General features: G+C 37.1%; 1 protein-coding gene, 1 long non-coding RNA gene and 1 pseudogene across 2 annotated transcripts; 1 reads left to right on the top strand and 2 right to left on the bottom strand.

Annotated features, from left to right (window-relative positions):
• Positions 1-7,199: 7,199 nt before the first annotated feature.
• On the bottom strand, positions 7,200-8,474 carry LOC121754909. The gene is made up of 2 exons (XR_006040584.1): positions 7,956-8,474; positions 7,200-7,754 (listed from the first exon to the last, which is right to left on the bottom strand). It is a non-coding gene; the product is annotated as an uncharacterized LOC121754909 (long non-coding RNA).
• Positions 7,700-16,556, top strand: LOC121754908 (annotated as a pseudogene).
• An 11,524-nt stretch (positions 16,557-28,080) lies between these two features.
• On the bottom strand, positions 28,081-29,429 carry LOC121754082 (AP2/ERF and B3 domain-containing transcription repressor TEM1-like). The gene has a single exon (XM_042149420.1). The coding sequence runs from the start codon at positions 29,305-29,307 to the stop codon at positions 28,381-28,383; it is 927 nt and encodes a 308-aa protein (XP_042005354.1). The 5' UTR covers positions 29,308-29,429; the 3' UTR covers positions 28,081-28,380.
• Between the last annotated feature and the right edge of the window lie 31,519 nt (positions 29,430-60,948).

Raw genomic sequence — 60,948 nt, 5'->3', positions numbered from 1 at the left:
TGCCGGGATGGCAGGGAGTACCGGGAATGCATCCCGGTATGCAGATGATGCCGGGGTGGGCACCCGGGATGTAAATGATGTCGGGGGGTACCGGCGATGCAGCCCGTGCCGCAGGGGACGCCGGGGGGGTACCGGCGATGCAGCCCGTGACGCAGGGGACAACGTCTATCACCCCAGTTTTGATTTTTCGTCTGCTTCTTCGCACACATCGACCCCATCGGAGACGTAGTTCACACAATTTGAGACTTTCTCCTTAAAGGAGTTGGGGTTTGATCTTCTCGGGGTTCCGGAAACTCACGTTCAAACGGGGGAGTAGGGCGGGGTCGGGGCGGCCCAAAGAAGAAGGGCAAGGGGAAGGGCAAAAGGGTCGGCGAGTCGTCGCAGCCGGTTGATGACGACAGCCAGGTACGGAGGAAGTGGACGGATGCGGAGAACGTCGAGCTGTCCAAGGCGTGGGTGAGTGTTTGCGATGATCCACTCACTTTGAACAATCAGAGGATCGTCAACTTGTGGGCCAAAATAGCAGCAGCCTACAAGGCATTTTGCCCGGAGGGGAGGCCACGCAACGGGGTGGAGTGCCGGAAGGCGTGGGACCGAATCAGGGCTGGGATCTCCCAATTTTCGGGCTTGTACGCCAACGCCCTCCGCATGCAGAGCAGTGGCCAAACTAACGAGGACTGCAGGAGGATAGCGGAGAAAGCATTCCCCGTGCCCGGGCTTTATAAGGAGTTCACCTACTGGAACTGCTATGAGGTGCTGACAGACTCCGAGAAGTTTCGGGCACGTGTCGACTCTGGCTGGCTGAAGAAGTAGCGAATGAACTATACCGGTGATTACAGCGGCAGCAGCGGCGGTTCCCACGACCTCCCCGAGGGTTCTCAGGAGCTCCCTCCCCTCCATCGTTCACTCGCCGAACTCGCCCCGCTGGTCAAAGGCGGGCCCAACGGGAATCGAGGGGGGTCTCCAGGGGTCCCAGGAGGCCCAGTCGGCATCCCCCCTGTTGGCCAGTCGACAGCCGATCTCGCCTTCTTCGCGCGTCAACAAACGCGGGCTCAGATGGCCAAGACCTTAGCCGATTGGAAGACGGCAACTGACCCCGAGGAGAAGAGTTTTCTTCACGCAATGCTCGTGAGCATGCGAGCCAATTTGAATGGCGCCGCGGCACGGTTGGGGGGCGACGGCGACGGAGGCGGTTTTTTTTTTTAATTAATGTAATTTTTTTAAATTAATGTATTTTTTTAATTAATGTACTTCTTAGGGTTTAATAATATAATTAAATTTTCCCGTATCTCTGTCGTAAATTTAATTCTGTATTTTGTGTGATTGTTAATTATTTATTTTATATAATTTTGAGTGATGTGACTAGGCTATTGCTGGGCTATTTGTTTGTTTTGATGATGTGGCAGGAGGATTTTTAGTGCTGATGATGTGGCAGGAGGAGTTTATGGCTGGTCTATTCTTATTGTGGATGCTCTAATTTCTTTTATTATTGTATTTTTATTAAACATGAGATTTTATGATTTAAACTTTAATATATAATATAGAATTCTATAAGCGATATCTTTTTAAAGTAAATAGAGTTTTAATTTGGTTTTGGGCACTATTATTATGTTTTAGAAGTTTGGTCCTAATTGAGACTTATAATTTATTGGACTCCGTAATACATATTTAAAAATTACTTATTTTGAATTTAGTAATTAAATTTATATACTATTAATTTATTAAATATTTTTATTACTTTAGTATATTGAAATTATTTAAAAATAAATATAAAATTTATACTTATATTTAATATTCAAGCTATATAATTTATAACTATACTTATATTTAAATTACTAAAGATAGTATACATTGTTAGAATTGAATTGACTTTGATTTATTCTATAACATAGTATATTGTTAATCAAGATATTTGATCATATTTTTAATTTTTAGGCTTCTCAAAATATTGGAATATGGAGTAGTAAATTCTTCATTTAGAATGCGACAATTATTCATATATTTAATGTGGATATGTTTAATATTCCATATATTTTTTAATTATTTTTTTTAATTAAGCTATTAAATTTGTATACTAATTTACCTTTTATTTGGATTAATGACTACCATAGCACTGTCAATAAACATTTTTTCTTACACATATTTTCTTTATATATATTGTATATATTATTCTAATTAACTCATACTCTTTTATCATAGTTACACATCTTCTTTTTGTCACTAATTTTTATTGTTTTTACTCCACTTAGATTAAAATTGTATAGATATTTCATTCATTAGGGAGTAGTAAATTCTTCATTTAGAGTAAGACAAGATAAGTATATTTATGTTTTTTTAAATCTTCACACTGCTTTGAATTCATATTTTCTATATATTTATTATATTTTGTATTCATTATTTGAAACTGTTACGTCCTGTGCATAGCACAAGTGTTAATACTAGTATTCTTAACGTACCACGGCCGAGCTGGGGTCTTCACAATGTTGAATCGGGCTTGAAGGACCCCAAAAGCTCTTTCAACGTCTTTCCAAGAAGCCTCTTGACGCTGTGCATAAAGAACCCATTTTGGGTCTTGCGGCTTGTTGAGCGTCTTCACGAAAGTCGGCCATTTTGGGTAAATACCATCGGCGAGATAATACCCCATGGTATGGATTTCTGTTGACGGTGAAGTCGATCACCGGTGCTACACCATTGAAAACATCATTGAAGAGGGGTGAAGAATAGAGCACATTCAAGTCGTTGTTGGATTCGGCCACACCAATATATGCATGCCAAATCTATAGGCAATAGTCGGCGACCGTTTCAAGGATAAGCATTGGACCGCCACCTTTTTGGCAGCTTAGTGTTACCCCTCACTACTAGAAAAATGAGTTGTTCTCACACTTTCAATATGACCTTTTATAAAAGATGTCAATATATATATCTAATCATTACTTTAACGTTTCATGACATTTATATTATCTATTAATGCTGCATTTTAAATAAACTAGTATTAAAACAGTCGACTAAATTTAATTTTATTATAATCAGTTAACAATTTGAATTAATCACTTAAAATCATATACAATTACATTATTTAATGATTGAAAATCACAAATATGTAAATTAATTTAAATTTACAATCACAATAACATAAATAAAGCAACTTTAAAAATCAACCAATCATATACACATATTTAAGATAATTATAAGAAATTTACATTGTTTACAAAATTAATCAAGCTTCCAATAACCACAATTAAAGTACTCTGTTATCTCCACCACAAAAAACAATAAGCATAATTTCATATATTTGTTCGTTGTATGCCATTTTGTGTCCATTTCTTTATGCAATTAAGAACAATTAAATACATGCAAAAATTGACTAAAAATGACATAAATTGGGGACGTGATAGAATATATTGTTACTACTACTTTACTATCCTAAATATGTGGAACATGAAAATATTGATATATTATAATTTTAGAAATAATTTTATAAAAGCGTCAATCAAATGCATACAAATTTAAATAGAATTCATATAACACTAAAAATTAAAATAATTATCAACAAATTTAAAAAACTGATAATCGAAACATCCTTCCAAGCCAAAAATCCTAGCCCTAATTAAAACCCCTCAATTTCTCAAACCTGGTTTCCTCAAAGTTGAAACACATCCGTGTCACTTCTTATTATCAAATGATACATATATCAATCAATCATCATTTCTTCGAGAAAATCCAAAATCAATTTACACAAGTTTCTATAATGAAATCATTCCTCGCTCTCAGTCCATTCATCTCCAATTCCTTTACTTCCATTTGAAACCTTCCACTCTTCTTCGCTCAATAACCACAATTAGCCCCTCCAATCTAAACTAAGAAATCTTTCAAATAACAGAATACACCTTTCCGGTTTGCATCACTTCTTCTTCGATCTCTCATCGGAGAGAGAGAACGCGTCACCCTTCGGATCAGCGGCGTCCACAGCTCTTTCTCATCCTCTTTCCACCGTCTAAGAGCTCCTCCGCGGAGGGAGACGCCGTTTCCCAATTATCTCAACTGCAAAATCGAGATCATCATCCCAAGCATTCACCATTGAAATGTCACCACCGCATGCAGAATTATCTTGTGCTAAGTATTTATACAGACTTTACTTTGTTTAGTCTTTTTTATTCAAATGACTTTTCATTCATTCTTATTCCTATATTAATGAATAGAGAAAATTAAACGTTACAATGGAGACCAGACCAATCTAGCTACTTTTTAATTTTATTATTCATAACGACATTAAATGTGATTAAGATGTCCTAGTAACTGACACAACGCCAGCTTAATCATACAAATTTGTTAACAAAAATTAATTTTAATTATATTAACAAAAATTGATATATATTGACAATTAATATCCCGTATCCATTCTTTGTATGATTCTCAATTAGCACTTTAGTCCTTTTCTCCCAAAGTAAGCCTTTTTTCACATTTGTATATTGAATAATGGGCTTCAGGTACAACTAATTAATTGCTTATAATATTCTACTACTATTAATTACGCCCTAACAGAATCACCGAAACAGAAGCACTAAATAGTGGAGTAATATTTCATTGGAATTGTTTTATGTATAAAATATACATAAATTTTTATAGTTATTGTATTTGTAAATTTTTATATGTTATTGTTTTTTATACATGACTCTTAAATATACCATTCATAAAGTTTTAATTTTACATTTTAGATTGTCTATTAAAATTAGTCACTTTATATTTTTATTAAGTTTTTTTATAATTAAATGAGACTCATTTTTCATGTATATATAATGAAGCTCCTACCAGTAGCGAATCCAGGGAGGGGCAAGATGGAGTGGTCACCCATCCCTGATGACTAGTTACTATGGACCCAACATAAATTTTCATTGGTCGCCCCTTCGTTTGCTCCTGACATCGCCCCGAGGAAGACGGAAATTGTCCGGTGCTATCTTGGGCCGACTTTTTGCAAGCCCAATCCATATTAAATTTAAGCTCAACACTCAAGAACCCAAGTTGTCCAACTTGATATCCTAACCAAATTCAAGCAATGCAAGTTGTTTATTCGTAAAACTGGAGGTTCGAGCTAAGAGAATCGGGCAGGAGATGGAATTGAGGGCAAACTCTAGATTATTGGTAATTGTTGGTGGAAAATGACCATTTTATTTCTATATTTGTTAATCTTAATTATTTTATTTATATATTCATAATAAGTTAATAACTTAGTTTGACAAATGAGAAATGTGATACATCCTCTTATTATATCTAATTAAATTTTAGCTTACTTAGTTTGGTGGAATTTTTGGTGTACTAAATTTTTATATATTAAATATTACAATGTAAATTATTTTTGTATATTTTAAATCAATTTTTTATTTATAATATGGATAATTATAATTATAGTGGTACAAAATACTATGTAGGTAAGAGTTTTTAAAAAATAGTAAAAAAAGGATGTGCAGTAAAGATTTTTAAAGAAATTTTGTTAAAAATTGTGAATGACTTAAATATAATATATCGAAAAATATCATATTACATTTTAATAGGAATGCAGAGAGATTGAGTGTTAGAATGACATAGATAAAATTTTCGGTATCTCAATGTTTTCTATAATAATCACAACGCTGAAATAAAAAAATATAGTAAATGACGAATATTTTTTTTTGTGTTCTTTTGAAATTTGAAGCATGCTTTTTTTACACCGGGGACGAAGCACAGTGGCAATTACGCCCTCTACTACTAATATTTATAGCTTCCGTCCTTGTTTGTAATGTATTGCTAATATATTAGGATAGTGTTCAATGCGTTAAACAAAATAATGTTGAAATACTCAGATACAATTCTATAAAATAAGCTAAAATAGAATTTACTTAGGACTAAAGAAGTAACAAGGGTGTGGTAGGATGAATAATTGTGAGATACGTTATAATCTTAGGATTATGGTGAAGAGATGATTATTACATTGAAGATTATTAATTTTATAATACTATTAAATAAGGAAAGGAAACATGTATTTAGAAAATTGGTGGAATATTATGTGCATATCTTTGTCGATATGTATCCAATTTATATATAAATGTGAAAAAGCTCCATTCGACACTATCATAAATTAGAAGAGTAAATTAGGAATTTAGCTGGAGATTTATTAAGCGCCAAAACATAAATTAGAGGAATAAATTAGGGATTTAGCGGGAGATACATTAAGCGCCAAAACATGAATCTCACAACCGTCCACTCCCCCCACAACTCCAAGCAAATTCATGAACTCACAATAATCTCAGATAGTTTAGCAAAGAGAACAAGAACGAGAAGAAAATCAAGTTGAGACCTACCTCTGATTCTTGCAAGGTGAGTTTTTTCAGTGAAATTATTCTTAGAACGAATGATGTAATATATTCACGGGAATGATAATCTATTGTTGCTAACATAGCTTTTATGTTTTAATCACATACTATAGGTTTCAATTGAATTTTATTATGCAATGTGATCAATTAAAGTAATTTTTGTTTTACCCCCAAGTATTTGATGAAATGATCTCAAGTTTCACTATATCATTTTTTACCAGCTATTGTCTTTAATTATTTCCAGTCCAGTGTATGTAGTTGCATATAGCTTCTAAAGGAGGGACACGGATTAAAAAAAAGTGTTTGTTTACACGAGGAATGGAATATGTCAACACAAAGGTTTACAACTTGTGAAGGTAAAAAAAATGCTTGGTTTCTAGGTGATAGTAGGAAAAGAAAATTGTGTTATGTTTCGATTAAATAGTGAAACTAAAAAACCTGATTGATTTATTTTAACAACAATAAAACATCCCCATTCAAATAATTCCACCCCTAAACTCCATTTTTGCATATTAATCTCATTGAAGAATTATTCAGTTCCAAATTTTCTTCCTATATTTAGTACTTTGTCTAGTTAAATTCTAAACCCATTGTAACCGTAACGCCCCACTTTCTGAACCCTAAAATTTTTGCATTTAATGCTTTTAATGCCGTAAAGTCCGTGAATTAAATGTTGAGTGAAATTGTTATTTGATATTTTTGTATCCTAGTTTTGAGTTGGATTTATGAATGTGTGTTGACTGAGTCAACATAAATAATTGATTCGGGGTTAATTTAATTATTATTCGAATATTTGGGATTATTGACAAGGTTACGAGTTGAAATCGCAATGGTGAAATCACAAGTCGAATATTAATAATTCCTTTCATTGACGAATATTTATTGGGCTCACCTCCGTGTTGGATCCGATATATTAAACAAATAATACAAGTTTGAAATATAAACTGTGGAGTACACAATTTAAATAAAATATAAAGGGTTTTGAGCCCAAATGAATTAAATCCTACACTAAATTGCTCCAAGAAATTTGGATATCCAATTTTTTGACGCTCCTACCTACCGTTCCTCTACTCTCCAATATGCTCCAAAAATAAACCCACCATTCAGTCTTAAATTTTAATCAATCACCAAAATCACTCGGTTATTTCAACCCTAATCTTTCTTTCTTTTCTACCGCTTCTCGCAGCTTAACTCTCACCCAAATCTCAAGGAACTCTCAACTCTGCAATTCACTCTCAAGAGCGAGGCTGGCCTCTCCTAATTAAGGTATTTCCTAATCATGCCTGACATCTCGAACTCCTAACTTTGTTTTCAACCAACTCATAAAATTTATGTGAACAGAGAGCTTGGCAGTTTGTTGTTCAAGCTACACCCAATTCAATCCTGTGATTGTCTCAATTCCCTTCCCTGTTGATCAACCAAATTCAGAAAGGAGAAAATAGAAGCCACAAAGAACCAATCATCTGTGGTTGAAGGTATACACCTATTCCACCTAAATCCGATGATTTCATATTGCATACGCCACCGTATACCACAATCTACCAATCGAATAAAATAAATAGAAGCAACCCGAATTAAGAATCGAACATAAATAAATCAAAATCGTACTTTTAATAGGGAAACAGGGCTGCTTCGAGGGTGGAATCGGGGCTGCCGAGTGAGAAATCGGAACTGCTGAGCCGGCGGACCGGCGGCGCGTGACAGCAGTGGCCATAACAAGATCATAAATGTGAATCCATGGAGATGGATATGATGAACACCGAAGGAGATATTTTGGAGAGGGAAAACAATCTGATCTCTCTTATTGATCGAATGAATTGATACAAAGCCAACCACCTTATATATGATGCATGGTGTAGGTACATCTAAAGCATGAGATAAAATCTCCTATAACTAACTAATGTCATTAACAGAAGATGACAGACAGCTAGCACGAGCGGTTATTGAGTGAATTCATATATTCTAATAGGCGATTTGGAGAAAACGACGGGTTCTGGAGCAGCGACGGTCGGAGGTTGGCGACGGCAATGGAAGGGGGTTGTGCCGGAGATGATGAGAGGAGGACGTGAGTTAGGCCATCTACAACGCTGTTGTTATACCGTTGCTTAACCGTTCCTTAAACTACTATTTGCGGACCCTATTGTACATTTTTACTCCATTCCTTAACCAAGGAACAGAACCTGCAACCTTCCGTTCCTTAACCGTTCCTTATATTACTATTCATTCAATTTCATTTTTTATTTTTATTTCCAACCCAATTCAATTAAAACAAACACACTTCATTAAAAACACACAACATAAAAAAACTACAACTTAAAATTAAAAAAAATAAAAAACACACAATTAAAATCCTAAAAAATTATACGTTGCATAATTTAAAATACAAATTTAAAGAAAAAAAACTACTCCGCCGGCGAATCATCCCCCGAAGGCGGTGGAGGTGCAATAGGAGGCAGAAGGCCAAGTTGTGCTGCCATATACACAATTCCGTTCCACCAGGCTTGGTATTGGGAGGGCGAGAAGCGGGAAGTGTCCGCCATTGTGGCGGTCATGTACACCGCCATAAGGGTGTTCGAGCCTCCCCCGAGCCCGCCTGGCTTGATTCGCCTCGGCCCTTCCTGGCTCTAGCCGCTTTCGCCGCCTTCGTCCCTTGCGGCCGTGCTCGTAAACTCCTACGGTGCACCCTCTTGTGCGCCGCTGCCCTCACCGGTGTCACCAGACGAGTATTGGCCACTCGTCGTGTGCTTCGTGCGCTTTGAGGTTGAGCCCGAGCTGGAGCGGACACCGCCGGCCCACCTTTCCTCGTCCTTGATGACCTGCCAAATATCAACATATTTGAATTGTTTACCGCTGTCATGGTTGTAGACGTGCAAAGCCGCCCTCAGAATGTCGGCTCCAGAAGCTCCGCTTTGGTAGTGCGCTGCTTCGGTCGAGTAGATGCCGCATAATTTTTTGACCTGTTTGTCAATTCGGCCAAAGTGAGAGCAGAGCATCTTATATGTGCGCTTCCGGGACCCTTTCGGCTTAATCTGGTGGTAGATCTCGGTGACCTTTTCCCAGAAGCACTTGTTGGGTTGTTGATTCCCGACGACGGGATCGTACGAGACGGTGATCCAGGCGTTCTACACCGCCATCGTTTCGTTGTTGCTGTACGGATGCCGACCTACATCCTCCTCTTCCTCCTCCTCCTCCTCCTCGCCCGCCTCCGACTCCGCCCTGGAGCTTCCACCGCCTCGAACTCCTCCCCCGCCTCGGCCTACTCTCAGAGTGGGTTCAACGGGGAAATCCTCCCGAATCTGGGACAATCTCTGCGAATACCGCGGGGCTGAGGGACGAGCGTATGCATCCACGTCAAAAGTGGGTGGTTGGTACCCACCCGGCATTGCCGAACCCTGGGTGCCCAGTGTCGAGGAACTGGAACCACTCAATGTGTTGTACATGGTCTCCCAATCGTTAAACGTGTTGAGATACCACCTGACGGAGCCGCCACCGCCGTAGTTGCCGTCGCTGGATATTTTGTGATGAGATGTTAGATGAAAATTGGAGAGGAAATGAAGTTGATTTAGAAAGAATAGATGTGTAGTTGTGTGTGAAATGAGGATGAATAATGAGTATTTATAGAGTAAAAAATTTAAAAAAAAAAAGAAAAAACGGATATAAACGGTAATATTACCGTTTACAATTTTTTTTTTAAATTCGAATTTAAAAAAAAAAGATTTATTACGTCATCGTGACGACGCCCACTCGCGGGCCGGCGAGTGGGCGTCACGAATGGCGCAGGGGCGCTCTACGTCGCCATGGGACGGGTTACGGGACGAGATGGGAACGGTTCCGGGGCGGGACGATGTGCCGCAACGCGTCGCGCTAGGGTTCCGTCCCTCCGGCACGGAACGCGGGACGGTTCCGCGCCGCATTGCGGGTGCTCTTAGGAATTTGCGTTCAATTTGGGAATTTTCCTGTAGAGAGAGAGAAAGGGTGTAGCCGACGGATTTGAATTGGGAGTTTATGTTCTTTTGTTTAATCCTTTTGAGCATCCACGATGGGCCGCCTATAGGGCGTCCTATCCTCCGCCGCATCAGCATTTTATCATCCACCCACCCTATAGTCTGCCCTATAGTTTTAACTCCTATAGTTTTATCAATTAGCAAAAATAAATATAAAAACACCATAAATTAAAGCCAAATCCTATTGTAAGAATTTGTTTTTTATTTTTTATATTTTATGTTTGCAAATATGGAAAATCATTCGATTCATTAATGAATTTAGAGAGAAATTGAGATGGGGAAGAGAGTGGAGTGAAAGATGTGAAATAAAGTAAAAGAATTGATGATATATATAGAAGAAAATATAAAAAAAAAAAAAAAAAGGAAATTGTCTTGCATTGTCCGGGGCGGAGGATAGTCCGGAGGATGCAAAAATTGCATGATCGTCAGCGGACGATGCATAGGGCGCGGAGGAAGGAGGGCGCATTGTCCGCTTACCTACAGTGGCAGTTGATAGCTCGGAGGATGTATCGGGCGGGCTATCCTCCGCCCCATCGTAGATGCTCGTAATATTATTTGGTGTCGTGAGGTACACCGTATATACGGGTATGTGCTGGAAGGGGTATTTTATTTCTCCTCATTTTGTTTTATTTACTCAATGCTTCCTTATTTTTAAATTTGGGCCTTGTTACAATTATTTGAAATTGGGGGTCTAGTTTGGGCAAATGAGAACTTCTAGTCCGTGGACTGATTATTCCTTATTTTACGTTCTTTGGGCTGGTGAATGTAATTGTTTTGGGCTATGGAGTTAATTAAATCATCGCTGGTTGAGATATTTCTTTGCCAAATTGTTGGGGACTTGAGCGGTCGGAATCAATGTTATCAATCTCGTATGGCGGCTTATGGCGGTTCGCCTAAAAACCGCCACAGGGATATGGCGTATTAGTATGGCGGATATGACGGTCAATAATTAATTAAATAAAATAATACTTGTATATTTATATATAATTCAGAAATTAGAAAATAATTAAAATATAACATTTAAAACACTTTAAACAATTAATAAAATATAAAATACAACTCTAACCTCCATGTTTCTTGCATAATGCCACATTCCTAAATACAGTGCACATGCAATGTTGTCAAAAGTCGGATATGGCGGTGCTATGGCAGTGACATGGTGCTATGGCAGTGACATGGTGCTATGGCGTTTCCACCACTGAACGCCATGCCATAGCGCCATGGCGCCGCCATATCCGCTATTTGATAACATTGGTCGGAATTAATCGAAATACCTAAGCTTCTAATTGGAGAAAATGTAATCCTATCAATAAAAATAATTGAAGCCTTAAGATGCAGAGAAAATCAGATCTGTAGGCTACTTTACTACTTCAATAATTTATAAGCACTTTTGTTTAGCATGAAGCCAATTACCAGACTAAACTAAAATAGATAGTGAGCAAATCTGTGAGCAAATCTCATAAATTTACCCAAATTGTGTTTAAATTTACTGAATTTCCCAGCATATTGAGCAACAACTTATGGATTTGGAGTATTAAAAATAACAGGTTTGTGGAAGGTTTCAGTGAAACAGAAGAGTGTGGTGATAAAAAAGGGTGGTGAGATTTGGAGAATGTGATGATGATGATGATGATGATCAAATTATAGCAGAGAGAGATATATAGATGGCTTAAATTATTAGTAACAAGATAGGTGGCTGCTGAAGAGGATATATAAACTTGTAGCTGAATTTCGTGGGCCATTTCACTTGCAATTAGGCAATAATTATTTTTGCATAGATAAAGCATTTTTGAATTAGGGTGGTAGAGCAGTCAAATTTCTTTTCTGCAAAAGATGATTGATGCCATAGGCCTAACCTATAATGCTGTTTTTATGCTTGTAGTGTGTTTCTTTAGTGAAACATCACCAGAACCCAATGAAGATATGTTGGTGATGGAAAAATTGTCATATTTAGGTGATTGGTAAGACACGCCAAATTGGGCGTGTTTATATATAGATTTTGTTTTTAAAAGTTCATGAATAAATTAAATACGGCAGGGACGATGATATTTTTCCCATAGACGGAAGAAATAACAAGGTGGATACATTTTTGTTATTGTAGTAGTAAGGTAGCCTACATATCCGATTTTCTCCGTTGATCAATGCGTGTGACTGTGATGAGTAAATAATAGTGATAAGAATTAAATGTGTATTTTTTTGACATTTTCAAAATTCATAAGAAAATAAAAATAAAACCAAATTATGTGTATTTTCACAATCCAGAACCTCACCAATGGAGTATTTGTTGCCGACTCTGAGGAAGAAGCAAGAGGTCGATTCTCTCATTAGAGACACCTTAGACAAAGTCCTCGTCCTTCGCTTCGGTCTCTCTTCTGATGCCGTCTGCCTCCAGCTCGACGACGTCGTACGCGCTCCCCTTTTCTCTTACATCTTCATATTTTCCCCAAATTTCATCGATTCAGAATCGTAGTTGATTTGATGTTACCATGTGTTTATTGGTCGAAAGCTGTATAAATCGGCGAAAGACGTGTCGAAATTCGCGACGGTGGCGCTAGTGGATGCGGCGGAGGAGGAGATTCAAGTTTATCTCAAGTATTTTGATAAAATGATACTTTTGCATTATAAAATGATAGTTTGAGGGGCTAAAATGATAGTTTCAAATGATAAAATGATACTTTTGTTTAATAATGTTAGTTTTAGATTTTGGATGATAAAATGATACTTTTGCATCATAAAATGACAGTTTGAGAGGATAAAATGATAGTTTCAAACGGATAAAATGATACTTTTGTTTAATAATGATAGTTTTAGATTTTTGGATGATAAAATGATACTTTTGCATCATAAAATGATAGTTTGAGGGAATAAAATGATAGTTTCAAACGGATAAAATGATACTTTTGTTTAATAATGATAGTTTTAGATTTTTGGATGATAAAATGATACTTTTGCATCATAAAATGATACTTTGGGCGGATAAAATGATAGTTTCAAACGGATAAAATGATACTTTTGTTTAATAATGATAGTTTTAGATTTTTGAATGATAAAATGATACTTTTGCATCATAAAATGATACTTTGAGCGGATAAAATGATAGTTTCAAACGGATAAAATGATACTTTTGTTTAATAATGCATAGTTTTAGATTTTTGGATGATAAAATGATACTTTTGCATCATAAAATGATACTTTGAGCGGATAAAATGATAGTTTCAAATGATAAAATGATACTATTGTTTAATAATGCATAGTTTTGGATTTTTGGATGATAAAATGATACATTTGCATCATAAAATGATAGTTTGAGGGGCTAAAATGATAATTTCAAATGAATAAAATGATACTTTTGTTTAATAATGATAGTTTTAGATTTTTGGATGATAAAATGATACTTTTGCATCATAAAATGATACTTTGAGCGGATAAAATGATAGTTTCAAACGGATAAAATGATACTTTTGTTTAATAATGCATAGTTTTAGATTTTTGGATGATAAAATGATACTTTTGCATCATAAAATGATACTTTGAGCGGATAAAATGATAGTTTCAAATGATAAAATGATACTTTTGTTTAATAATGCATAGTTTTAGATTTTTGGATGATAAAATGATACTTTTGCATCATAAAATGATACTTTGAGCGGATAAAATGATAGTTTCAAATGATAAAATGATACTTTTGTTTAATAATGCATAGTTTTAGATTTTTGGATGATAAAATGATACATTTTCATCATAAAATGATAGTTTAAGGGGCTAAAATGATAATTTCAAACGGATAAAATGATACTTTTGTTTAATAATGATAGTTTTAGATTTTTGGATGATAAAATGATACTTTTGCATCATAAAATGATACTTTGAGCGGATAAAATGATAGTTTCAAATGATAAAATGATACTATTGTTTAATAATGATAGTTTTAGATTTTTGGATGATAAAATGATACATTTGCATCATAAAATGATAGTTTGAGGGGCTAAAATGATAATTTCAAACGGATAAAATGATACTTTTGTTTAATAATGATAGTTTTAGATTTTTGGATGATAAAATGATACTTTTGCATCATAAAATGATACTTTGAGCGGATAAAATGATAGTTTCAAACGGATAAAATGATACTTTTGTTTAATAATGCATAGTTTTAGATTTTTGGATGATAAAATGATACTTTTGCATCATAAAATGATACTTTGAGCGGATAAAATGATAGTTTCAAATGATAAAATGATACTTTTCTTGTTACTCTTTTTTCATACAAAATTATTAGCATCTAAATCAAGATGTTTTGATGGAAAAAGTAGAACAAGCAAATTACCTTGCTCTCTTTTTTCTAATATTTCAAATCCAGAAATGAGTACTTATGCTGTTACTATAACGGGCCCAGAACATATTTCATTAACTAGATGTTTCTGTCTTGATTAAGTAATTAGCGTATTAATTTATTCAAGTAGTAGTTGTTAGTACTCACAAGCACTAATTTGACTCAGATGTGCATCCCATTAACTAATCTAACAACCATTTCAGCTGAATTTTCAATTAGAACTACAAATCTTGCCAAGTTGCATACAGATTGCAAATTGAGAAATGCAAATCTGGGAGGAAGTATATTTTAGCAAGCTCTACATACAAATTGAGAAATGCAAATCTGGAATAAAGTCATATCAATCTAGAAAAGTTTGTAATTCCCAAGCACACATGCACAAACAATTGAAACACAATCCAAATCGGCGATGAAGACGAATTAAATTTTCAAGCAAATGTGGTCGACGAATCTGCAAATCATTCATAGATTACCTAAAACTATGATTACCAAACGGGCTAACAAAATTTCATACAAAATTGAATGCAAACCCTAAAATCGATGGCCGACCTCTCTTTGAGGAGCTGGGGCTTGAAACGGTGGAGTGAAGGGGTATAATTGTGACTTGGCCGAATTTCACCAAACGGGCTTGGCGAGATTGAGCAATATCGGAGGGGAGGACCTGGACAGTGTTATAGGTGAAATGCAGGTAGCAATCTTAAATTTCATCCGGATCTTGATTGGATTACCGGGTCGCGAGATAGTATATCAGTACAACCAAACGGCTGATATACCTCCGATAGGCGGCCCTATCAAGTCCTATCAGTACAACCAAACAACCCCTTGTAGTTTATTGATAGTTTGAGGATGATTTGATGTTGGTGAAATCCTTTCTCTTTGTCCACCATAGGCATAGGCATTACTTGTAGTTGCATAATTCATCTTTGTTTCATACCTATTGCAGAAGTGCAGATCACACTAAATGGGTTGGTACATTTAAGAGAAAGCAAGACTTTGTGGATGTTGTGGAGGTATCTTATCTCTCTCTCTCTTTCTCTTTCTCTCTCTCTCTCTCACACACACACATTGGATTCTTGAGTGAATGCTTCACCACTTTCACTTCCTAATTGAACAATCTCATCTCCTTCCTAAACGTTTCATCATAAACTAGCTCGCCGGCTAACTTGCAATTTCTTTTCATATGATATCATATTTGCATGTTTGACCATTAAGGACTAACTTAGTTCATAACTTTGCATAGGATCTTCCCCCTTCATGTTTTCAGCTCATTTGAAGAATTCCAACCATAGCTAATTTCACATGTCAGAAATATGATACCCCTTGGGGAAACACATTGAACCCTTTAACTCAAATGAAAATCTGGTAGTTAGTCTTCTTTGTGAAATATCTAAATAGATGTAGAGATTGATGGTAATCCATAGTGGTGTACAAATATCTTTATCGTTATATTTGGCTTCGCTTTGATAAGTAGTCTTTATGTGAGCAGCCTAGGAGGTAACATCTGCAAATGAATTAATCGGGTGACTTGGTTTCACCTCTAGCTCTTGCTTGTAAACTGCTTTCTTTCGTTTGCTTGGTCATGTATGCATATGCAAAGTTTGTTCTTGATTATGTTGTGTATGTTCACTTTGAAGGAACATATGGTCCAAGGATGTAAATCTAGCCTATGTAAATACATGCGATATACAGAGCGGCAATGAAGGGTAAGCTGATTGTAAACTGTCCGCTTCCCCTGAGAGAATACCAAAGTTTCAGTTGCTATATAATGATGTTTAGGAGGTTCAGTTGCAAAGGTTACCACAACAGCAATTCTCTGTTGTTGTGATGCAATAACACTGGCATGGTATTGTTTGTAAACAACAGAGAAGTATATCGAAGACCTATTGAATTAACATTGCTTATTTCGTTCTAACATTTAACTTTCTTGTCTGTAAGTTGGGAACAACATATATTCTAAGGTGTACTTTCACTTTCTTTTTTGGAATTTTGTTCATGTAGACTACACACCGGGAGCTATCATCTTTGGTGTAACATTTGGGATTCTCTTCCAAGCCCACAATTGTAACAAAGTACAAGCTCCCCACGACATCGGTCCTCCTACCAAGGTAGCAAGAGTCGCACCACCCCAGCTATAACTAGAACACCGATCTATAGCTAGAATGAAGTTTTATTCCCGGAGGAATTTGAGATCATCAAACCACCAAGTAAAAGCAGACAATAAACACGAGCCCGTTGAACATATATATAGTTATCGTGTTCATCACTCAACTCAATCCTTAATTGATTTGATAAAGTTGTCTGCTTTGAAACCAATTCTTTCAATTCAACTTTATCCGGTGTAAATCCAAGATAATCTAAAGAAAGCTGCATCCAATAGCTAACATCCTTAGTGGGAATGTAACATGTCAGAGCATCACCGTCAATTTTAAGGCCCCATAAGACCTCCACGTCTTCCAATGTACCTGTCGCTTCACCGACTGGGAAGTGAAACATGTGAGTCTCTGTCCTCCAACATTCAATCAACGCGGTGATCAGATGGTGGTCAATGTCCATTGGCTGGTCACACCTCAATATGCCGCCAAAGCCTATCTCGTCTATTATCGCCAAAACACGGGGATGTATGGGAATATTCCAAATAAGTCCAAATTTGGGTGATCCCTCGATGGTGCGTCCCGTTGTCTCCCCTGGATCCAATTTCCATTTGAGTTAAAATACCCGGCAGCATTAGCCTGCTCCATACTGACCGAGTCGTTTGGCTGATCATAGCTCGGTTCTTGGTTTCCCTGTTCTGCACCCTTGTAGTTCCCAACTGGGGAAGTCGGCGGTGTATTCTTCTCGATTGCGCTCAGGAGTGACTTCTTCAGCTCATCCATCTTCAAATCCATCTTCTGTTCAAGCTTCTGCTCCTGGTAAGTAGACGAGGCACTTGCAACCCTTTCTCAGTTGTATCCATCCCTTGAATGGTCATACTCCTTCTTCGCACTCAGTAGTTTCCTTAGGACCCTCTTCGCTTCGCTGACCCGTAGCTGCATGAAGCTTCCTCCCGACGACGAATTGGCCAGGTCTTTGGTTGTTATGTCCATCCCCTCATAGAAGGTATGATGTATCTCAATGTCCGCCATGCGATGATTGGGACATGCATCTAAAAGGCCCATATACCTCGCCCAATAATCGCTCAAAGGTTCATCGTACCCTTGCTTCACACTAGTTATTTCCCTTTTCAGCGCGCTTGTCTTGGATGACGGAAAAAATTCGCCTAGGAATACTGACTTGAAATCAGCCCAACTCTCAATGGAGTCGGGGGGCAGGCGCATGAACCAGATGTTAGCCTCCCCTTTCAGTACGAACGGCAAGGCCTTCAGTCTATAATCATCCTCAGTCGCTCCTGCTGGCCTTCTCTGTGCCCTACAAATTTTACAAAACTCATGAAGGAACTCATGCGGCCCTTCGTAACTCTTCCCGCAGTATGTAGGCAGAATTGCGATCACATGAGGCTTCACATCACAGGCATTTTGCCCTGGGGTCACAACTATGGCTTGAGGTGGTTCTCCCTCGGTATGTGCGTTCAGCGTCCCGATCTCAGGATCTTCTTCTCCTTGAGCGGCCATCCTTCTCGGGTTTCCCTCTATCCTTGGTATCTCTTCCGGTATTGGTCCTTCTATGGTGTATTGCTCCTCATCACTACTCGAACCTAAGTCAGACAAAGTTGTTGACAGGCCAAAACGAGTGGTCACGAGTATAGTCCCTCGATGGAGTATCTTCGGTCCCCGATGGTCAGGAGCCGAGCTGCTGCTCATAAACTGAAACGAAAGGAAAAGAGAAAAATTATGCACAGTATATACGCCAAAGTATCACTCACAATAACAGTTAATAACGCCATTCATCCTCGGCAACTGCACCATTTGAAAGAGCAGGTTTGTGTCAGGTGTCGTTCAAGCCCAGGTGTATCCTACTGATCAGGATAAAACAAGCCCCAGCTAATCCTGAACCTGGTATCAATAATCCTCAACCCACTTCTACTAGCTAGTATAGTGGAGAATCCCACAGAGATAAATGCGTTTTGGGAATTGTGGTGATATTCTAGAAAGATTTGGTTAGCTACCACGCTTTGGGTTGAGACTTATCTAGGCTGGAATTTAAGGTGGTACTCTACTGACTAGGAGGTGGGAAAGGTGTTGGAGAGGCGGCTGTGTACGTGGAAAGTGGGGAACATGGTTTTCAGGAAGTATATGGAAAGTACTAGTTTACTATAAAAGGTTAAACAAAATATCAGAGGAAAAATAGGTAGATGGTGACTAGGCCTACGTGTCTGAAAAGTAACAGCTGAAAAGTAAGGAAAAGTAAAGGACAAAAGCAAAAAGTAACTAAAAAGTAAATGTGGTCCCAAATTTGGATGTGGACATTGTCTTCTCCAACAAGTCTGAACACAAATCAAACAACTCAGGTTCCATGAACGAGAAATGCAGATTAACAACTTCACAAAAATAGATCTACAATCTAAACTCCAAATCAAAAGATTAAACTAACGAAACTGAAATTACGCTTACTGGGTAACATGCAAGGTGACAGAATAACATAAACTCGGATTTCACACTAAGACACTTCTGGAAAATAAATCTAAACAGCCACTGAACTAACAAATCACAGATCGAACAACTCCAAATGAAATCATGCTTCCAACACTTAGAAATTACTGCAACAACTAGATCTAAGCTACCTAGGCAGAATGAAACAGATTTGAACAGAAAGAGATGCATAAAAACAACTTCATTGCATAAAACGTTTGGATCTCAACAAAACACTTCAAAGGATGATAAGTACTGAAAATGCAGCAGATCCAACGAAAGAAAACAAGTAAAGGTTAACTAAGAAAGCGAATAAAGATTGTTTTTCCACTCCGGGCGATGAAACTGCTACGACTACGGAATAAACTGGCTGGAACGGTGGAAGGTGAATCTCCGGCGGACTTCTGGAACTTCAGGTGACCATGGTTGTGGCGAGGAACGAGAATATGAAAGACTAGGCTGAAGGACTGATCTGCTGAGAGAGAACTACTCTAACTAAGAGTGTTTTTCCTAAAGTTCATCATCATCTCTCTCCCTAAGTGGCTTCCTTTTATAGGGAGGCTTGCCCTTGATTTTTAGGGTAGACTCTCTTCGCGAAATGACCCTTTTGCCCTTACTTGTGGCTGATCTTCCCAACAATCCTTCTTCTCCATCTCGAGCCTTTTTGGCATGCATAATGGCCAGTATAGCAACATTCTGATGCCCTTTTCACCTGAGTTGTCCGAGCCTTTCCATACTAACTAGAACGCTTTCCCTGCACACTTTAGCAACTGTTTTGCAGATATATTCCAATTATGCACATTATACTGACCAGTAACAAAGACCTAGAATACGACTTATCAGGCGATCGAAGGAGCGCTGCAGAATACTTGATATCTATCGGTGTTTTCTTAAATTTCCCGTCGAGGATCTCCTCGGTTTTACTTGCTTTCGTATTTTCCGAAGTGTTAGCTTAGTTTAGACTTCATGCTGTACTGTTCTGAGTTCAGTTTTAATCGAAGTTGTTTCGTTTTCATCATGGTGTTTACTGCTTACATAGTTAAATTTTCATTCATGTCTGAAATTCACTTGACCCAGTAGTTAAATTTCTCTTGAGCAAGTAGTTAGTTACTTTTCTATCTAAGTTAAAATCAGTAGTTAAAAACTCCCAAAGTTAAAGCGTGGCAGCAGCCAACCCCCCTGTTCACTACTCACACAATTGATACATTAGCTTCTCTGTGGGATCGACCCCGAACTTGCCGCTTTACTGTTAAAGTAGTGCAAAATTGGGAGTTATAAATTACTTTGGTAGGAATCGAATGAGAGCGAGATTGCATTGATCAAGTGGCAACGTCATTTGCTAATTAATCCAATCGGTTCGGTTATCTTCCATATAACTTGATCCATTCACGCAACCTCTCGTTCGAGGCCGTCCACCATGCGTTGTGATGACAAGAGTTTTTTCTTGACACTTTTTTAGTGTAATAAAGAAGGATTTATCTTCACACTTTTCTTGTTATCACACTTTTTTTCTTCACACTTGCAATAAGTGCCATTATACATAAAGTATAAAGATAATAGTTTTCTAGTTGCATTTATACGTGTCATAATATATGAATTTTCTAGTAGTTCCTCCAAGCTTTCTGAAAATTCTTCTACCTCCAATGTATGCAGTTAATGCTGCCAAGCATACCGGGAAATCTGTGGACTGTTTCGTGAAGATGAAGCAATCTTCGACAATCTTTGGTGGTGGGTGCCCGAAGGAATTCCTCACCGAAAGCAGAACAAACGCCGATACAAAAATTTTTGAGGTATAGGATTCCAATTGACTCACCCACATGCAAATATTTGTCGAAGAGTCAGCCGCTTGCCCGGTAGTAAGTTGTCGGAGGGCACAAGTACACTCTGCAACGCCGAGAGAGTTTGCCGACCAGTGGCGTCTCTACGTGATTGGAAGTATTCAACACGAGCGGACAATGTGTTGACAATACGCATAAACAAGTGTTTTGACATGCGGAAATGGCGCTGGAAGTAATCTGCCGGAAACCGCGGCTCGTCGAAAAAATAGTCGTTAACGAGCCTTTCGTGGGCTCTCTCCCGGTCACGAGGGATGTAGCGGCGATTTGATCTCGTTGTTCAAGGAGGAGGGGCGGGGGCGGCGGCGGCGACATAGGCTTTATAGGTGGCATGATATTGTTGATAGTATTATTGTTCTTCGCGCTCCGCTTCCGCAATGATATCGTTGATATCCATTTTTAAATTTAGAGAGTGTTTGAGTGAGAGAGGAAGATGTAGGTAAGTTGTATTAAAAAATATGAGAGAAGTATGATGAGTATCGAGATATTTTGATGTGAAAAATGGATGATGAATGTGTGTATTTATAGATGATTTTGGGATAAAAAAATCAAAAAATTTTTAAACAAACGGTAATAAAACTACTATATTTTTGGGAATCTGAGAATATATATTTTTTAAATTTTTGGTGTCATTTTTTATTTTATTTTTAAAAGAAAGAAAATAGCCAATGACATTGCCGTTTGCTAATCAGAACGCGACACGTCAGCCTGCTCATCGGCACGGCGGTGCTCGATGCATCGAGCAGGGCTGTGCCGTCGGCAAGAGCACAATAGCGAGCAGGTGCTTGCCGCTCTGTTGGCACGGCGGCCCGCCGATGCAGGTGCTCTTAATGGAGTTAGTGAAAGCCATTGATAAGTGTAGATGGACCAATGAATCTCTATATAAATAGAGATTGGTGTGTTGTGTTCACTGTGTTGTGTTGTGGGCTTGAATTTGCGAAGAAGCACACTGAGGCACGTGCGTGGCACCTCATGTATGGGAATATTTGACTGGTTTGGTCCTCGCCGGTTGTTATGTGTGGAAAAACTTAAACAAGCTTTCCACATGCTTTAATTAAGTGTTTAGAAGCTTATATATATCCTTTCGGTCCACTAAAAATAAGAACATTAGTAATACTCCCTCCATCCCATAAAAATATGGACGGATGAGATGGCACGAGAATTAAGATATAATTGGTATAGTAAGAGATGTGAGGAGAATAATAGTTAAAATAGAGTTAGTGGATAGTGAGACCTATATTATTAATTTGATATAACTTTTCAAAAATGGAATGCACATATTTTTGTGGGACGGACAAAAATGGAAAGTGTACATATTTTTATAGGACGGATGAAGTATTAATATGAGTTTTAATGCAAAATTAGTAAAAAATGAATTTGAGATAAATTAACTATCTGTCACTAAATTTTGTATCATAGTATTTTATCTGTTTCATGAAAGATGTCATATTTATATTTTTGAAAAAGTCAATTGGCACATTACTATAATTTTTTTTTCCATTCAACATACAAAATAAAATTTTTAAAATCTCGTTCCATCCTATAAATGTGATATTTTTTTGGACGAAGGAAGTAGAACATTTTTGAGAACATTTTTGACGGACGACTGAAAGTTGAACATTTGATTAAAAAACAAAAGTTGAAAAGACTAACTCTATTTAAAATACTTAACTGGAATATGAGATAGTTAACACGACTAACTTTATTTCGTGTTATATTCTTTTGGTTGGGATGAGATATTTAACACGCCCATGTGTTTTTGTTTGTATACATGTGCATGAGGAAGATTTTGAGAAAAATAACATAGCTGAAATTGATACCCACACACTATATAAATATACAAATTATTTCTGTAATATATTTCTTTATCATTTATATTGAAATACAATCTAATAAAGAAAGTAATTTTTTAGATATGTAAATGTGTAAATATATCATATAATATCATTAAATATAATATTAAAACTCTATCCTTTATTTTTCTAACTATATTTTTCATTCTTCTGTTTATCATCTATATTGGATTTTATCATCGAGTTCTATGATGAAAGATAACTTGAAAATTTTAGCAAATAATATTATACATGATTTAACAGGTGGAAATAAGAAATAAATATTTTCCCTTCATTATCCATTTTGCTCTTGAGTCGGACCTACTTCTGACAACGATGGCACTGGAAATACCTACTTGGAGCTACTTCTAGCAACGACGACACCTAAAATACCCACAATTGTTAATATTACAAATTTGGGCCCATTATAAAATTTCTGGCTTCGCCACTGTCTATGTTATTTTTTTTTAATAAGAGAGCTGATGATGTTCTTTTTATGAAAAGAACTCAATAATCACAATTTAATTATTTGTCAGTGACTTAAACTCTCAATCTTATAACCTTATAATTGAAAAGAGTTTTTATCAATTAAATTGTTTCTTTGGAAATTTTAATTACAGTATGTTGGAGAAGATTGCACCAAATCAGGGAAAAGATATACGAGAATCAATCTTTACCAAGTATAGGAGATTTGGAATCAATGTAATTATGTTAATTAGGTTTACCATATAGATGAGTCCTTAGCCCTATATATTGACGCTATGTGTATAATGTAAATTCATTCAGAAATAATATATCGATTCTACGGATACTTTAACATGGTATCAGAGCAGGAATGATCTTGGCTCAGAACAATATCATCATAGCCACAATATACCAAATTCTCGACCTCATAACCAAATCAACCACAGAAATCGAACCCTACATCAGAAACGATGTCAGACACCGAGAAGGATACAAAAACGGATCTGGAAACACCAACAAAGTTAAGGAACAACAAGAACGTTACTGTCACGTTCAAACTGAACGGAAAGGACTACCCGATCTGGTCCAGATTGACGAAAGTCAAGATAGGAGGCCGAGAGGCCTACGGTTGGGTAAAGAGGGAGGCTGCCCGGAGGAGTATCAACACAGCCCCCCCACCCACCGGAGACGACGACGGCAGAGCATCCGATTCGTCGATAGGAGGAGGGGCCATGAGACTTATATACTAGTTTCAGTTTTCTCTTGACACCGATGTGGGACAGTTATATGTTATATTTTCAGTTTCAATTGCCAACACCCTCCCTCAAACCCTTCAAGGTGAACATTGGAGGGGTTGGACTTTTTTCTAATCGATTGGACAATCGGTCCAATATTTTTCGATCGGTTGGGACCACTTGGCCCAAATTTTCAGCCCAGTTATACTGCTGGGTCAGTCATTTTTTTTTCGGTTTCAGCCCAGATATACTAGCCATGCACTTCAATTACAATTACTCCAGCCGGTCCTCATTAACCGTCCCATATTTTCTTATTTGGACGATCTCCAATAAATGACTCATTTCATATTTACCATTTTTTATAATGGACCTATATTTTACTAATTCATTTTTACTCATATTTTATTATAAAACTAATACTCCCTCCACCAAAAAAAAAAGACAAAGTTGTGAATGACACGAGTTTTAATGTGCAATTCGTTAAGTAAGAGATATAGAAAAAAAGTAAGAAAGAAAGAGGGAATATGTAGTGGGATGAGTGTCAGTGGATTGTGGGATCTATATTGTAACTGATGTGTAAGATTATTATTTGTTGAAAACTTTCTATATTTAGACTTAGTCTAATTTTAGTGGGCAGCCCGAAAGGGTAAAACTAGTCTATTTTTTTGTCAACGGAGTGAGTGTGTAAAAGTAGAACCTACATCCTACTAACTTTTTCTACCAATTCTTTACTAACAAAGTCAAATAAAACCCACATCGATTAAATATGAGATATTTAATTGGGACCGGTGGGAGTCTAAACGAACGGTTTTTCCAAAATATCTTATCGTGTATAAGTGCTGAAAAAGTAGTTTTACTTTTATGTTTAGCTCCAAAGTGTGCGCAAGCCACTTGCAATCTTTTAGACAATATGGGCTGATTCTTTGGGCTTACCTGGAAACCCATTATTTCAGTTGGATGAATGCTGTACCCTTTGGCCCAATAGCCTTATGTAATTAATTACTCCCACTTTCATAATATCGTCACATGAAACATGTCATAAATTAAAAATTAGTACTATTATGATAATAACTTGTGGTAACTACTTGAAAAAACACCCATGCTCCTTAACTTATGGAAAATAGTAAATCGAACCAATATGAAAATTACCAAAATGATATTTTAAAAACATTAGATCTGCAGGTGGAAGTTGCCAAGAAAATGCAAAAGCTTGCTTCGACAAATAGTTGTATGATCTCACATGTGATTCCGAATCGCCTTTCACCTCTCTCTATATAAAAATAGAAAAAAAATGCAAGAATGTTAAATTAAAGACCAATGGAAACCAATTAATGATCATTTTTATTTCAATTATTCAATTCTTTAAAGTGGCCGAGTGAATTTTCGTTGTAAGTCTGTATTCAGCTCTCCTGTTCCCAAACAATAGTATCTTTAAACTATTTTGGTTCGTTCACAAAATTAGTCTACTTCCATTTTTTTTTACAATTTTTCCTCTTTTATAAGGTGAGTTTCATTCTTCATTAACAATACTTCAATTATTTTTTTACAGATTTTTTTTAATTTATCAATTCGACACTAAAACTCGTATTGTTCTCAAAGTTTCTACTTTTAGGGTATATATTGCCTTAAAAATATCATACCTAACAATATAGTAGTATTAAACTTTAAAAGTATTATGAAGTTGACACTTTATTCTTGTTCAAATACATAAGCCTAATTAACTTTTCGATGAAGACAGTTTGCTCTAAATAATTTGTCAGACTTGAGTGGCCCCGATCACCACGTATAATTTCACAGAGAAATGATATGTCACATACCTTATGTGGACTCCTTATGTGAGCACAACTCTCATTTAACTAACGTTTAGTGTTGTTCGTTTCGATTTATATACTCTGTTTGATTCTAATACATTAAAAAATGTTATTGCAATTTTTAATTTTAAAAAAATCATAAAAATCAAAGCTCGATTTGTTCGTTTTTCTATAATTTCAAATAAATTAATAAAATAACAAATTAAGCTTTGATTTTTATGATTTTTTTAAATTAAAAATTGCAATAACATTTTTTAATGTATTAGAATCAAACGGAGTATATAAATCGAAACGAACAATATTAAACGTGCGTCAAACAAGAGTGGTGCTCACATAAAGAGCCCACATAAGATATGTAGCATATCATTCCTCTAATTTCACAATGTTCCAATATTATTAACAAATCAATGAAAGCCATAAATAGGCCAATTGACATAATCGCTATATAAAGCCAAAAATATATACTAGTATAATTAGCTCTATTATTGTTTGTTTGACTATAAGTAATCCAACTTAATTTAATGGATTTAACTATAAATGTCGACAATACAAAAACTAGTTGACATAACTATACAAATAACCAAACTAAGTGAGTACAGACTAATTAGACTAAAAATTTGTTGGGTTACCGAAATTTCAACTTTAATTCCAAGTGTTCGAGTTTCAGGCTAAATGTCGACAATCAAAAAATGTGTATTTCTAATTATACTATATTCATAATAACCAAATAATAGTACTACAATTTCACAATCAGCAATATTACTTAAACTTGAGTTAATAGATTAATAATAAAAGATTATATTTTGTGACATAGAATCAATATTCATATTAGAGAAGTTTTTATAAGTTGTGTCCCCAACTTATGTTTACTTGTGTATTGAATGTGGGACGAAACTTAAGAAAATTGTGGTTTGTATTGAGGGAGATTTTTATAGGATGTGTCCCTCTTCACATTGCTTCTGACTTCTACTGTGATAGTATTCACTTTGCAGGAAAAGTTTTTATTGCTTTGCACAAAAATGTATTGAGCTTGATTACAAAGTTAATGCCTAGTCTGGTGAAACATCGACTTTTAATATAGTTTCGAAGTTGACTTGTGTATTAAAACCCAATTCATTCCTTTCTTTCTGTTTTCAGTTTTTGTTCCTTTTTTTTATAATTTCAATTTTTTTAAGTAATTCTTTTTCTAATACTATGTTTATACATTTTTAGCATATGAATTTCAATATCATGAGAATCTCATTCATGTACGAAAGAATTAGCATGTGATTTAATATGAATAATAATTTTATTTTTTACTAAAATCAACCCGCATATGAATTTTTTACGTTTAAGATTATCTCCATCCACAAAAATTAGTTTCTATTCTATTTATAGTATTTTTTCTCCATAACTAGAAGTTTGTCTAATTAAATTAAATTTTAGCATAACCCTCTAAGTCAAGCGGGCTACTTTAGCCAGCTCTGAGATTGTCGTCGACGAATTAACATCCCTGCTCATTTGTTAAACATACACTTATAGTATATAATTATATAAATAATACTTATATACTTTAGAAGACCTCGATAGTTAAATTAAATTAGACGATCAGCAATTAAACTTGTTAGTGGAGTCATTTTGCCATTTTGATACGTTTCATAATAGTGGAGTCATAGTTAGTCTAGGTATTGTTGGTCAATGGATATTTTTAAACAATTGATTAATGCCAAAAGGGAAGGATTTTTACCATGTCTCGAGATCAGATTTTGTTGATACGAGTCGATGAATCTGATAAATCAGATTAATTCATGCATCGTATAATTTTGTTATCCGATAAAATCTTACACGGATCATGGAAAATATTGAGCAGAAATCATGTGATCAGAATATACATACAAGTGGTAATAATTTGCAGGCCGAAATTAAATTTTTTACTATAAAAAGTGTAGCTTTGCACTTTATGACTGATTTCTTTATTACTACAAGTTGCTAGTGAATCTTCTTTATTTTTTTAGCATCAATACAGAGGTACACATAAATCCTTTCAAATGTCATACTAAATATTAAGAGAAAGAAAGCAATTCAAATATTGGTTAAATCGTCCACTGAATGCCGTAGTGCATCAATAACACCATAATTATCGGTATTCATAACGTATCATAGTAGAGAATTTTGTGCACTAAAAGTTTATTTTTTTCTTTTTTCTTTTGAAAAAGAAAGACTTGCTACGTACAATTAATGCATAATAGTTACACAACAAGAAAGCTTTACTGGCTCCAAAGCACATAAACATGAAGAGAAGAAGAAAGTATAAGAAAATAGTAAAAATGACAGTTGTTTGTAATTGTATTCCCATTTGATCAAAACCTAAAAAGGCTGAGCTGGTCTTCCTTTTTTTTTATCTATTTTCCTGTACAATTGCAAGTTGCAATTAACATCCCCATCTCAAACCCCTTTCCCAACCACATTTTGTTACTACAAAACATTAATAATCCTTTGTTTCTTAGCACAATCCAACCCCATAATCTCCATCTCCCTCACCCTCTTCCCACCACCACACTCAAATATATTCACCCCAAACAACCTCACCACCTGAACCCGGTCCGAACCGCCCCTCGCTTTCCAATCAATATACAACTGCTTATCCGGCCCCGTGGACCGCTCAAAACTCACCACGTCCCCGGCCCGCAGCTCCTTCTCCTTCACGAACCGGCTCCACCCCTTCGTCAGCACGTAGCTCTGGCTGCTATTCCAATACGAATACCGAAATCTCCACACCTTCCCATTCCCATCTTCCAAATTCAGCAACACTCCTTTACTACTACTCTTTCCGTTTTCGAAAGGGAAGTGCTTCTCCGCGTGCTGTTTCGGTATCACCAGCCGGTTCAGCTTCCCGACGTCGCTCGGCGTCACCGCCTTCTCGAACAGCTGCTCGCGGGCCTTGGCGGCGAAGAGGGTTTGGCTCTGGGGGGTGCGGGCGCCGGCGCCAACGCTGAAGCGGCGGCGGCTCTGGGCGAGCTCGTCGATGTAGGTGTGCTTTCGGAGCATGTCAACGATCTCGGCCTTGGAGTGGGAGGCGAGGAAGGCGGTCTCAGCGGGGTCCTCGGTCAGCGTGAAGTTGGTGACGGCGTCGCGGCCGCGGAAGCGCTGGGCGGCGGTGTCGTAGGCGCGTGCGGCCTCGGCTTCTTCGTTGAAGGTGCCGAGCCACACGCGCTGGTGCTTCTCGTATATCTGGGCGCCCCAGCGGCCGTTGGGCTGGGGCACCACGCCTTTGAAGCGGGAGGAAGGGAGCTTCCTCGACTCCGCCTCGGGGCCGTTCTCGGGGGGCGGGGGCGGGGAGGCCTGCAGCGTCGTTGAGAGGGAGTTTGTGGTGCTGCTTTCGTCGGCGGAGCTTCCGTCCATTTTTTTTTCCTTCCTGTTTTTGTGTTGTTGGAGAAAGAGGAGTGTGGAAATATGAAATGAAGTGTAGTGTTGAATTGAATGGATGTTCAATATATATATAGTAATAGGAGGTGGAATGGCAGCCATGTATGAAAATAAATTAAAGTAGAAATAGTTGGATTGAAAAATAGATATGGAGATGTGGGCCAACCCTAGAGATGTTGAGGAAGTAGGAAGATTCATTCGGTATAAGTATACACTCATAAACGGAACGTGACCCTCCGTCACAGAGAAGAAGAATATGACCCTTTCTTTGAGCAGTATGAGATTTTGTGCGACTTAGAGAATGAATAAAGTATAGACTCATAAACAGAATGTGGCCCTCCGTCACTAGGAAGATGACCCTATCCTTAGACGACACGAAATTTTGTGCAAATTAGAGAATGAATAAAGTATAAACTCATAAATAGAATGTGACCTCCATCTCAAGGAAGATGACCATTTCCTTAGGCAGCATGAGATTTTGTGCAACTTAGAGAATGAATAAAGTGGAGATAAAGATGTTTTTATTTTTAGTAATGTGTTATTTTGATTGGGACAAACCAAAAAAGAAAGCGAGTCATTTTCGATGAGACAGCAGCAATACTGCATAACAAGTAGTTGGGATTCACATGAGGGTGGACCGTGGTTGAGCCAAATCCATCCCCCCTCACATCTCGCTCCTCATTATAAGCATGGTACACTATAACTACATGTATATATAATTCTTTTTTTTTTCATAAAATATGTAGGGTAAATAACGTTTGAAATAATCCCTATATATCGGCATATGAAGCAAATGTTGTACGGTTTTCATTCAAGTGATCCTCATGTGTTGATTGCGTTTCAGTGGTTGCATGTGATTCTCAAAATTCAAAATCGACATATGAGCTATAATGATTTGTCGGTGTTGACTCTTAAAGATTTCATCTCCCATTGTCAGATCAATGACTGAATATATTCTCAAATATCGGCCAGATCTAATTAATTAATTTCCCATTACTTAATTTTGTAAAACAAAAATTTATAACTAAAAAAAGAAGGATAAACTCTTGCCTACTTAATGCCAAGGGGTTCCATAATTTGTTACTATTATTGAGATTAAAAAAAAGTGCATGGTGAATGATGAAAATGATGTAAAGGGATAAAATGGTGAGAAAAGGTAGGGATGAGATAATATAAAAAAGAGAAAGGGTGAAAAATGAGAGAGAAGAGAGGTAGATAATGTGGTGGTTCCACCAGGATGGGAAGTGTATGGGGCACTGGTATTTGCTGGATAGAGATGGAGACAAACACAAACCCATGGCTTATCCATACTCATATTTATTCTCTCTCATAATACCTTACATGGCATGATTTGATTCGTCCTCTCCATATTGCTTTTGTCTTATTGCCTAGGTTCACCTTCCAAATTACTCCCTCCATTATTCTCCTCTAATTTCCTCTTTTTCTCTAACCTATTATGTCAATTCATCATAGCCTTTATTATACCCCATCCCTATTCTAATGCACTTGAATTTTACTCCATATGGTTTGTTATGGTTTATGTTCCCACTTTTGGAGTCAATTTTCAGATTTCTAATTAAATCATTTTAAATGGTACTATTAATATTGAAATATGATAAAATTTTAATTGATCCTGAGTATAAACTCATCCCACATCAGGTGTATGAGGAAGTTGGAAGGTGTATATAATTCATATCCAACCCTAATTAGTTTGAGTCATTTTGGGAGTAACCCAAAAATAAATCTGTAAAGGATTAACGGACGATATTTGTCACGACCGCATTTAGCTAAGGATAGCATAATCCGGGGAATTCGCGACTAAGGAGGGATTATAAGAAGCGGGGATAGAATTTAGGGGAAATTAAAGCCAAAGCAAAACGAGACGCACATAATAACTTAAATACGGAAATACTTATAACCAAAATACACTCGATCATGTAGAATCGAGTGACCGTTCATACAAGTTCTGATTATCAGAGTAAAGAGTAAGATAGACACTGCCTCTTAACCGGCACAGCGGAAACGAAAGAACGCGGTCCATGTATGGAGACATGAACCTCCGAGAGTTTTGTTCATAGTTATCTACTAGATTGCTCTCCACAGCACTTATCCCTTCCCCTTTCCACGACTCAACCTGCACGTTTAGAAATATGCAGGGCTGAGTACAAAAAGTACTCAGTGAACATAATGCCGAAAATTACAAATATACATTTGAAAATATTGTCAAGCCATCATCGCAGTAATCCTCGGGGTTTTATTCAAAAGACCCGAGCTTACTAAAAATATTCACTTTGGGCCCTTTTTCCTGTACTTAGCCATATCTGATCACCTTGTGCCGTCGAGATGGTGTTCTCGCACGGTCACCTTACATGCATGTGCCGGGAAGGTGGCCACCTTCCTCGGTCACCTGCTCTGTCCAACATGACAGAGGGAGCTTGTGTACACTAGTCCGAGCGGGGACACCACCCTCACTGGGACCCGAATTCGACTTATATCATCATTCATAATTCATTTGGCCTTAGCCAAACAGATAGGCATCATACACAAAACATTTATGGCAAGACAACATCTTTAAAAATCACGAACATGTGTTCAAGTTTTCATAAAATACAATTTGTATTTTAGTATAAGAAAGCTCACCTTGATCGCTTATTTTCCTTACTTGAATCTCTTACTCCGACCTTACTTGCGGAGATAACCTTTTGAAACAACACAATAGGAAAAGAAAAAGAACTAATTCAGTTTTAAACTAATCTGATTAAATGAGAAATAAAATCTCAAGGTTTAACTTTGTTATTAACATTATTGTTATTATTATTATTATTATTCGAAATTTCCAAATCTTGCATTATTTACTTCCACTTCGTTTGCTAGTTAGATTCCAACCAGAATTTGATATTCTATACTTTACTAATTACTCCTAAAAAAAATAAAACAATTTGGGTCACAACTATTTATTTTAGCTTACTTAACCATTTCATTCTTAGGCCCGGAATAATTTAATTTCGGAATGGACCTCAAAACAATATGCATTACAGCCCCAAGGTCGCTGAATCGGCTCGGAGGCTCCACGTTCCTCGCCGGCCTTGTCCTTGCAATGGATACTTCCTCCCTTGCTACACTCTGCTCCTCGACCGGCTCTTCCCGAGGCTGTAGGTCTGTCGGAGTCGTTTCCTACTCCATGCTCGGCTCATGCCGAGGTTGCAGCTCGGCTGGGACCATGCTCGGCTCTTGCCGAGGTTGTAGCTCGGCTGGGACCATGCTCGGCTCTGGCCGAGGTTTCAGCTCGGCTGGGACCATGCTCGGCCCTGGCCGAGGTTTCAGCTCGGCTGGGACCATGCTCGGCCCTGGCCGAGGTTTCAGCTCGGCTGGGACCATGCTCGGCCCTGGCCGAGGTTTCAGCTCGGCTGGGATTGCATCCACCAGCCCTCCCCTCCCTTCCAGCGTCGTTGCCGTTGAGACCCTCATCCCTCTCCCCTTTTTTTATTTAAGTTTTAAATACCTTTATGATAATAGACTTTGTTAATTTCATTCCAAGACTTCCCAGATTCATGGAACGAAAAGAAAGGATGGGTTTTTGGAGCGTGGGCTGTCATTGTTGACGACGGAGCGCCTAGCTCGCTGCCGGAAGTTCCTCACGGCAGATTTACTGATTGGCTCAAGATGAGTTTCTATATTTATTTTAGAGGTCTACATAGAATTGTTATAAGAGTCACATGCTTTTGGTGTTGTCTAAAGCATCATTAAAAGTCCTATGTTATGTCTATCATCCAATAGTTTTAAAAAAACAAAAAATGGTTTTGACATGCTACTTGTAAGTGTTGGGTGTTTGGAGTCCTTGAGGTAATATGTGGAAATAGTGGTTACGCATGTTTCCACTTTCATTCCTACTATAATCTGATGTATATGCAATAACAAAAAGATTTGAAATTACCTTTTTTTTTTTTGTGGGGGCGAGGTGGTGTTGGATTGAGGACTTAATTCTACAAATGTGTGTAAAACTCCTTCCTTAGACTCTGTCCGATGTGGAATTGAAGTGGGCAGAGGAAATAGTATGTGGGGTTTGTGAAAGAATTATGTGGGGTTGTGAAGGGGTGATTAGGATGTATGATGGTAATGTTTTTATGGTGAAAGAAAGTGAGTAAATATACTCATCTATGGCAAACTTAACCTGCAATTAATCTAGGCGAGAATGTTCATCAAATGTGTCAGAGGAAGGATTTTTTTCCATACCTCATTAATGCCTTCATAAATGCAGCATTTATTATCTCTACAACTCAACCAGTAGCATTAAATGCATCGCATGACAGAGGTCTTCTCGGATAAGCTAACTAATAAAGAAAAATCTATGTATTAATTTATTATTGTTATTAATATTTATTCATTTATTTAAATTTAATATTCATATAGGTGTAATATATATTTACGTTTTCTATTCACTTGCCTAACGTTAAAACAACAACTCCTATAATTTATCGTAACTTGAATTTAATCGCATTCAAGTTACTTATATAAGTAATCAAGATAATAATATTGTTTCTAACAATATCGGCTTAGCGGGTCGTTACATACTACCCCTCTTAAAAGAAATTTCGTCCCGAAATTTAGAAAATATTTAGACAAAAAGCTCGGGATATTTCTCCTTCATTTTCTCTTCTAACTCCCATGTTGCTTCTTCCTGTCCATGGTTTTTCCACAAAACTTTTACTGTTGTCATCGACTTATTCCGAAGCTGCTGCACCTTTCGATCTAATATTTCTACCGGCTTTTCATCATAACTCATGTCAGCCTCTAGAGCGATTTCTTCGTGGCGAATCACATGTTTTGGGTCGAACACGTACCTCCGAAGTTGGGAGACATGGAATACGTTGTGTACGTTCCCAAAGTTGGGTGGTAAAGCCAAGCGATATGCTACTGGGCCTACTTCTTCCAGAATTTCGTATGGTCCAACAAATCGTGGTTTCAGCTTTCCTCTGAGTCCAAATCTGGTTATTCCTTTGGAAGGAGATACTTTCAAAAAGACTTTCTCCCCGATGTTAAATTTCAATTCCGTTCGACGCTCATCGGCATAGGATTTTTGCCTATCTTGCGCTTCCTTGATCCGACGCCGGATTTGTCTCACAATTTCAATCATTTCTGCCACGGATTCTGGGCCTAAAACCTTTCTCTCCCCTACTTCATCCCAATAGAGTGGAGACCGACATTTTCTCCCATATAGTGCCTCATAAGGCGCCATGTCGATGGTGGCTTGATAACTATTATTATAGGCAAACTCTATCAGGTGCAAGATGGATTCCCAGTTTTCTCCTCTATCGAGTACAACAGCCCTCAACATATCTTCCAGAGTTTGAATTGTCCTTTCGGATTGCCCGTCAGTCTGGGGGTGGAATGCGGTGCTGAAGTTTAATCGCGTGCCCATTTCCTTTTGCATGCTTTGCCAGAATCTGGATGTGAACTTTGAGTCTCGGTCTGACGTGATTGTCATAGGTACTCCATGCAGACGCACGATTTCCCGTACATATAACTGTGCTAGTTTCTCAGATCCATACGTGATTGGAATAGGGATAAAATGAGCACTTTTCGTGAGTCGATCAACAATTACCCAAATGGCAGTATTTCCACGCTTGGATCTGGGCAGGCCTGTCACGAAATCCATGGCGATATGTTCCCATTTCCACTGGGGAATTTCCAAGGGTTGTAATTTTCCGTAAGGTCGTTGGTGCAATGCCTTGACTCGCTGGCAAGTTAAACATCTCTCGACAAACATTGCGATGCTTCTTTTCATGCCGTCCCACCAAAATTTTCTTTTTAGATCCTGGTACATTTTTGTGCTTCCCGGATGGGCGGTATACGGAGTGTCATGTGCCTCGATTAAAATTTCATTCCTAAGGTCCGGGTTGGCTGGTACACACAGTCTTCCTTCAAAAGTGAGGGCATTGTCCGCCTCTTCCCTATAATTGCTTTGCTCACCGGTTCGCACTTTCATTCGTATTTTCTCCAGAGCTTCGTCGTGTCTTTGGGCGTCAACTATTCGTTTTCTCAGGTCGGGCTGCAGCACCAAAGTTGCGATTTTAGCTTCCACCGTTTCCGGTGCTTGTATTATTTCTATTCTCATCTTGGCGAATTCTTGTATTAGTATTCCCTCCCTGGTGGCTAGACAAGCTTGTGATTGGGACTTTCGACTCAGTGCGTCAGCTACCACATTTGCCTTGCCCGGATGGTAGTTTATGCTGCAATCGTAATCCTTCACCAGCTCGAGCCATCTCCTCTGCCGCATGTTTAGATCCTTTTGTTCGAAGAAGTATTTTAGACTCTTGTGGTCAGTGAAAATCTCACATCTAACCCCATATAGGTGGTGTCTCCAAATTTTCAGTGCATGCACTACGGCTGCTAATTCCAGATCATGAGTGGGGTAGTTCAGTTCGTGGGGTCGGAGTTGTCTCGACGCATAAGCTATCACCTTCCCGTTCTGCATTAGAACGCATCCGAGTCCATTTTTCGAAGCATCTGTGTAGACCACGTAATTTGTTCCTGGTTCTGGCACGGCTAACACGGGGGCGGTGGTTAATTTCTCTTTTAGCAGTTGGAAGCTAGCTTCGCATTCAGGGGTCCACACAAACTTGATGCCCTTTTTGAGTTGTTGCGTCATTGGCCTGGCAATCTTGGAGAACCCTTCGATGAATCTTCTGTAGTAGCCAGCCAGTCCTAGAAAACTCCGAATTTCGTTCGGGTTGGTTGGTGATTTCCAGTTTTGTACGGCCTCTACCTTTGCTGGATCTACCCGAATTCCTTCTGCCGTTACTATGTGTCCAAGAAAATTAACCTCATTGAGCCAAAACTCGCACTTGCTGAATTTAGCATAGAGTCTCTCGGTCCTCAACGTTTCGAGGATAGTTCTTAGATGCTCAGCGTGTTCCGATCTATTCCTCGAGTAGATGAGGACGTCGTCTATGAAGACCAGGACGAATTTGTCGAGATATGGGTGAAATATGCGATTCATCAAATCCATGAACACCGCAGGGGCATTGGTCAATCCAAAAGGCATTACTACGAACTCATAGTGACCGTACCTGGTGCGAAAAGCTGTCTTGGGTACATCTTCGGACCGGATCTTCAATTGGTGGTACCCGGACCTTAAGTCAATCTTAGAAAATATACTGGCCCCCTTAAGCTGGTCAAATAAATCATCTATCCTTGGCAATGGGTATTTATTCTTGAGTGTCACCTTGTTCAATTCTCGGTAGTCTATGCACATCCTCAACGTTCCATCCTTCTTCTTGACAAAAAGTACAGGAGCTCCCCATGGTGACACACTAGGTCTGATAAAACCCAGGTCTAAAAGTTCTTGCAGTTGTAATTTCAGTTCTCCCAGTTCCTTTGGGGCCATTCGGTATGGCGCTTTTGAAATTGGCGCGGCTCCTGGTTCTAAATCGATGGTGAATTCCAGTCGTCTGTCTGGGGGTAACCCGGGCAGCGTGTCAGGAAACACGTCTGGAAATTCACGTACAATATCCACATCCTCAATCTTCTTTTCTTCATTATGTTCTTCGCTTAAGTAGACGAGGTAGGCGGGACACCCTTTTTTCACCAGCGCGGCTGCTTGTAGGACCGAAATTATGGATTTGCGCTTGTTCATAGTGATTCCATGGAGCTCAACTTTCCCTTCTCCCGGAGTTTGAAAGGAAATATGTCTTTCACTGCACTTGATGGTGGCGTGGTTCTTGGCCAACCATTCCATCCCTAGTATAATATCGACATCTTCCATTTTCATGACCCCCAAGTTATTAGCAATAACCTTACGTTCTCCGAGCGTGATTTCTAGGTTCGAGCACTTTTGTGTGATTTCTATAACTCCTCCTACTGGTGAGGACACCGTTACTCTAGGTTCGGCTGGTTCTGGTGTGAGTTCTAAAGTGCTTACACACGAGGTTGATATGAAGGAGTGCGAAGCACCAGTATCAAACAATAGGACAATAGGTACGTTCAGTAGGGTGCCCATACCTGCCAGATTCCCATGGTTGTTGCTCTGTTGGTTTCGCCCCAATGCATATGCCCTAGCTTGTGTTGAGAGGCTCGGTCGTTGTGGATGAGGGGCCTGGTGGTTCTGGGTGTCTGCATGTAGAGCTCGCAGGTGTTGACGTTGTGCTGGCTGGTTAGCTGGTGCACTCCTTCTCTGAGGTCCATTTTGACAGTTCCTGGCGATATGGCCATACTTTCCACAAGTATAACAAGTCATTTCTCCGGCCCTGCAGATTCCGCTGTGGGGCTTGTTACATTTGGGACAAAGATTGGGCCTTGGTTGAGTGATTCCTGTCGGTTTAAAGATAGGCTGCCTTGCAAAGTTTTGTGGGCGGGGTGGTCCATGCCATGGCTTCTTTTGTCCCCACTGGTTCTGGTTTCCTTCCCACTTCCTTTTGTCCCTTGGGGCTTGGGACGAGGTCTGCAGTGACATATTTGTAGGGTTGGGTGCAGGTCTTTCTTTAGGCAATGCAGCTTCAATGTCTAAGGCCAGTTTTAGAGCTTCGGAATATGGTAGTCCGCCACGGCTAGCCAATGCTACTCTTATTTCGTGCCTCAAGCCAGCACAAAATTTCTCGGACATCTTTTCATCCGTATCCACTTGATCAGCTCCGTACCTGGACAGGTCAAAGAAAGTGCGATCATATTCTGTCACTGACATTCGTCCCTGTTTCAAGTTATAGAACTCTGTTTCCTTCTGCTTTTTATAGCTCTTGGGGATGTATTTGTCGTAGATTCCTGTCTTGAATTGATCCCAAGTTAGGTCCTCTAGCTGCTGCGGGGTCATTATCTTTTTGCGGGCTTCCCACCAATAATCTGCTGACCCAGTCAGTTGGAGTGAGGCACAAACCAAACGCTCATCGTCTGTGCATTGCAGTAAGTCAAACAGGCGCTCGAGCGCACGTATCCACGATTCCGCTTCAGTGGGGTCGCCTTTTCCGTCAAACGTTGGCGGCTTCTTTTTCAGAAAGGTGTTAACGACAGTTCTATCTACTGTCGGGGCAGGGGGGGGTGAAAGTGATCGAGGTGGAGATGGTGGCGGAGGGTTTACGTGTTGTCTTTCGGGCTCAGGGTGCGGCCTTCTACCACGTCCTCTTCCTCTTCCTCGGGGTCGCCCAGCTATCCTTGGCGGCATTTTCTATTGATAAAACACTTCCTTATAAGTTACTATTGTTGGAAAGATTTTAAAGATTAGGAGAGTAGAGAACTTCAATTTATTCAAACAATCATTATCAAATTCTGCTAGAGACAGAAAGTAAAACATGTATATATATACATATAAAGTTTATGTACAGGGAAAAATTGCCTCCACGGAGGACTTTCGTACAACCATTCTTGGTGTCGCAAAATATCACATCTGTTACTAAACAGATGTTAGTCAAAATAGGTCAAGCCACAGAACACTCACATGAATGTTTCTGTGATGTCAAAATACTATAGCTAGTCAAAACATAAACCAGAACGGTCTCATAACGGATCCGTTTCTGGAGTACACACATATATACAAAGGTGACATCCCTATCTAGTCAACGATCAGGCTGATGTCTCAGTGGCACTCGCACCGGTCCCCGGGTCCTCCTCACCTTCCTCTGGCTCCTCCTCGTCCGAACTCTCATCAAGGCGAATAGCTGACTCAAAAGTGCTACCCGGAGGATGTGGTCCACTGGTCACAGTTCCCCAATGGCGTATAGCCCATGCGACGGGTCCACGCTCTAGTGATATAGGCTCGTGGCGACTCGGAATAGTACGACTCGTCGCTCCTGGCAATGCGTCGGGAGATGCCTCAGAGGGAATGGGCAATGGCTGTAGGCGACTGGTACCTACTATGATCTTCTGCTCAACTGACTCATCCCCGTCTGAAAGAGTGGCGGGGGCCTTGCCCCTCCTACACCTCTCGGCTGCTGCAGCTCGTAACTCTCTCGCCTCGGTGCCTTCCGACCCTACTCCCTCTAGGCTCGGTGCGGGGTCAGGGCTGACTAGGTAGAGATCCTCCTCATCTCCCAAAGGGAAACGAGATGGTCCAGCCTCAAACTCTCCGCGAGTCCGACGCCTCGGTGGAGAGGGCAGAGGTGGGAGAATCAGGTCGGGCTGCTGAATGACCGGCTCGGGCTGAAGGTCTGCTGGCTGCGGGACCCCTGGGTCTCCTACCGGGGCTAGATCGCCCGGCCGCATATATGGCCCCCTCGGTGCCTGACCATGTAGGATAAAACACGAGTGGATCTCCCCGATGAACTCGGGAAAATCACCAAAAGAGTCGAAGAAAGGGGCTACAGAAAATATATAATCACGGGATCGATCGATGGCAAAGCCTACCCAATCCGAGGGTAGAAGTCTGATAAGTCGCTGTATCCCGTCATAGTGAGTCACTCCAAAGGGGTGCGCTCTCTCCCATAGCCACCTAAACTGTGCTAGAGATATCCCAAGATCCTCTCCTACGAGTATCACAAATGTGACGTACTCAAGGAGAATATCCTCGACTGTAGGATAGACCATCTGCAAAAGAACCTATATCGATCAGCCTCCCCCCCCTCGTATCGCGGTACGTAAATATGCATATAAAACATAAAGAAGTAAACGTGATGTGATGCGGATGCTTGGTCATTCCTACGAGTCGTATCCAACTATGTTATATTTGGGTACTAGAAGCAGTCCTAAAAGTCACTTCTACGTCCCATCATGCATGTTCACTATAGTTCGAATTACTTGTTATAATGTTTCTGGTATTGTTGCCCAGCTCAGGAAAGAGTTGGCAAATTAACAATTGCTGTTCTGTCAGGGCTATGTATACAAAAAGGAAAAAAAAAATTTCTATACATAAGTCAGTAAAAATTATACACACTTGCTTTTAAAACAAAATATACTCACTTACCGTTGCTTTGGTTGAGCGTGTTGGGGGTAGGTGCTGGGAGTCTCTTTTGTTAATCGAAAAGTCCAGCGAATCAATGCTAGACCAAGGATTATATGAAAAAGATTCTCGGGTTCAAAGCGAGAAAGAACGCTCTGATACCACTCTGTCACGACCGCATTTAGCTAAGGATAGCATAATCCGGGGAATTCGCGACTAAGGAGGGATTATAAGAAGCGGGGATAGAATTTAGGGGAAATTAAAGCCAAAGCAAAACGAGACGCACATAATAACTTAAATACGGAAATACTTATAACCAAAATACACTCGATCATGTAGAATCGAGTGACCGTTCATACAAGTTCTGATTATCAGAGTAAAGAGTAAGATAGACACTGCCTCTTAACCGGCACAGCGGAAACGAAAGAACGCGGTCCATGTATGGAGACATGAACCTCCGAGAGTTTTGTTCATAGTTATCTACTAGATTGCTCTCCACAGCACTTATCCCTTCCCCTTTCCACGACTCAACCTGCACGTTTAGAAATATGCAGGGCTGAGTACAAAAAGTACTCAGTGAACATAATGCCGAAAATTACAAATATACATTTGAAAATATTGTCAAGCCATCATCGCAGTAATCCTCGGGGTTTTATTCAAAAGACCCGAGCTTACTAAAAATATTCACTTTGGGCCCTTTTTCCTGTACTTAGCCATATCTGATCACCTTGTGCCGTCGAGATGGTGTTCTCGCACGGTCACCTTACATGCATGTGCCGGGAAGGTGGCCACCTTCCTCGGTCACCTGCTCTGTCCAACATGACAGAGGGAGCTTGTGTACACTAGTCCGAGCGGGGACACCACCCTCACTGGGACCCGAATTCGACTTATATCATCATTCATAATTCATTTGGCCTTAGCCAAACAGATAGGCATCATACACAAAACATTTATGGCAAGACAACATCTTTAAAAATCACGAACATGTGTTCAAGTTTTCATAAAATACAATTTGTATTTTAGTATAAGAAAGCTCACCTTGATCGCTTATTTTCCTTACTTGAATCTCTTACTCCGACCTTACTTGCGGAGATAACCTTTTGAAACAACACAATAGGAAAAGAAAAAAAACTAATTCAGTTTTAAACTAATCTGATTAAATGAGAAATAAAATCTCAAGGTTTAACTTTATTATTAACATTATTGTTATTATTATTATTATTATTCGAAATTTCCAAATCTTGCATTATTTACTTCCACTTCGTTTGCTAGTTAGATTCCAACCAGAATTTGATATTCTATACTTTACTAATTACTCCTAAAAAAAATAAAACAATTTGGGTCACAACTATTTATTTTAGCTTACTTAACCATTTCATTCTTAGGCCCGGAATAATTTAATTTCGGAATGGACCTCAAAACAATATGCATTACAGCCCCAAGGTCGCTGAATCGGCTCGGAGGCTCCACGTTCCTCGCCGGCCTTGTCCTTGCAATGGATACTTCCTCCCTTGCTACACTCTGCTCCTCGACCGGCTCTTCCCGAGGCTGTAGGTCTGTCGGAGTCGTTTCCTACTCCATGCTCGGCTCATGCCGAGGTTGCAGCTCGGCTGGGACCATGCTCGGCTCTTGCCGAGGTTGTAGCTCGGCTGGGACCATGCTCGGCTCTGGCCGAGGTTTCAGCTCGGCTGGGACCATGCTCGGCCCTGGCGGAGGTTTCAGCTCGGCTGGGACCATGCTCGGCCCTGGCCGAGGTTTCAGCTCGGCTGGGACCATGCTCGGCCCTGGCCGAGGTTTCAGCTCGGCTGGGATTGCATCCACCAGCCCTCCCCTCCCTTCCAGCGCCGTTGCCGTTGAGACTCTCATCCCTCTCCCCTTTTTTTATTTAAGTTTTAAATACCTTTATGATAATAGACTTTGTTAATTTCATTCCAAGACTTCCCAGATTCATGGAACGAAAAGAAAGGATGGGTTTTTGGAGCGTGGGCTGTCATTGTTGACGACGGAGCGCCTAGCTCGCTGCCGGAAGTTCCTCACGGCAGATTTACTGATTGGCTCAAGATGAGTTTCTATATTTATTTTAGAGGTCTACATAGAATTGTTATAAGAGTCACATGCTTTTGGTGTTGTCTAAAGCATCATTAAAAGTCCTATGTTATGTCTATCATCCAATAGTTTTAAAAAAACAAAAAATGGTTTTGACATGCTACTTGTAAGTGTTGGGTGTTTGGAGTCCTTGAGGTAATATGTGGAAATAGTGGTTACGCATGTTTCCACTTTCATTCCTACTATAATCTGATGTATATGCAATAACAAAAAGATTTGAAATTACCTTTTTTTTTTTTGTGGGGGCGAGGTGGTGTTGGATTGAGGACTTAATTCTACAAATGTGTGTAAAACTCCTTCCTTAGACTCTGTCCGATGTGGAATTGAAGTGGGCAGAGGAAATAGTATGTGGGGTTTGTGAAAGAATTATGTGGGGTTGTGAAGGGGTGATTAGGATGTATGATGGTAATGTTTTTATGGTGAAAGAAAGTGAGTAAATATACTCATCTATGGCAAACTTAACCTGCAATTAATCTAGGCGAGAATGTTCATCAAATGTGTCAGAGGAAGGATTTTTTTCCATACCTCATTAATGCCTTCATAAATGCAGCATTTATTATCTCTACAACTCAACCAGTAGCATTAAATGCATCGCATGACAGAGGTCTTCTCGGATAAGCTAACTAATAAAGAAAAATCTATGTATTAATTTATTATTGTTATTAATATTTATTCATTTATTTAAATTTAATATTCATATAGGTGTAATATATATTTACGTTTTCTATTCACTTGCCTAACGTTAAAACAACAACTCCTATAATTTATCGTAACTTGAATTTAATCGCATTCAAGTTACTTATATAAGTAATCAAGATAATAATATTGTTTCTAACAATATCGGCTTAGCGGGTCGTTACAATATTAGCAGTCGATAATCCAAATTGCAAACATTATCTTAGAATATTGTTAATTCTGATTTATTATAAAGACGATTTTGCACTTTGGAGTTTGGTTTTGGGATTCCAGTTGGTTGTTGTTTCAAAAAATACAAACATTATTTGATGTGGGCTACTACTAACTCTCATTAATACTAACTCTTCGACTACAGTATAAATTTACTATGTGCCAATAATGGCGACCAAAAATAAAATAATACTATTATCAATCTATATATTAATATTTATATTTATATGTATGTTTATCAATTCATAGAGGATTCCGTTTCCGTACGGAGGGGCTCCCCCCCTTACGGTTGGTACTTGTGATTAACCCAACCATGGTTTAATTTAGCATTATTGCACCCCATTTGGATTTTATGGTGGATTGGATTTTCTCATTGTTATTTATGTCTTTGGTCCCATTTCAATATTATCACTTCTAAATTAACTATTTTTTGTTGCAATAAAAATTTATAAAAGAATTGCTTTCAGCATTTTGTATAAATAATTGTTTTCGTCAACTTTGTTACTTCTTCTGTTTTTGTTTCTTAAAAACAGATATTATTTCTATTTTGAATTATTTCTTAAAAATATAAATTTTCTATTTTTATAGTATATTTTTTCTCTTTAATTAAGTGAAAGGCATTATTCACTATCATTATTTCCTTATAATCTCTCTAACTTTATTAATTATATATTAATAATTGTTAGTGTATTTGTCACAACTATATTTTAATACGGCTACAGTTGACGCAATCCACAACTCTATCTACAAATTCATAATAAAATAATATGGACGGTATGTTTTTTATTCCAAATATCTTCAATATGGCTACTTGATCCGCATAATATACTTACGTAACATTTAGACTTTGTTTTAACAAGGGCATCGACAATAACAAGGATTGTAAACCAGCCTATTTCTATTTTTCCTTGTTATGTCAGTATTTTATTTTTCGGTCCATACATCTGCAATAGTTCGCACTATACATTCGCTCTATCCCTATTTTCTATTTGAGCACTATTTTTATCTTTTTTAAAAAATTTATGTGACTAAATAAAATAAAAAAATATCAAAATACAAAACAACACATATTAAAAAGTAACACTTAAATACTTAATTAAAAAAAAGAGTTATAATGAAAATACTTAATAAAAAACATAGAAAATAAGAAAAAAGGTCTGATAAATGAAGGTGAAAATGAGGTGTGTGTGTGTATAGAGTGAAAAATAGAAAAATAAAAGAAAAAAATCACAAAAATCGTCGGGTGGGCGATCGTCCAGGCGCCCACAATAGCGGACGATCGGCCCGCCTTCAGGCGCATCACAAGTAGAGGGGGTGTCTGGGGCGGGATGATGGGGCAGTATATCGGACGATGCGATCGTCTAGGCTATCGTTCACTATTGTGAGTGGCCTTACTACATTTTTTAATATAGGTAAATTTAAATATGTATCTATCATTCACCACATTATCCGAGCTATCATCCACTATTATGAATGCCCTTGCTATTTTTTTGTATAGATAAATTTAAATATGTATCTATCGTCCAAATAATATGCTAAAGATTTAGATTTTACCTTATACACATTGATGACAGATAGTACACTTTTGTTTCCACATTTAGATGCCACGTAGATAACGGGTTTGCAATAGATCAAATGCCAAACTAATTGGCGTTGATACAATTAATATAACATATAAAAATCCCACAAATTAAGTCATTTTCGCCAAACTACTTAAACTACATACGTACCAAGGCAACACATAATATTAACCACTATTACACATTGAATGACGTGTTATCGAATTTGGATCACAAATTTTATCCCGATATGCATTGGAATATATATTAGAGATTACACGTCATTCTTATAAATTTGAATCTTTTAATGTCCTTTTCTTGTTTACTCAATTAATCATCACAAATAAATAAATAAATAAATATTTGGTGCACATTGCTACCAATTTCTCATATAGTAAGTAAATATCCCTTCATCATGGGTATGACATTTTGAACACTTAATAGTACATTATATTAAACAAAATATTTAATCGGACGCCTATTTATTTATTTTAGAGATGTAAGAATATAATCATTATCTCACAGTCTCACTTTACATTACATTGACATCACAAAATTATATTATACATAATTTATATGCCTATCCGATCTTGTTTCATTATTAGTTTAATATTTCTCAATGATATTTCGAATAGATTCCTTGAATACATATGAAAATAGGATGTTTCTTAAAAGGAAATATTGTTGCAATCTTTTCTGTGGCGCTGCTTCCTCTTCAAGTAGGAGGGCCTTGTCTGTGATCACTACTTTCTTGTACTAAAAAACATTATATTGAAGTGGGACAGTTCAAATCATTATCCACCTTTAACAGTGTAACGAAACTCCATTATAGACATTATCTTCTTATCTTCACTCATTAAATGCTGATCTCAAAATGAAGCTTCTGTTAGTTTAGTTGGTGGAATAGTAGTTATCTTACCTCTATCCCTTACTTTTATCTTTTTCTATAAGTACCAATTTAATAAGCTCTAGTGTTGACAAATAGTTTGGTTGTATATAAACTCGGTAGTTGAGTGATATTTGGGGTGTCATAACCGTATTGTTTTAATTGATTTTAGATAGTTATATGGTTATTAGAAGTAATTCAAAATAATTAGATATAATCATGAGAGAGAGTGATAGAATGCAAACTCTATGTATTTTACAAACTCCAATCTGCTCAACATAGTGTCAACACAGCTTCAACATAATATCAACACAGTGTAAAATTTCAAGATTTTGAATCCAACACAATATCAACACATTGTCAACACAACGTCAACCGTTGATATTGTGCTGACATTTTTTGTTGCTAAGTACTATTTGTCATCTGTTAACATTTTTAACATTTTTTAACAGTCCAAATTATAGTTTGAAATTATAAAATATTTAGAGTTTGCATTTAATTACGGAGACGAGTTTGTTAATGTCTGTATAATAAGGAGAAACGAAAAATTATTTAGTGAAAAATATAATATATCCGGTATGTTTCGTGTTCCTTTTAATTAGTAATCAATTATCATCATTTCCTTATACATTATAGTGTAATCAATAGTGTGATCAGTTCGGAGCTTAGTCATTATGGATACCTTATTAGTGCATTTTATTCCTCTCTTTTTATTCATGATATACTCGACTTCAGATTTATTCTAATCTGATAATGGGTTGGTAAAATCTATGATGTCACGGAAAATCAGTTAATTAACTTAGTGGCAATGATGCTAAAGTAATTAGTATTCATATTCGATGCTAATATATATTTTAATATTTTTTTATGCTACATAAGTAAAGATCATCCCATTGCTTTGGATTCGGAGGTCGGGAACAATGATATCATTAGTGTTTTTGAAACGGTGCAGCAACACCACATTTTCAATTAGAATGTCTTAGAATTGCTAGTAATATTTTACGAGTGTTCGTTTCAATTAGATGGCGATAGTATTCTTCAAATATTTTGAAGTTACATTTTGAGCAAAACATTTTAGAATTGACCATAAAAATTAACAATATAATCAAGAAGAAAAAAAATGTTAATTTAGATTAATAACAATGTAGGAGTAAAGATTACAAATTATTGCATGGAATTTCGACATCATATGTCATCATCAAATCCCAAGTTAGTTAAAAAGCAAAAAAAGAAAAGAAAAGAAAAGAGGATGTTGATTCATGTATATCTACTGCCTTCTTTTAATACAAGGGATTGGTTAATCTTAACCTCTATCTGCAAACAAAAGCGCACTTTCCAACTCCTCGTGATTCAACTTTTTCGTGGAGGATGACTTAATATATAACGATGAATTGACATATATCCCACCACTTTAATTTTACTAATATTAGCATGTTATGAAAAAATTGTTATAAAAAAGGCATAGTACTTATGATTTCTAGTTATAGTAATGTGAAAATGGTATAATTATCCATCAAATTTAAGGTAATTATAGAAGAAAGTCATCAATAGGTACACAGATATTGTATGTGAGTAAAATTGATATTGTGATCAACTGATATTATACATATAGGGGCTGTTCGATTATTTATTTACTTCATAATAACTCAATAAGTTTTTATTACTATTTTAATCTAAATAATTAATTATAGTTTATTTATTTTATTAGATAATGAATTAATTTAATTTGTTTCATAATTGTATAATAAATAAACATAAATTAATGTTAATTTATCTATTATTCTTATCAACTAAAACATTTTACTAAAATTATCTTGGACATAATCTTGTAAATCAAACAAGAGCATAAAATTCAATATTAATTAGTCCTAGATAAGACCCATCTTACTTAATCCTACATCGTATCTCACTACTATTTAATCTCTTGAACCGAACACCACCATATAATAATGCTTGTCATAAGATAAACAAAACTGTTATGAAATTTACTTTTATTATGTGAGAAAGAAACTGATATTGTGTGAACTGATATTTAAGACAAAAGAAATTGATATTATTCGAGTATGAGACCGCCAATGAATTTTTATTATTTTTATTACACTTATTAGCAAGTAATATCATCAATTTAAAATAAGTGTTACTAAATCAACAACATATTACAAATAAAATATTTAAAACATTTTGACATGAGAAAATTAAGAAAATGATAAAGTCAAAGGCTATTACTTCTATTTTTAAATTGCAACACGATAAAATTACTCCTAATAGCTACTATAACCACCAGCTGTTTACTTCAAATATAATAAAAAATAGGACTATCTAAAAAATTGTTTCAAATTTATTTTTGTTCCTACACATTAAATATGTTAGATTTTGATTTTATACCACAAGTTTTGATCTATATATAACGGTTTCGTAAAATATTAACAGTCGGCCATGTATTAAAATTGAAAATTGGTCTAACACATTTTAAGTGTCTTAGCTTTTGATCCATATATAACTCAATCATTAAGTCATGCGATGCACGACTCGATTTAATTTCATCACAATGAATTGACATTTTGAATCATATACAATTACATTATTTAAGAATTAAAAATCGCAAATATGTAAAACAATTTAAATGTACAATCCAAAAACACAAATAAAACAACTTTAGAATTCGACAATCCCATACACATATTTAAAATGTCGATAAAGATCCATGCTATATGTACAAATTTATGTACATTTATCACTACACATTGATTAAAACCCCAATTACTAAATTAATAAAATTAAAATTATAAAATTCCAACCCCGTTCTCTAACCTCACTTTTTTTTCTTCCTTGTTTTATTTAAATCTAATTTTGTAGTATGTACTAAAATGTGACTTGAAAGGCTCCATTAAGATAATGTAGTATTGTGTCAATGTCGTCAATAAAACATTCTAGAATTAATTTTCAAACTTTAAATGAATCCACGAATATGATTTTATAATTCAATTGTGACCATTTTTAAAGAATCATTTTTGTTTCCTATAATCTATCCCTATTATTATTTATTAATCCATGCATATTATTTTATAATTCAATTGTGATAATTTTTTAAGAATCGTTTTTTTGTTTCGACAAACACGATTTAATTATAGTTTTTGACCAAATTTTAAAGAATACGTATTTTGTTTGTAAATAAAAATAAGAAGAATTTATTCAAAACCCTTTCACTTCCCCACTTAAATGATAATAATCTTATAAAACTTTTAACTTCTCCAAATTTATAACATCAAATATCGATTGTAACATATATACATTTACTCAATTTATTAAAATTAGATTGTCCATCTTTCTTTCTAGTCTTCTTATTTTGCAATATTTATTACATTCAATGAGAGCTGTGAAATTGCCATTGCGATATACAAATTCTTATAAAAAAGAGTTTAAATTAAATTACCATTTTTACTTTACAATGGCAATCTTGTAACTATTCTCAAAACTCCCCTTTTACTCATTTGTTTTTCATAAAAATGGTTGTTTTTAGTTTAAGTTTTAATATGGCCCGCTTAGTAAAAACAAATGAAGGAAGTTAGGATTCAGCAAAAATATAAATACGTGGAAAATAATACTGTACATTATTTTTGTAAAATGGAAAAATTGCTCTAACCGTGAGACTAAAAAATAAAGCAAATTTACATCACACAAAACAAAAAAAAAACCTAAAGAATGTATAATTACCACTTCTCCTAATGAGATTTATGATATTGTTTATCAAAAGCTTTAATTTAACATTGCATTGGTGAGACACTTCCTAGTCGAGCTTCATTTCATTGCAATATAGTGACCCTATACACTAAAAACCTAAACCTTGAAACCTAAATCCTAAACCCTTAACTTTAAAATATACTCATCATGACCAACAAATGAGCCAAACATCAATAAAATTCTCCCTCCGTCCCAATTCGATTTTACTTTGTTGATCACTTATTCTATTTTAGGGGGGAAAAATAATTTAATGTGAGATTGGATATGGTGAAATGTAGTGGAAGGCAGTTAACGGTATAGGAAGAGTCCATGGATCCCACCGATTCAGAGGCCAGAAAAACAACTGATTACTATTTACGACAATTTAGCCAACAAAATATAGTTTTATGTAAATAATAATATCTAATTTAAAATGGCATTTCCATAAATACCCACAAAACTAAACCCTAAACTTAAAATCATTTTGACTTCCCTTCACTCATGACGTGATTTTATGCAATTATATGACATTTATGATAATTTCCCTCAAACTCCCATTCTATTTATGTATATAATATCAAATTATTATCCACATGAAACATAAAATAAAAACTATTTATTAAAATTAACACATAAATATTGATTAAAATATTTTGGATATCGATTACAAAATATGTAATCACATTACACGAATAATTAAGCACATGCAAGTTCAAAAGTGATACACCATCAACAAAAAAAAAGAAAAAAACGTAAATAAAATTCCGTATGAAAATTACTACAAAACATTAATTTATAAGTTTTGGAGGATATTCCACTTCTTTGAGTTCCTCCATACGACGACGACGAATGCGATGTAGACGCTGAGCAAGATGACTCATCGCCTCTCTCTCCCATTCAGCGGCGGTGTGCTGAAGCCTCTCCACCCGTACTTCTCCACTGGCGTCATGGATGTCACAATCAGATTGAAATTTATAGATGATTTTGTAGCTTTTGGTATTCTCAAAATGACTTTTAGTGTTCCAAATCCTAATATCCACTATTATAAATTAAATACCTCGTAATTATTTGGACCTTTCAAATAGGATTGGTTGATTAAATAAAAAGATTAGTAAGCGTCTAACCGATAAAACGCCACTTCATAAAAAAAGACGAAAATCAAGACTGATATATAATTATAATTTCATTAACAAAAGCCAAGTTTAATGAAATTATAATTTAAAATTTAAAATGACAGTTTTGTAAATAACTCCAAAACTCCCCAATTACGAAATCTTTAAAATAATAAGCAATTCAAATAAGAATAAAAAATCACTTATGACAAATTATTGATGAATGAAAAATAAAAATAAAAACGTAACATGATTTTAATTAGAGAATTATTGATTGATCGGCAATTAATGAGATCAATGAATCTCAAATTGCCAAATTCATTTTTTATTTATGAGATTGATGAGATTAATGGTCATTTAGAAAAATGAGACCAATTAACGGTTAAATTGTTAATTGATTGACAATTACTGAGATTAATGGATATCAAATTGGCAATTCATTCTTAATTTATGGGATTGGTTAATTAATGAGCCATTTAATAGTCTAAACTATTCAATAAACTAATTAAACCAACAAAATGTACACCAAGAATTTAAAATTCATTAGGTTAAAAACAATTTGCCTACATAATAGTCCGCCTCATTTTATCTCTCTCCCAAACCTCCACCTCTATTTTTATCTCTCTCCCAACTCCTGATTTCGTCTATCACTTTGTTATGCAGTGATCACACCGCCGTTGAAGAGCTCCTCCAAATTTTAAATTAAAATGGCAGTTTTGTAAATATCTCCAAAACTCTCCTTTTATATATGTATAGATACCGTTGGCCGTTAATTTTTTATGTACTCCATATTCCCTTATAGTTGAGTTATTTTTCCATTTCTGAAAGTTCCCTCATAGTTGAGTCATTTTCATATATGGTAACTTTTTTTTTCTGTCGTACTTTACTCTGTCTTACTTTATTCTCTCTACTTTATTCACTTTCTATTTTATTCTCTTTACTTTTTTCTCTCTTTGACTATTTTATATATTTATTTAACACACTCAATATCCCTTCTTAAACTTCATGCCAAAAAGTTTCGCCTCTACTGATACGGTCATATTATTATTATTATTATTATTATTATTATTTAGTCTACTAATGATTTACTATATCTTCTATTTAGATTATTACTGATTTACCATATCTTTGCATTTTCTTGTTCCTTAATTTATGGTATTTACTCTTTAGTATTATAAATAGGACCTATTGTTATTATTTTCAATCATTGAAATCATATATTTTGTTCTACTTGGAAACTAGAGTTTGCAGAAAGAAAATAAGCGATAAAATAAAAAGAGCAAAATATATGATTTCATTGATTGATTGAAGAGAATAACAATAGGTCATAGTAAATACCCTAACTTAAGGAAAAAGATATGGTAAATCAATAATAACCTAAATAGAAGATATGGTAAATCATTAGTTGACTAAATAATAAAGATGATGATGATGATGATGATATGACCGTATCATCAACTATGAGGGAACGGAGGGGAGGTAGTACATTTTATTAGTATGTGACTGTACATATTTGAATACAAATAACTTCAAAGGGTCATCTTCTATTACTTATAACATCATAATCCAAAATCAAGACCAAATCTCCACCATTAGATTTCAAAATAAGTGGATGATATTAAATCTTACGAATTTCAATAAATAGTAGATAAAATATCAACAGAAGGGGTAAGATCGTTATTCTACATAGTGTATTACAAATATCAACACAATGACATGAGTGTATTACAAATATCAACACAATGACATGAGTATTTCAACACAAGTACACGAAAATATCAATACAGTTTTATTGAGATTTTACATGCATTATGATGAAATTTTACATGCATTATATTGAAATTTTACATTCATTATGTTGAGATTTTACATACATTATATTGAGATTTTTTTATGTATTTGTTGATAAAAATCTGATTATCAACATATACGAAAACTGAAATAAAAATCATCAAATTCCATCATCCGAACATCGTCGGAACATATGCAATTGAGATCTCGTTATAATCCTCATAAAATTACCTTTAAATTGATATATTTTTTGCGGAAAAATAATTTAAATCGAGTGAGTTATGTAAATTTAACGTTTTGGGATAATTTTAATAAGAGAGAAATGGCATTAATATCCTTTAATTTTATTTAATAATTATTAAAACTTAAAATATAATCTAATTGGCATTATATCAACAACTGGATCTCCTAATCAAATGGTTAAAAATTGATCTTAATTTTGGATTGCTAATTAGTTAGCAATTGATCACATCCCTATGAAAACAAGCATATCTTTGGTTGCGTGGACGAAGACCCGTCTTTCACATGTCAACACATCGAATCGTCTTGGATTTACTTTATGATTTATTTAATTTTCTACCCATTCATGATTTACTTTTTACTACTATTGGTAATGGACACCGACCACATTTCACTAACGTACTTATCTCACTCACATTTTATTTTAAAACTAATACTCCCTCCATCCCGCTTTAGGAGTCTCGGTTGAGTCGGACACATGTTTTAAGAAAATGTTTGAGTGTGTAATAAATAAATGTTGTAACGGATATTAGGACCCACTTTTAACACTTTTTACTTATTTTGTAGGCATTTTTATTAGTTTATCCCAATTGGGACTCCTAAAGCGGGACACCCGAAATTGATCAATCGGGACCCCTAAAGCGGGATGGAGAGAGTATATAAAAGTAGGCCACACACTCTGTTAACTTTTTATATCCATTTTCCATTACATTTATTAAAACATGTGCCAAATCAACTTAGGACACTTAATCGTGGACGGAGAGAGTATAACCTTCCAGTAACGAGTGTACATAATGATCCGACTTCTATATACTTCCTTCCAGTAAATTATAAAAGTCATAATTCAATTAATTGACGTTTTGACTTTTATTACCATAGGTGCCTTGAGTCATTTATCAATATTTATTCCCATCTCCATTCTTTTTTTATTTCTTACACAAAAATAATGAAGTCAATCAGTCATGAAATTACAATTAAATAAAGTTAGTCTCAGTGTACTAGTTTTAAATTAATAGGTGTATGTGTTTAAATTAATATGTGTACATATAGGTATATAATAATTTTTGTGAGCTGTGTATTGACCTAGGTGTATAATAATTTTTGTGAGCATGGGTTGACCTAGCAGTAGAGTGATTAATGTTTAGAATAGAAGTCACAAGACAAGTTCGAATCTATTATGGTGCAATCTTTAAAATTTATAATTATTTGCGAATGAAAAAATATATGTGCATAGGAGAGAGTATATCTTTATTAAAATCAGCAATAAGAAAAAGAACAAAGATGAAAACACTTTTACATTCAGATTTGTTGTTCAAAGATGAACATATATGTCATTATCTGAAAGAATTTTTGACTCAATTCTTTTGTCACAAAAAGAAGACTTGGTAAAATATATAGCAAGATTTAATGATCTGAAAATTCAACATGCTAAGAAAAATGTGACACTGCGATCTGAATGTAATCAATACTGTCCTGTTACAAAATGATAGTAACATAACTCATAATTGATCCCTATTTTGAAAAGGTCAAACCATAATAAAACACAAATAATTGACATGAACTATATAAGCACAAAATAACAAAAATTATTATGTGGAAAATAAAACAAAAAGATTGTGTGGAATTAATACTATAGAAGCCACTTGGGCATGCAAGTTGAGGTTGGCAGAGCATTATGCAGCCAAGTTGCTTTTATTGACTGTCAAATTAACCCAGGGACCACACCACACTGATATAGTATACTTATGCTTTTTCCATTTGTCTATTTCATAATTCTAAAATGCACATCCTAATTACGTTCATAGATACTATCACAACTCTAGAATTCAAAGCAGAACAAATAAATTCACAGTATAAACATAGCATATAACTGATCTAATATAGATGCAAATGCAATAATTTAATTCCCTTTTTAGTTGAATCAAATCCGAACTCATAAAATTAAGCTGAACCGGTAGATTTGACATCTCTTTTGTAGATTGTTATGACAGAATAGAACAATTGTCTAATCAAGAGAAACAGAAACATAAAGAGACACATAATTCACGTGGTTCACCAACGTTGTGTTGGCTACGTTCACGGACAGGAAATGGAGACCAAATTATGTGCCTTATTTCTATATAAATAGATACACAGTCGACGGGCTAGGTCCAATATACTAACAATTAGGGCCTAAAACAGAAACATATCATAGTGTAACTCATGTGATATACTGATATTGGATAGACAAATCCTGCTCACATCTTTAAGATGAAATCACCTAAATTATGTGTATGTAGAGTATTAATATTGGGTGTAATCTAAATTTAAGAAGAGTAATTAAAGTAAGACTTAAAATCAAGTTGGCTATATGTCACTATATTGCCGACATGTTACGCATAAACACAAGGTTAATTACCAAGTCAACATTCGATTTGGGGAAATTATGGTTAGTTGAGCTCAATTGAGTTTTTTTTTCCTTTTATGTTGTGGATGGCATTCCCTAAGGTCTATTCATATCTACACTACTTCCTACTCAATTGACTAATATGCCCTTTAGACCATTCAACGCATACCATTCCGATGTTTTACTCATACTTGTACTTCAACAAATTTCAAATTATTTTTTTATTTTTTCCCCTCCTTGAATTCCTGGCTCTGGCCTTAGAACCAGGGGTTGAAAAAGGCTCTAGAGAGCTCTACTCGTCGACTAGGGCTCCGCCTCGAAGCAACCTGATTGAGTTGAGCAGATGTCTTCCAATCTAGAAGATTATACTCGCTCGAGTGGAATTTGGCCTTTAAACACACTAGGCCGAGTCACACCTCGTGAATGATACTCCTATTAGGTTCAGCTAAATTAGTCGAGAGATGAAGTAACTAAGCTGGAAAGAAGAATAATTAACACTTTGATCAAAATAATTCGGGGGAGTTGAGGTGTTTGTGTGGTGACTTTGATCATAGGTGCTATAGGAGTTTTGTGTAAACCACAAGTTGGAAAGACACTTTAGTATTAGTGTGTGTTAACCATGGGTTGGGTACTTCGAAAGGAGGTTTAATCTAACAACGCTATCGACACATAAAGGCATATGATTCAAATAGGGGGATCGACATAGAGTCTTGTAGAATTGGGGTATTGAGATTCATTCTTATTGATCGGTAAATGTACAGAGGCTATACAACACATATATAGGCTACAACATGCTAAAGAAGGTAAACTTAATTTACATTTAATGGCATTCTATCTTGGGTAATTATTCTTGCATATCAATCTCATATAATGAGCCTGATTTCTTTCCTACACTCCCCCTCAAGTTAAGTAACGGGATTCCCGATACTCAACTTGCCCAATACGTCTTTGAACGACTTCGAGTTCATAGCTTTCGTCAGAATATCCGCTAATTGGTTTTCAAATTTGACATATGGCAGATCCACCACCTTAGTTTCAATGTTCTCCTTGATGAAGTGTCTGTCTACTTCCACATGTTTGGTTCGATCATGTTGAACCGGGTTTTCGGATATACTAATTGCTGCCTTGTTATCACAAAGTAGTCTGCAAGGCTGTCTCAGGGGTAGATCCAACTCTGTCATAAGCTTCCTTAGCCACAATATCTCTGTCAGCCCACTTTTGATCCCTCGGAATTCTGCCTCTGCGCTAGACTGTGCTACCACTTTCTGTTTCTTACTTCTCCATGTCACAAGATTTCATCCCACAAATGTAAAATAAACTGCAGTTGATCTTCTATCATTCGGGTTGCCAGCCCAATCAGCATCAGTGAAACCATGAACCTCCATGTGACCATGTTTCTCAAACATAATTCCGTGTTCGGCTATCCCCTTCAAGTATTGAACTATTCGTAGTACCGCTTCCCAATGTTCTTCCTGAGGTGCATGCATGAATTGGCTCACTACTCCCACTGCATAGGCTATGTTCGGCCTTGTGTGGGATAGATAGATCAGTTTTCCAACTAGTCTCTGATATCGCCCCCTATCGGTCTGTCTTGCTCCTTCCTTTAACTGTAGCCCATGATTCTGAATTATGGGGGTTTCTGCTGGCTTACAGTCTATCATCCCAATTTCTGCCAACAGGTCTAGTATGTACTTCCTTTGGTTTATGAAGATCCCCCGTCTTGATCGCAGTACCTCTATTCCCATAAAGTACTTGAGTAATCCCAAATCCTTCATCTCAAATTCCTTGAACAAGTTCTTTTTCAACTTGCTAATTTCCTCTTCATCATCTCCTGTAATAATCATGTCGTCTACATATATAATCAGACACGTAATCTTACCATCTTTCTTCTTGAGGAACAAGGTGTGATCTGAATTGCTCTGCTTGTACCCATATTTCTTCATTACTTCTGTGAACCTTCCAAACCACACCCATGTAGACTGTTTCAATCCCTAAAGTGTCTTCTTTAACTGACAGACTTAATCATTCTGGAATTCTTGAGTAACCCAGGAGGGGGCTCCATATAGACAGGCTTCGGCAATTCTCCATGGAGAAATGCATTTGTCACATCAAACTGGTGAAGCGGCCAGTCCTTGTTGGCTGCAATGGAGAACAACACTCTTACAGTGTTAATCTTGGCTACCGGGGACAATGTTTCCGCATAATCCACACCATATGTCTGAGTATATCCCTTCGCCACGAGTCGAGCTTTGTATCTTTCTATTGTGCCATCCGGCCTTCTCTTGATTGTGAATACCCATCTGCACCCAACAGTTTTAATCCCTTCGGGGAGTTTACTTTTTACCCACGTGTTATTCTTCATCGAAGCCTTCATCTCGGTAAACATTGCTTCTCTCCAGTGTTTATGTTTCATTGCTTCTTCGGCCATCTGTGGGATCTCTTCCTCTTCATACAATGCAGCGGCAAAAGCCCTTGCCATTTTAGACAGATTTCCTTCCACAAAGTTCGCCACTCCATATCGATTTTTCTTCCCTATCTTCTCAGGGGAGTATCTTTTTGGCGGTATCCCCCTAGTACTTCGTTGGCGAAGTATATACCGTCCAGTATCTCCATATATGTCGTTTTCCTCCTCTTGAGGTTCTGTTTCAACTGGGTTAGTGGGAATAGGTACAGAAGACTTTTCTAGGTCAGGGGTGATTACCTCGGATATCGTCGAAGGAGGAGCTTGAGGCAGTGGTTGAGTTGGCTCTTGTGGTGAGACTTGCTCGGCGGTAGTGACAACTGGTTCTGTTGGATCCTCAATCGAAGAGCTTGACAGTGGCACAACCCAACTTAGATAGTCACTAGTACTACCTGGATCACTCCTCCCTGGCTACTAAGGTGGGTTTGGTAAAAGAATTCAGTTTCTAAGAAGTTACAGTTCATAGTAGTGATGACCTTTTTGGTGTGAGGATCAAAACATCGGTACCCTTTCTGGTTTAACCCATACCCCACGAAGACACATTTGGTTGCACATGGGGACAGTTTGGTTCTCTCATGTTTCAGGATATGAACGTAAACAGTACAACCGAAGATTTTGGGCGAAAGGTTTAGATGGTTGGGAATCTTGGCAAGTTTGGACAAGGTATCAAGAGGTGTTTTCATCCGAAGGGTTTTGGTGGGGAGTCGGTTTATCAGATAGATTGAGGTGGCGCTGCTTCGGGCCAAAAATATTTCGGGACTTTGGATTCAATCATCAGGGCTCGGGTCATTTCTAGGATTGTTCTATTCTTTCTTTCGGCTACCCCATTTTGTTCGGGTGTATAAGGACAAGTGGTCTGGTGGATGATACCCTATTTTTGTGCAAAATTGGGTCATGGCAGTATTCACAAATTCCCTCCCATTATCAGATCTAAGAGTTTTAATAGTAGTATGGAACTGTGTTTGGATAAGTTTGAAAAAAGCGGTAAATCTATCGAATACTTCAGATTAGTGTTTCAGAAAATAGTCTCACGTCATCCTAGTGCAATCATCAACAAATATCACAAAATATTTAAAACCATTTCCACACACAATTGGGGCTGGACCCCACACATCAGAATGCACTAAGGAAAACATGGAATTCATTCTAGTATTCGTAGGTTTAAAAGACTGTCTGTGGCTCTTGGCCAAAACACAAGTTGCACAAGAAAAATTAGTAGGAATAGAAAGGTTCGGAAAAAGTAGTTTAAAATAACCCGGGGAGGGGTGTCCTAGTCTTCGGTGCCAAAGCCAAGTTTCTTGTTTCATGGATCCGTGAGCCAGCATTGCACTACCATGTTGAGTTATCTCGTCCACGTAGTAGAGTCCTTGCTTATCAGTGCCACGCCCAAGAATCCTGCTCATCTGAATATCCTACAAGATACAAAAATCCGGTGCATTAGTAGCGTGCAGTTCAGTTCCTTCGTGACATGACTAATAGACATCAGTCTCTGAGATAAAGTGAGAACATATAGGCAGTTCTTGAGACGAAGAGTGGGAGATATTTCAATAGTTCCAGACCCGACAACTGTAATTAATTCTTCATTGGCAGTTCTAATATATGACTTATCAACTTCACAACTCAGATCAATAAAATCAATTTTCTGTGCAGTCATAGTGTCGGTTGCCCCACAGTAAAAAATCCACCCTTTCGTGTGTGTATCAGTCACATTATCAACATGAAATACAGCGAAAATTTTTTCTAGTGGTGAGAACGGATTTTTAGAAATATAGTCACACAAAACGAGGGCTGATTTGCAATTTTCAAGACTATAGTGGCCCATATGATATTTAGAACTACAGTTGGGGTCAATATCGGATTTATGTGAATCAGGGGGTTCAATGTATGATTTTCGAGGTCTATTTTGTAAAAGACGAGACTTATGTAGGGGAAACACTAATTTTGGCAAATAATTAGGGTTTGGCATGATACCAAACCCTTTACCTCCATTCATACTTCCGCATCCCTTTCCGTCTGATCCTCCCATCGATTCTGTGCGTCCGGCGAAATTACCGGTCCCTCGCATGTTGCCGTCGCCGGGTTGAGCTCCTGAGTTCACGGTCTGTCCTTGTCCACTATTTCCCCCATGATTGCTGGTACCGCCTTGCTTCGGTATTCCTTCCTCGTTCACTTCGACGGCCAATTTGGCCTGAAATTGAGGGGTTCTTACCTTCTGCCTTTATTCCCACCACTCTGGGTACCCCAATCTTTTGAAACACGTCTCATACGTGTGCTTTTGCTTGCCACAACGCGAACACCAGAGTTTCGACGTGTCTTGTCGGTTCCCTGGTCGGCCGGTAGCTGCGGGGCGCGGTGGTTGTTCGTGTCGCGGTGAGGGACGTTGACTTTGGGCACCGAACCCGCTCCCGATTCCCCCAGATGATGTATCCCCGACGTAATTGCCGACGACTTTGGTGGAAGGAGACGAAGCCGATGGCATGATGTTTTATCGAGCCGCCTCCGCCTTCACCCACCCGTAAGCAGCTTCGACTGATGGATAGGGATCCTCTTTGAGGATCTCTCGTTTGATTGAATCGTATTCGGGGTTCAGCCCAGTCAGAAATTTGAACAACCTCTTCTCGTTCGAATGGACTCTGTATTGGTTCATGCCCTTATCGCAGCACGTGATGGGTTGTTTCTAGCACCTGTTGATGTTGATCCACAACCCATTGATTCGTCAGTAATATGTTTCCAAATCTAGATCTCTCTGCCCGATTGTCCAAATCTAGATCTCCCTGCCTGATTGTAATTGCTTTCTCTTCTAAATCATAGATTAGGTACTTATCTGCTTTGTTCTCAAATGTAATTGCGAGGCTATCCCATAGCGCTTTGGCTATCAAGTGGTGTGCGAAGTCGGCAATTATTTCATTCTCAATGTTGTCGACGATCCATGATAACACCACCAAGTCGTCTTCTTCCCAGTCGTCATAACCCTTGCTCCCGGGTTCTGGGGTTTTGTTTCGAATATGCGTATAGGCACCTCGGCCTCCGATCTTGACTTTCATAAGTCGAGACCACATCGGGTAGTTCTTTCCATTGAGCTTGAACGCCACGGTGACGTTCTTGCTGTTCTTCAATTTCGCCAGTTGGTCTGGTTCTGAATCGTTTTTGATGTCTTCTGTATCTGACATGGTTTCGTGGTTGTAGATTTCTGGTTCGGGTAATTTCTGGTTTGGTTTAGGCCGAAAGGTCGGGATTGGTATATCAGGCTATGATAAAAGTTTTCTGAGCCACCGAGCAACTCGAGCCTCCTGCTCTGATGCCATGTAGAATTGGGGTATTGAGATTCATTCTTATTGATCGGTAAATGTACAGAGGCTATACAACACATATATAGGCTACACCATGATAAAAAAGGTAAACCTAATTTACATTTAATGACCTTCTATCTTGGGTAATTATTCTTGCATATCAATCTCATATAATGAGCCTGATTTCTTTCCTAGAAGTCTTTATATTGAATCCTAGAATTTTAGAAGTAAACAAAACCCAAAATTAATTATAAATTTTTTAAATACTTATTGAAATGATTTCGCTGTACTTAGTG

The sequence above is a fragment of the Salvia splendens genome, chromosome 11, assembly GCF_004379255.2.
Source record: "Salvia splendens isolate huo1 chromosome 11, SspV2, whole genome shotgun sequence".
NCBI lineage: Eukaryota > Viridiplantae > Streptophyta > Magnoliopsida > Lamiales > Lamiaceae > Salvia > Salvia splendens.
This window is presented reverse-complemented; position numbering and strand designations above follow the sequence as displayed.

What these genes read in the sequence shown, in the direction of transcription:
- LOC121754082 (XM_042149420.1), bottom strand. Translation starts at nt 29,307, where the DNA reads ATGGACGGAAGCTCCGCCGACGAAAGCAGCACCACAAACTCCCTCTCA.